This window comes from Nipponia nippon, unplaced genomic scaffold (assembly GCF_047370975.1).
Source record: "Nipponia nippon isolate SJK-2023a ecotype South Korea unplaced genomic scaffold, ASM4737097v1 scaffold_5, whole genome shotgun sequence".
Classification (NCBI taxonomy): domain Eukaryota; kingdom Metazoa; phylum Chordata; class Aves; order Pelecaniformes; family Threskiornithidae; genus Nipponia; species Nipponia nippon.
Genome location: NW_028262369.1, coordinates 60,549,326 through 60,620,233, shown reverse-complemented (window position 1 = coordinate 60,620,233; position 70,908 = coordinate 60,549,326). Strand labels below are relative to the sequence as shown.

General features: G+C 44.5%; 2 protein-coding genes across 6 annotated transcripts in view; one reads left to right on the top strand and one right to left on the bottom strand.

Annotated features, from left to right (window-relative positions):
* The window catches only part of ATIC (5-aminoimidazole-4-carboxamide ribonucleotide formyltransferase/IMP cyclohydrolase), a 24,381-nt gene extending 17,750 nt beyond the window's left edge, over window positions 1–6,631 (top strand). Inside the window, exons 14-16 of the mRNA XM_087731534.1 lie at window positions 3,912–4,094; window positions 5,639–5,794; window positions 6,283–6,631. Coding sequence (XP_087587660.1) covers window positions 3,912–4,094; window positions 5,639–5,794; window positions 6,283–6,402 — 459 coding nt within the window. The 3' untranslated portion in view covers window positions 6,403–6,631. The remainder of the gene's footprint in view (window positions 1–3,911; window positions 4,095–5,638; window positions 5,795–6,282) is intronic.
* A 4,760-nt stretch (window positions 6,632–11,391) lies between these two features.
* FN1 (fibronectin 1) lies at window positions 11,392–66,079 on the bottom strand. 5 transcript variants are annotated; one of them, XM_087731104.1, is made up of 46 exons: window positions 65,831–66,079; window positions 65,318–65,446; window positions 63,731–63,868; window positions 61,780–61,911; window positions 61,515–61,652; window positions 58,839–58,997; window positions 57,237–57,437; window positions 56,566–56,745; window positions 54,937–55,113; window positions 53,859–54,011; window positions 51,839–51,967; window positions 50,092–50,235; window positions 47,581–47,702; window positions 46,180–46,357; window positions 45,886–46,062; window positions 44,115–44,243; window positions 43,908–43,997; window positions 43,161–43,355; window positions 41,477–41,749; window positions 37,962–38,228; window positions 36,274–36,368; window positions 35,752–35,920; window positions 35,360–35,446; window positions 34,432–34,623; window positions 31,836–32,108; window positions 30,602–30,784; window positions 29,544–29,633; window positions 28,714–28,983; window positions 28,196–28,312; window positions 27,597–27,761; window positions 26,736–26,891; window positions 25,833–25,946; window positions 23,839–24,108; window positions 21,764–21,951; window positions 20,584–20,671; window positions 20,226–20,402; window positions 19,899–19,988; window positions 19,505–19,684; window positions 18,861–18,950; window positions 17,566–18,032; window positions 16,844–16,982; window positions 15,187–15,351; window positions 13,785–13,910; window positions 13,090–13,196; window positions 12,662–12,772; window positions 11,392–12,232 (listed from the first exon to the last, which is right to left on the bottom strand). In XM_087731104.1, the coding sequence occupies exons 1-46, from the start codon at window positions 65,994–65,996 to the stop codon at window positions 12,158–12,160; spliced, it is 7,461 nt and encodes a 2,486-aa protein (XP_087587230.1). In that variant the 5' UTR covers window positions 65,997–66,079; the 3' UTR covers window positions 11,392–12,157. The 5 variants fall into 5 exon arrangements, with proteins under 5 accessions (XP_087587230.1, XP_087587232.1, XP_087587233.1 ...); XM_087731106.1 differs by having other exon boundaries at window positions 17,566–17,900; XM_087731107.1 differs by lacking the exon at window positions 23,839–24,108.
* Between the last annotated feature and the right edge of the window lie 4,829 nt (window positions 66,080–70,908).

The following is a 70,908-nucleotide window of genomic DNA, read 5'->3' as shown; positions in this document are numbered from 1 at the left end:
ACTTCCAGATTGTTACACTGAAAAAGCTTTTCCAGGATCTGACTTGGTTTGGGTTATGTGAGCCAAGCCTGGGAAGTCCAGCTTGCTCTTGGTTCCATTGCTTTTGGTTTTCCAATGGTTACTTCAGCCTCACAGCATCCCTGATGCCTACAAAGACTCTTGTGTATCGGACATCCAGAACTTTTTTGACAGCTTGGCTTCGTTGGGTTTGTGAGTGGATTGGCCACTCCAGCAAGGGCTGGTGCTTGTGTTAATAAGTTCTAGGAAAGCAGGGAGTGGGAGGAAGCATTTATGGACTTGAGTGTCATTTAATTTACAGGAAGCCAGCTGCCACTAATTGCAGTAAACACTTTCACTTGTTTTGTCTGACTTTCAGCACCATGGAAGCCAGTCTGTAACCTGTTGATTTACACTTTCTTTAATGATACCATCATGTTTTAAATTAGCATTTTAAAATTATTCTCTTTCTTTATTCTCTGCACAGTGGGATAAAAGAAACCTGTTGATTTACCTTACTGTTTTCCACTGATGGCGCAGACATTTGTCAGTAACTTCATTGTTTGCTTGTCTTCCCAATTGTGAAGTCCTTTATTTGATTTTTCTAATTCCAAATGTATTTAGGATTTCTGTTTTCGCTCATTATTCGGGGTAAACCTGAGTAAATCCAGGCCAATCTGGATCATTTTGGAAGGATCCTTTGGGCATTACCCATCTCATCTACTCCATGCTTCTGCGCAGTATTCCAGCCATGGGGCATGTTTGGCTCTCCTGCGAGCCAAAGCGTTTTGGTCAAGTAGCTCTCAATTTTCACCCAAGCTTTTTTTTTATTAAGTGATTTTTCTGCTCACCCTGTATTACTGTCTCCTTTCACTCCTTACACTTAATAGGCTCTGCTTAAGCACTTTTTGATTCCCAGGAGATTAAACTCTGAAAGAAGCGTAATTAATTTTTATGTAGAAAATAGGCAGAAAATAGAGGAGGAAGGATTCCTTTGTGGAAGATTTTGAGGTTTCAGCTGTGTTTTCGTCTGGGAGAAAGCCAACATTTGAGGAAGGGAGAGATGAAGTGTAGGAAGAAGGATTTTCACTTCACATGAAGTGAAAAAGGCAGAGAATAAGTACATTCAGACAGGCCAGTGTGAAGAGAGATTCAGGTACAAGTCTATAGTTTGCATTAAGCAGAAGCTCAACCTTCTGATTTCTCCTCTTTAGACCAGAAATTCCAGCCTAGACTGAAGAAATCTTCCCCAGCAGTGTTGCATCAAAGCACATTTTTCTACAGAAAAGAATTTTGCTTTCTCTGTTCTGTTCTGTTGCAGAGAATATCTCTGTAGATTTCAGGATGCCTACAGAAAGTTTACAGGACACATCACTTTGTTTAAGTGAAGTACAAGGTTCTTGCCATTTTGAAGTTGTTGAATACAAGCCAAAGTTCAGTTATGCGTTTTCTGACGAAATTTAGGTCACAAAAAATGTAAAATATACTGAGTAGCTCATAAAGAAAAGGAAAACACTCTTTTTGAGAAGGGTGATTGGGTACTGACAGGTAGAGCTTGATTTCTAATGTGTGCCCATGAAGGAGCCGTTTGTGTTTGGGGCTGCATTGGCCTGGAAACACTTTCTCCAGTACCATTGCCCTTGGCAGCTGAAGGCCGGGGCTTGCAGCAGACTAGCCAGTTCCATCAGAGGAGTGCAAGGCTACAGCCCACAAGTACGTGATGAAGATGAGGCACCATTCTGGCTGGGAAAGGGTGGAGAGGTCATGACACTTCTGGCACATGACATCACATTTTTTTTTTTTTAGAAACTTGGGAATGTTCCATGGTATTTTGGCCCCTGCTACCAACAGTCTGTCCAGTACTCTCTACCATCTGCATCCCCAGCTAAAATTTCTGCCTTAGCCTAGCCTGGCTTGCTAGGGCCGCTCTTAAGGGCTGGGTGACAGTTAATGGTGTGCAGCGTATGACAGTGTTAAGCCCTCTCCTTTGTCCAGGGAGAGAGGATAAACCTCTGTGGAAGAGATGATATATCTACACGCAGCTGGCATTGAGCTCCCTTAAGATGCAGGGTCCAGGGTGGACGTGAGAGCAGAGGTTGGACATCAGGAGTGTTGGGGGGGGGGGGGGGGCGGGTGTCACTAAGCCATGAGAAACTTTGTCTCTGTTTAGTATTTATGATAATATTAATATCCTTGCGGGTTTATTAAGCACTGATGATTTCAGTTATAGCTGAGCAGATGATATTAGATAGCAGCCCAAGTCTTTCATTTTCTCCTTGGGGGAATAGTATCCAGCAGGATGTTTTATGGTTCTGGTAAGAGGTGAAGTCACTGTGTCTTGATGAATGAGAAGACAAATGATTCATTCCTTTGAGGGCAGCCTTTGACTTATAGCTTTACCATCTGTTTCAGTCTGAGCTGGAAACTCTGAGGCATTGGCCAGAACCGCTAGCCTCAAGACAGTGTCCCTGGAGCAGTCCCCCATGCGAACAGTCTGGTGAACAGTTCAGCTGTGGCTTCATAGGAGGAGGAAATTATGGGAGAGAGACTTGTTTTCCATCAGTTCTCTGGTTTGAAATGGCAGGAGCTCTCTTTGGAAAGGAGGACATAGCTCTGAAAGCCATGGAGGAAAGTTACCAGCCCGAGTTTGACAGCCATGATGGCTAGGTCTGGCCTTTGTGTGCCTGGCATACTGTCCTGGCAGAGGCAAAGCTGAGGGACAGCAGACAGTCTGGAGCCCAGGAGACCTCAGCTCAGTCCCTTGCGCTTGCCAGTTGTGACGGCAGGCAGACCATATCTGCAGGGTTTTTTGTGCCAGTGTCCAGTAACCAAGATGTCTCCAGCCACATTCAATTTTCGGTGGTGTCAGCATCTAAGAGTTGCTTTTGTCTCCAGTGCAACTTTGCACCAGCCCAGATGGGATGCAAGAGCTTGTTTGCATTGTGCATTGAACTGTGACAAATAGCTTCTAGAGTTACCTGACCACCAGACTCCAAAGAGTCTCAACCTATTTTAATCTATAGTGTACCGAAAAAATTGACAGAGTTTGAATGTGTCTGATGAGAACTCCAAAGAAAGTGGTCTGAAAAAAGCAAATGGAAACCATATTTTCATAGAAGCTTCCTTGAGGAAAAAAATCACCTTTTGGACTTTGCTTCCAGAAGCACTAGGTCTGTTTGATATCAAGCACAAGTGCTATTAAATATGGGTAGCAGCAGCAGTTTTTAAAATCCTGGACGCTCTGGCAGATGGGCAGAGAAGGAAATGTGTTGGTAGCTCCAGGGCCTTGATAATTCATGCAATGTAGTGGTCCTACTGGCCAGCCTTCCTGATTGAGCAGTATATTTACTTTCTTATCAGCCTTGACAGACAAACTGCCCGGTAATCCACCACATAGCACAGTTGATCTGTTTTGAGCTGTGTATGCCTGGCCCACCAGGAAAGATTATGGTGTTTGGATGACCCAGGCTCAGACTTCAATCCTCTAATCAAAGTGCCCTTTCCAAGAACAGGTAGGCAGCCTACCACTTCTTAGCAGTTACGTTTGTTTCTACAACCAACAGGACTTTGGTTTGCCTTAAACAAAAACCATAATTGTATCACTCTTCTGAGGTTAATGGTTTGACCCAGATGACTGGGGTTATTTAGAAAGATGAAAGAATGTAGTGTTCTCAGAGTGACTGACAGCTCAGTGGAGCCACGGAAGTTAGCAGTGCAGAGAACTGTCCCTGTAACCAATTTACAGGATTGGGGATGCAGGTATTTTCAAAGTTTTCCTTGCTAATTACCTACACTCTTTCTCTGCTTCAGTGAGGAGCAGGTAATTTCTTTCCTAATGGCTTGGCTGGAATGCAGCTCTGATTGTGATCTCTGCGCAGCAAGGTGTGATTGTGCTTTGTATATGTATGCTTCAGGTCATAGGTATTGGAGCCGGCCAGCAGTCCCGGATCCACTGCACGCGTCTGGCTGGTGACAAGGCAAACAACTGGTGGCTCCGGCACCACCCACGCGTGCTCTCCATGAAGTTCAAAGCAGGTGTGAAGAGAGCAGAGATCTCTAACGCCATTGATCAGTATGTCACTGGGACCATTGGCGAGGTAAGGGCTGGCTGAAAGGTTTCCCTGGAGAGTCCAGCTTCTGTGAAACGAAGCTGGAACTACTGCTTGAAATACCAGCTGTGGGTGCTAGGATCTAGCAAGGTTTCCTGATACCTAGGCCTTTTCTCCTCCACCTCAGTTTTTCTTCCAGTCCCAGAAAAACCAAGTCCTTTCATAGGTCACTTCTGAGTTGGTCAGACGGTTTCCTCTGGCATAAAATGATGCCCTTACCATTTCCACCTTCTGCCTATACTGAGCTCTTTCTGTGCTGGCTCCATGCTGAGGAGACATTTGTAAGGATTCAGGCAAGTCCTTACAAAGGACAAAGTCTTAAATTTGTAAGGACTTCAGGCAAGAGAGGGCTTGGTTGGTTACCACTTTTGGAACTGGTCAGCCTTTATAAAGGTAGTGATCTCTGTTAGGACAACAGATGCCAGCCACCTTTGACTCCACGTGAGTCACTGAGTTCCCTTGGTGCCTCTGAAGGTCCGTAGCCAGCCAACAGGAAGCTATAGATACTGGGCTTTGGGTGTTTTGACTATGGCTTGAAACATCCACAGATATTCTCTACAAGAAGCCTCCATGCTGGCTGTCGAACTGTCAGAGCTAGAGGTGATGGATGCACTTGCAGGATTTGGTCTTTACATAGTACTTAAGCCTGTGCCTGGGTGTCAGTAATAGATGATCCCAAAGAGCTGGGGGATCAAGAGGCCAGGGCCCAGTATGGTGACTTCCCCAAGGTCATTTAATGGCCCAGTGGCAAAATGTCCCGATTCGCCCCTCTGATACTGCACCCGCTGCCCCAGGTGCTGGAACCTGCCCTGCGCTTTGGTGTGCAGCTTGGTTTCATCTGATAGTTCCCCCCAGCAGTAAGGAAGGGTTAAAGCTACAGTTAATGTTTCAACTCTCACTGCCCTGTCAGGGCAGCTGTCCTTCCCTTCTCGCATGGTGCTGTTTGCTTGTGTGGCATTTTGGATTCTCAGAATCCCTCTGACCTCGGCGTTGCAAGCAATGGTGAGACAAGAAAATAGTATGTCCTTTTTAAGTATCGAAAGCCAAGAGCTGGATTGGGGACCTCATGAATCATCTCTGTGAGCGGTTGCTTGTTTAAGGGGGTAAGAACTGGAGCAGTTGCTCTTCCAGAAGGTGAATCATAAACCAAGCTGCTGTTTGTCATGTGTTAGGTCATCTACCAGATCCTGTTGGCGTGTGCTGGCATTTACACAGAGCAGCATACTGCAGGCAGGCCAGGCAGAGCATCTTGGAATTAAAGGGGGGGAGAAGGAATCCCTCAAGCCTTGGGGTGAGGAGGAAGAAGGAAAGGAGTTAAAAGGATGCAAAAAGAGCCGATGGTGGTAATGTGTTCTTGCCATCGCTTGGGATTTTAAAATCCCTGGTGTGAAGCAGCAGAGCTATGGGAGCAGAAAGCACAGCTGAGCTGGGTGTCAGAGGGATGCCATCATCACTCATCCTTATGTGCTCCTGGCAGGGCGCTGCCAAGAGCCCGTGCTTTGGGGCTGAGCTGGCGCTTTTTGTTCTCGCAGGATGAAGACCTTGTGAAATGGCAGGCGATGTTTGAAGAGGTGCCTGCGCAGTTAACGGAAGCGGAGAAGAAGCAGTGGATTGCGAAGCTGACTGCTGTCTCTCTTAGCTCCGATGCGTTCTTCCCTTTTAGGGATAACGTTGACAGAGCTAAACGGGTAAGCTCATGGCAGGGCCAGGATGTCAGGATGACTCCAAGGAAATGTTTGCTCAGCCTGGGCTTTTTGTTTGAATTTTGTGCGGACTGCTGAGGAATATCTCTGCTCTGCACTGTTGGCTAGAAGAGTGCATCCTGGGAAGGATGTTTCTCGTGGTTACTGGTCTCACGTGGACAGTAACTATCCAGCCATTGCTCAGTTTGTTGATTTGGGCTGAATAGAGGATTAAAGTTTATTAAACTGTTTAAGAATATCAAGACAAGGCCTATTGCTTCCAGAGGGACCATTTTACACTTATTTCTGACCTGTGGAGAGAACTGACTGCTCACAGGAGGAATTCCCCTGTGAATGGCTTTGGGTGATGGAAGCCTTTGTTCCACGCTTAGTATCATGGGATGTGGATGACGGACTGGGGCTGCCAGCTCCTTTTCAGGGGGATTTTGGTTTTCCATCCTCTAATCCTTCCACTTACCTCTGTCTTTGTTCAGAGCGGAGTGCAGTTCATCGTTGCCCCATCTGGCTCGGCTGCCGACGAGGTTGTGATCGAAGCTTGCAATGAGCTGGGGATAACTCTCATTCACACCAATCTTCGGCTGTTTCATCACTGAGTTTGCCGTGGGCTGTTGTGGTCCCTCTTTGGTCACAGTCTCACCAGCAGCAGTGACTGGAACATCACCAGCTTAATCGGGAGGCACCTGCAGTCTGTGCTTAGTAATGTTTGTAACATCTGTAAATGAGATCTTTCCCTGTGTTAACCGAGATTGAAGGTGCAAGAAGTTGGCCTCCAATGTAGAAAATAAGTCTCTCTTGCAAATAAACATATGATTCTTAGCTGTATGGAGTCTGTAGTCTTGGGTCATTCAAATATGGTGTCCTCAGGAAAAAGGTTTATTTTTGAGGTAAATTTTATGGTCCAGAATTTACTAATTCATTAGAAGGCCTATGGAATGGTATGAAAGCCTGGCTTATGCCCAGCTTCTCAATGAACTGGTAAAAATCTGTGTTGTAAACTGAACTGAGCTGCTTTGGGTTTTGTTGGGTTTTTTGGTGTGTGGTTTTTTTGGTTTGGTGGTTTTTTTGGTGGGTTTTGTTTTTTTGGGTTTTTTTTTTTTGTGTTTTTGTTTGTGTGTTTGTTTGTTTGTTTGAGTCAGCAGGTAGTTTTCTCCGAGCACTTCTAATTCATTATCCCCTTCCCTTGTGAGGAGAGGGGAGCGGGTCCTTTGTGCAAGGCAATCTCTGGTTCCCTGCTCTGAATCCTGCCCTAGACAGCAGTGTCAGGTTGCTTTCTCCAAGGTAAAAGACTCATTCCTGCGAGTTTGATGTGCTTGTTCTCACACCGGGGAGTTCAATTCAGAGTTCATAGGCAGGCATCTGGGAAGCATCTTGCCTGAAGCCACTTCCCTTCTCCATTGTGCACAATTTGCATTAAGCAGATTTGAACTCTGATTAGAAAAACAAAGTGAAAATCTGGAGCACAGTGAGATGAATAAAGCAACAGCCCAGACACGTTTTTGCTGGCAATCACTATGACCATTTCAAAGGACTTTTTTTTGTTGTTGTTCCGTTTTATAAAATCTGTTCAGTTTTGGCAAGGAACAGTCCACAGTTTTGCAATAAACACTTCTGTCACGGCTCTGATCTCAGCTGGTACAGAGCAGAAAGCCTGCATGTGTTCCTCTTGCTCCAGCGACAGCAGGGGCGCATAGGTAGGAAATGGACCTGGAAGAGGGGAAATTCAGGTTGTGTTCCTGGCTCTGCTGCTGACTTGCCGTGACTGGGCATGTATCTTATTTTACCTGGCTGCCCGCTTGATGCAGGCTGGTTTGAACTGAGCAAGGCGAAGATACTTCCTGGGGGATGCGAGTTGTTTAAGAGATGAGAATCCGCACCCTGGTTTTACCGTCATGCATTCATTCCCTCCGCTCTGCCTACATGTGCTGCCCGTCCCCTCCTTGCGTCTTCAGCCCTGGGCACTGCCCAGGAGTTCTGTGTGCCCAGCGCTACCCTTGCTCTGGCCTGAAAGGGAGCAGTCTCCTCTCTTTTCTGATCTCTGCAGTGGATTATTTTTTCTTTTCTGGTCTCTACAGTGGATTATTTCCAAGTGGCTGGATTAAGCATTGACAGGGTAGAGAGAATTCTACCTTTTGGGCCCGGATTAAGACAGTAGTCCAAAATAAAAATGGTGCATTGCTTAATGGCTTGCCTGTTGGCTCTGCTGGCCCCAGCCCTGGTCCATCTGACTGCTTTCTGTGCCACTGCTTCCTATGGAGTGTTACTGTTTGGAGTCTTCCCTGTTTTTATTATCTTATACTTCAAAAGTTGGGTTTTGGACTCTCTTTCTTCCACTGTTCTTCTGTTCCTTACATGTCTTTTCTGTCGTGCTGTTTTGACCATAGCTGGTACATACCATGCAGTGAGGTTCTCTCAGGAATCTGTTAGCCTGTTCTTTACCGGCATCTTCGAAAGTGCTGGCTGAAATAGAGACTGGTAGTAAGCACCTGGCACCTCCTGTTCTCATCTATTCCCGCTTATCATTTACCCTTTGTTTGCCATCCTTGGGGCACTGTTTCATCTACTGACGGAAGTTAATAGGTACTGATCTTCCAGGTGGGATTTCTGCATGAGATGCTAGGAAGTGTGTAAGTAAGGTGATACCTTGTGCTTTGTAACTTGCAATTGTTTATGCAGTTTTCTCACGGCATCCGTAGAGGCATGGATTGTCACCCGGGCTGCAGTGACAATTTCAACTAGCCTGAAGCCTTCCCCTTGAGGGAAATTGGCAGCGCGTGAAGCCTGGCACTTGACTGGCTCCTGTCTCGGGCACAGAGCCACGGATGCCCTTCTGGAAGAAGTATGCAGGTCTGGAAGCAACCGCTCCAACCGCTGCTCTGTGAGGTCAGGTCGGGAGCTGCTGTTTTTGAGCTGCCGAGAGATGCCCTAAAGGGGGGATCCAGTCCTTGCTGGTGGCAAGTCCCTGCTGACAACTGGGCTGAAGAGCTGCGAGCCTTCCCCCGGCGCAGCAGGCCAGATGAATGGATCTTTGTAAGAAAGGGCTGTGTTGGCCCGTAACGGTTCCTTATGAGGTATGCTGATCTCCTGCTAGTTGAATGAATTACTGCTCCCTTTGATATTTACAATGATTAAAAGCGAACCGTGTGGCTTTGCTTAGTATCTGTTTCCCATAGGAAAGGGCGTGTCTCTTCTCATGGGGGGATAGGTCTGCTCCCCTCGGTTGATGCTTTTTGAAGAGCGGGCTGCTGACAGGCTGTTTTGCACCATCACCATCTGGTGCCTTGCCCCTGGCAGGTCCTGTGCTGGCAGAACGAGAACAGCTCCCAAAAGCGTGGAAGTAAACAGAGGGCAGGGAGGAATCATTCTCGGCCTTCGCTCTCAGTAGCAGCGGATTTTTTTTTTTTTTTTTTTTTTTTTTCCTTCAGCCTCTCTGTTCCTTGCTGGAATAGAGTCCTGACTCTGGTTGTTCCTGTGCTCTAACTGAAGCTCTGTGTTAGCTGAGAAGACAAACCGTGGGGAGATGCGGCTCCGCTTCTGGAAAAGAACAGCCAAGGGCTTAAATGCCACTGGGCTCGGCGTAGCTGTGAGCACCCTGTTCGGGAGCCCGGGGCATCTGAAAGCTCCCTGCTAAACAGGGGCAGCTGCCCCTGCTGCGAAGGTAACTTGGGTTGGACAACATTAGCTGATCTTAGCGCTCAAGGGGACCATGGATATATCTCGAACCCGTGTTTTAAGGTTCGGCAGCTGTCCTGTTGTCACTTTATGTGCTACGGCCTGGGTAAAGCATGGGAACCTTCGAAAACCTTGGTTCCTTTTGTTGCTGATTGATTGTTTCTAGAAGGAAAGACTTGTGATTGATACTTTAGATCTCACAAGTTTCTACTGCCTCTGTGCTGCGCTCTGCTCGTGGTTTTCAAATGTAACCCAAAAGAAAAGCTTTAGCTGAATGAAAAATACCCAGCATTACTCTAGGAAATATTAAACAGAAATTGTCAGCAATGATGTGAACACTTACGTTTTAAGGCAGGGACAAACCTCGACAGAGAGCTTAGGCGAATGCATTGTTTAAATCATTTTATCCCGTAACGCTTACTGCGGGGAGGGGGAGGTGTTGGACATTAGAGCGAGGAGATGAGGTGAACTGGAATTGCCCGGTCAGCTGGGCAATTCCTGTGTCTGTGAAGTGAATTGCTTAGTGCCAAAGTGACTGAGGAGGGATCTTTGCAATTGGTCTCCGGTCCAAAATATATAACCCTCACTTGGGAAGGACAAATCAATAGAAATCTAGTTTAAAAGGAAAGTATTTTTCTGTGTGTCTGTCTGCCATTTTTAGTTCTCATGTATTTTACTCACTTGGCTTTTGAACATTGGTGGGATAGAAGCGATTTCTGCTGCAATCATTTTACTATTTGCAAATGTTTTGGTTGCTCTATAGACAGCAATCGGAAAGCAACTGCCATGTGTGTTTCTCATGTCAAGAAGCCAAATTCTGTTTTCATGGTATGCTTTATTCAATCCAGAGAAATCCATTGACTTCAGTAATACAGTGCTTTTGTAGCCAAGAGGGGAATGCAGCCTGAGGAATCGTGACAGAACCTTTCACGTTCTGTATTTGCAAATGCTGTACAGGTTTTTGCAGCGTTAGCAGCGCAAGCTAACGGGACTTATTGCTAACTTTCTTCATTGTAGTCAAGACTGGCTTTGTTTTAAAAAAGGTTTTGAGGAGAATTTAATTTACCTCCCTCTGCACCCCACAAGGCAGAAGCACAGTAGACTTGAAAGGGGCCTTGGCCTGTAACACACGGGCAGAGACCCAGGTGCTGTCTGTCCCGCTCTGTTTTTTGAGGCTTTCTGCAGAGGTAACGGAAGGATTTCTATGACGTTGTTGCAGCAGTGCCCGAGGATGCATGCTCACTAGTACCTAAACAACCTCACTTCTGGATTTTGTAATTTGAATTTGCCACATTGCAAATGGAGATGGAATAGCCAAAAGAAGGGTGTGATAGCCCCTCTATAAACCCTTCAGATGGCCACAGGTGAGTTATGCCCCATTGCAGAGAGGGGTGAACTGTGGTCTTCCCCAGGGGCAAGGCATGGAGCAGGGTCTCAGCGACCCAGCATCCATCTGGACCTGTGGGGGAGTCCCTGGGTCAAAGTACAGTTAAGCTTTGAACACATCCAGCTTCAAGGGTGTGGATGGCCTCACTAATTTTGGCAACTCAAAACACTGAGAGCATATTTGATTCTAGGTATTTAAGTGTCTGGCTGGACTGAGGACCATCTCTACCTCAGTTCATGTCCAAAGCAGGGAATATTTCCCTTTTTCTCCCCGTTTCCCACAAAGCAAGCCTCTGCCTCCTGCAGCATGGCATACATACTCAGAGTGTCTCTGTGCTCTACTGGGGCAGGGGGTGCAGCTGGAAGTCTTAATTAACAAACTGCTCTACAAAGGTTCTCTTGAGGTTTACTTCAGGCGTCATTGAGATGTTTGTTCCATCTTGTTTCAAGGCAATGTTACTCCAGCTCAGAATAACAATCTTCATCCTAGATTCCATGGTAGCAAAGAGAATCACTTAACCTACATGTCTGGTTTGTAAATCTTTTTATTAAAAGAGTTGTTTTTTCTTTTCCACAGTAGTAAAGCTTTGGCACTTACAGTATAAAAATAATCACTGATCATAATTACACCAAATTCCTCTTTGTCAACTGCATACTAAGTGTCTTCAATACATTTTATTCCCATATAAAAACACTTGAAGGTCAGGGGAACAAAACTGATAAATAACAGTATGAGATATAAAGATACAGCTAGAAAAATACTAGGATCATTGAGAAAGAATTAGGACTGTGCATATTTTAAATATCACAGTGACTGGATTTGCTGTTCCTATCTTATTGCTGGCTGCACGCTTATGTGAAAGCAGAAGTGTTCGGTGGACTTTCCTATCGCTAAACTTCAGTAACGTTGTACTCAAATGTTCTTTGCATAGTATGGGAACCTTGAATTTCTACACCCTCCCTCCCCCTTAATATTTTGATCCCCCACCAATTTGTGATTTAGCATCTCCCCCCTTTTTTCTTTAATTTTGAAAATACTGACTGGTATTCAACACACCGAGCAAGAACAAGACAATCGCTATCAATCATGAGAAAAGTCTGAAACACCCCAAGAGTGGCGCTTGGAGAAGCTGTGAGTTGAGCTTAAGCTGGGAAAATGGCTCCAGAGCAGAGGGCCATTCTCAAAAGATGCGGTTTTGCTAGCATCACTCCAGTTTGGATGGTAATCGTGGCAGATGGGGATTTATACTTTGGTTTGTCTGTTGCCATTGCCGCAAGAAGTCTTGCTGGATGTTACTTTCCCCGTGGATGTTGTGTGTCTGCCTGTACATCTAGGGGCATGAAACACTCAATTGGGCAGTTGACGTTCTGTTAGGAGGGAAGGAAATCAGTTAGCGCTCTGTCCTGTAAGGACGGACAGTTCTGTGCTGTGGTTTGGGCTGAGAATTGTTGCCAGCCTGTGTAGCCATTCAGCTTTCTCAGCACAAAGCACACAGCTAGTTTACAGCAGCAAGCGAAGGCGAGGTACATGCACTACCGCCAGAGCATGCAGGCGCATCCCAGCGCTAGTAAACGAGAAGCCCCGCTGATGTGAGCGTGGCACTGAACGCTGTGTGTGGAAGTGTGAGCCTGTGCTGTGCAGAGCTATGGTTTGCTGGATCAGTGGCTACCACGCACTTCTGACTGAGCAGAAAGCTAGACGCTGCTCTTATCCCTCGAACCCTGTACAGACCCCACGCATCTGTGCCATACACCAGACTCACAGTAAGGGAGGGCAGAGAAGGAAAGTGTACTCACGGTGTTTGTGGCCTGGTGGTATCTCTGTGTAAACTGTGTGTAGGTATGGCCAGCAGAGCCTTCAGGGGCCACCTCCACGCTGGGTCTGCGGCAGTTGTCACAACGCCAGCCCTAGAGAAACAGAACGTGCGTGCGCCGGTCAGACCACACTGATGTGGATGGCCAAGGAGCTGCCAGAATTCACGCGTGTGGGTACAGCTCCACCAACACCAGGGAGGTTGCTTGCATTTTATACCACGCAGGCCCTGCCTCCAAGTCCCTGCAAGTACTTATGCTCTCCTACTAATTATTTTTCTTCTTATATGGGCCTGTTTTGGCCAGGCATTAGACACCATCTGACCTGAAACCCAGCAGTCTTAAGACTGCACTCCAGCACAGCCTCCTTTCCTCATTCCCTGTGTTCAGCATGCCAAGTCCCTCCTGCTTACCTGCTGTCCTCCATAACAAGTGCAGGAGCAGATGGCCCCAAAGTACTCCTTCTGCCACTGCTCTCCGACTTGGTACATTTTCCCATCATCGTAGCACGTAGTCTCATCTGCGGAGGGACAGGCAGAGCTCAGTTGCATGGCCTGTGCTTGGCTTTAAGCATTCTCAGAGCAGCTTGGTGATCAGAACAGGAGCCTCTGGCCACCGCGCTCTCCCTGTTTGACTGGAGGCTCACTGACTGGCAGGGGAACATCAGTCATTTTTATAGCTCTCCAGACACTTTAAACTGGAACGTGAGGGTATTTGCCTGACAAGAGCAATGCAGTTTAATTCCTAGTGTGAAGTCTAGAGGATCTTCAGGGGACAGACCCTGCAGAAAAGTCCTGTGTTACTGATCAGGGTAATCTACACCACTTAGTGCAGTGACGTGTCCCTCTCGTGTGGCTGCGGGGCCAAGGGCAGACAGATGTTGAGTGTGCTGCGATCTTAGCTAACAAAAGAGGGTTTTCTTCTTTTCAAGCTTGGGAATGTGAGTTTTATGCCTTTAGCTCTTGTGAGAACAGATTCAATGTGTCACTGAATCAGACATACTGATACTCTACCTGCCCCTATGGCAGGACCTTAATGGGAACAGCCCTGAGATGCTGAAACTTCCTGAATGAGAGCTCAATTAAATTAACATCAGAAGGAGACTTACGAGGTTCACACTTGAATTCTCCTTTTCCATTTCCAAGGCAGGTGCAGCTCATCATCTGGCCATTCTCCCCCTGCCGGTCCCACTTCTCCCCGATCTTGTAGTTTACACCATTATCGTGGCACCACTCTGGAGAAGGCAGAGGAACGAGAGAAGCAGGAGTTATCCCCCACACTGCAGTGACGTAGTGGGAGGAGAACAGCTTGATGTCTCAGGAACCAACAGAGGGGCAGGAGAAAGAATCTTTTCAGCTCATGTAAGTCCCAAGGAGGAAATGGGTTCCTGCTGGAAATGGGTTCAGCTCCCGCAGCTTTTAACTGGCGAGGACCGTTAACAGCTCTGGAAGTGGCTAGAGGCTCTTAGGAAAAGAGCAAGTAGGACGTGACAAAGATTGGGGAGGTGGAGGAGGGCTGGCTAATAGGAGGAGAGGTGAAATGAAAGGGAATTTAATAGACATGGGGCAGACAGGGGGAGAAAAATATTTTAAATGCTCTTTTTGAGCTAATACCCAGTAAAACTGTATCACAGAGACTACAAAACACAACAGGTAAGCCATGCATATGAAATGATGAAATACAAATATTAATCCTTTAAAATAAGTGTCTTCCCTGCAGTCACTCCTCTGAATCTATGCAAATTGCAGAAATACCCTCTTTGCTTAGCTTGCTTAGCTTGCTTCGCAATTTAAAAGCGTAATTTAAATTAGTTGGATATGTGTTGTGTTAAACCACTCAATCACAGACTTTTGTTCCATTCCCTTACACGAAGTTTGATACTCTTCCATGTAAACCACAGCCCTGCAAAGAATAAAACTTAGTGCCCCGGCAGAGGTGTTGCCTGCTTGACAGAGCTTCAAAGAACAGCTGAGAAAATGAGAAAACTCATTCTGCAAGATGCTTTGCAAAGGCTGGCTGTAATGCAAAACAGACTCAGTATTTGCTGTAATACCACTGAAATCCACGTAAGTTCTGTCTGGCCCACTGCAACGATGTATATAATTAGGAGATGAAGATTCAACCATAATTTAATACTCAAAGCTGTCTTCTTAAATAGCTACTCACATAATATCATTTAGGCATCTTGCCTGTCTCACTTTTACACATTACCTAGACGTGCCTGGCAAGGGTACGGAAAATAAAACAGTTAACTTTGGTGAAAAAGTCATTACGTATCAATACAATATCAATTGTTGCTGATGCAGTGAATGGCAATACTAGATAAGCTGCACAGCTCAGAAGTAACCAAAGTTTTCCATCAGTTCTCATGATGCAAAACACTGATTTGGTTTAAAAACTTGAGAGCCTGCATTCATTTGCATCGTGTTCGGATCAGTTTGGTTCTATCACACATGCCATTAGTGCTCAGGGAGCTTAGAGACAGGGATGGTCAAAAGCAAGCTACTCACTAGAAGAATCGCATCTGAAATGACCACTGCCAAAGCCTAAACACTGGCACCAGAGTTTAAAGCCAGTTTCAGATAATCGCTCCCATTCCTCGCCAATGGAATAGAAGGAGCCAGTGTAAGTATCAAAGCAGGTATCGTCAGCTGGCTGGTTTAGTCCTTCAGACACTGGAACGAAAAAAAAAAAAAAGAAACAGGCATCACACACAGCAATAGGAACTACTGAAAGACAGAATGATTTTCACTGAATACATGCTTTTTTTTTTTTTTCTTCCCACAATATCCTGGCAGTAATGGAGCTACCCCATGGGCATATACTTGATGGCTCTGTCAGCAGTCCAGGCTCCCTGTGATTTATTTTCCATTTGCATGTGTCAGAGCAGTGGAATGTTAAAAAAAACCTGACATGAAGGCTATTTTCATTTTGATTTGCCAAGTTTCAAGCAAGTGTGAGTTTCTGCATTTGCTGCTGGAGAGCAACAACCTGACTTAGCCTGTTTTTAAGAGAAACATGCTGTGAGATGCTGGAGAACAGCAGGAGGTTGGTAGCTGCATGTGTACTTTTTTTGGGGCACTTCAGACTAGCTCATGGCAGGGGGATTGAAGGAGGAGACCAGACCTTATAGCCGTGCTGTTGTATACAGATGTCAACCTTGGGTGCATGCCTTGATTGAAAAGTCGGTGTTTTACAAACACCAGTTCAGTGTGTGATGATCAGGGTCAAGAGTTAATGCTCTCAGTTCAGTCTGTGACACACATAAGGCAAATGGGATGCTGGAAGGGGAGAAACAGCTTTATTTCCCAGGGAGGTGGGGGCAGTAGGGGGCTGCACGGAGAAGCTCAATGGGTGGACAACATAAATCCTTAACTCTTCATTTCCTCTTCTCCCATCCTGTCCTCCTCTTCTTTTTGACCTCCAAATACACACAGGAGGAGATGGAAGGAGAGAAAATGAGTTGTTGACCAGACCCCTGTGCTGGTAAAAGCAAAGCCCAGGTCCCACAGGGTGTGTGTGGGCTCTGGGCTTTCCAGCTGTGGCAGGTGCCGTCTCTGACCACAAGTACTTGTGGTTGGTCACATGGCTTCTAAGTGCTGCCTGTTTGCGCTTAATTAGCATCTCTGCAGGCAGCCTGCCCGGCTGCCAGACCTTTGGGATGGTCTAGGACCTTCGGGATGGTCTAGCGGTGCTGCTAGATCAGCAACACAGAAGCAGTGGCAAATGACTGACAGAGCAGTTAAGCTGGCCACTGGCACCTTCCCATAAGCATGATCTGTTATTGTGACAGCAGATCTTCGCTGCTGGGCAGGAATCTGTCACACCAGCGTGACACCCGACTTCTTTTGAGAGTGGCAAATACTGCATCTCTTGCTCTGTCCTGGGCACTGACCCTAGAAGAGTGTATGGAGCCTCAAACCACATTCTTCATGATTAGACATCAGATCAGAATAGCTCTAGTCACACTGTCAGTGTGTCAGTTATCCAAAACCAGTAGACTTCACAGATCACTTGTCCCAGTGCCCTGCTATGAACTCTCCATGTCTGGAGAAGTTTCCTTTCTGAACTGTTCTCAAGCCCGGGCACCAGGTAGGTTGCCTTGAGTACGGGAAATGAGGCAGGAACAGCACAGGTTCACCTAGACTCCATAAAGCTTTGACTTACCAGTATTGCCAACTGTGACCACCTCCTCCAGCACCTTTTGTCTGCGGTGATCTTTCAGGGCTTCCACTATGATATTGTAGGTGGCCCCTCTTGTAAGGCCAGTGAGCGTAGCACTGGAGGAAGTTCCGGGAACCCTGAACTGCAACAGGAGGCAATGCCACGTCACCAGAAAGGGAAGAGCGATTACCCTTTAGGTGTCACCCCACTCATAGGAAAGACAGGGTGTTTAGGTTGACTTCTGTGCTCTATACCTTAAGGGAGCCAGCCTGTTCCCCTTAGACATTCTGAGAACTTCAAACAATACCAAGTTAAACTTGACTACTCTGGACTATGATTCATGAGGGATATGTTATTGCTGCCACTTCAGGGAAACAGAAACCAAGGGAGACAAAGGAGAAGGGCTAAGGGAGTCTTTGGCTTGGAGAAGCAGCACCTCAGTCTTTGAAACTCCCAGTTGTCTCCCTGACTGCCCCCTTCCCTGGTGAAATGTTGATACTGACAGCATTTCAAGGGCTTTCTGGTTTAGCAGTTTTATCCTCTCCTTCATGGAGAAGGCTACAGAAGGGAGGCATTTATCTTGCTCACAGCTACACGTTAGTAAGACTCTTGAAGCCAACTCTGACTGCCACCCCCTTAATACAGTAAAGGGACGGACTCCCACGAGACATCTGCTGCCGCAGGTGAGGCTAACACCATTCCTGTAGCTAAGACAGTTCAGTTACCTGCAGAGTATCTTCATCCTGGCTGACTGGCTGACATGAGATGATGTATTCAGAGCTCTCCAGCAATGGCCTCCAAGAGATGGTTGTCTGAGAAAGAGCTTCTTGACCTGTGGTGTCATTGCGCCTGGGCCCACGGGAGTGCGGGTATGAAGGTTCAACTATGATAGGCACTTGGTACCCAGGGATTTCAATCGCTTCATCTACGTTTGGTGGTGGCCGTCTTGACCCCGGCCTAAGGGGAGTTGCTGTAGTGGGTACAGGCCGTCTGTAGCCGTGCTCCTCAAAGAAGACTTGTTGACCCTGGTGTCCTATTGTCTGTGGGTGCCCAGAGGTGCCTGGAAGTTGGATACCGTTTCCATTGTCATACCTATTGTTTGTGAGGTAAGGGGTCCCCTCATCAATGGAAGGTACGTCGAGAATGTCGGGTTGGTTGGGGTGCGGTCTGGTAATCAACGTGGGAAGCTCATCTAGCCAAAGAAAGGTTAGAAGCCATAAAGCAAAGTGTGGCAAATTAACAATGGCAAATTCAGCAGCTAGAGTGGATGCTGTGCACTGCTCCAAGCATCAAAGATTAGCAATCATCTCAAGATGCAACACACTTTTTATGACCTCATTGTGATTGTGAAGGTAATTTCTATCTCTCTATATATTTATATAGTATATAAATATATCTTTCATACATAGGCATAAGAAGTGTGTTGGTATGAAATTTTCATACAGCTGAGCAACAGTTTTGAACACTGCAACCCGAAGAAGTCACCACTGCTCAAATTGAGAAGAAATTATTACGAGAGATATTCGTAGATTATCAGTTTAAGAAAAAAATCACTGGTGTGCAGTACGAAACCAGCTCCTTTATCACATTCGGCTATACAGCCGGTATTTTGCTTGCTACAGGTACCTCAATCTCACACTGCTGAGGGTGTAAAGTAAGAGAAATTAAATGGGCAAGAAATGAATGGATTCTGCCTTTGATGCCATCATGTGCTAGATGGAGATGCGAGTGTCAACCCTGATTTAATTATGAATTAGGTACACAGGCAATAATCAAGCACCAAGCATGTTGTTCTGTTCTTAGTGTTCAAATGCAGCTAAACGTGATTCATATAACTTCAGAATCTTACCTCCTGCATCCCAGAAAGGAAAACCTCCTTACAAAGCCTATTTGACTCATAAACAGGTGTGGCTGAACAGGGTATTTTAAATAACATTATTATTTCAGTCCTGAGATTGTATTCCCCAAGTGGAAGACATCAGCTCCTGTTGGCACACAACAATCCAGAGCTTTGTTTTACCTGTCCTTTTTCTGCCAACCAGTGGTTCGCTCTTTTGATTGTTCTTCACAGCAATGATGTAGATGATGTATTCAGTTCCTGGTTCCAAACCTAGGGCAGGAGGAAGGACATAAGCAATCTTAAGAGTTGCTTTTCTTTTATGATTGTGTGTGGGATGTAAGGCAGAATGAGAGGTGGGTACGGCTATAGTATGGGTATGTGCATTTTGGATCTGAGCTTTTCAGGACGGTACAGAGAGTCCAGCCTCCTGCTGCTCAGAGCAGGTTTGAAATCTGATCATGTCAGCTGGGATCATGGATGCTGCAGACACAAAACATAATGAATCTTCAGAACGTGTGACTGATGACGGGGTGCCAGAGTCATGGGCTTTTTTCCTTGAACAGATGACAGTTGTGGTGGCAGTGGAAACAAACATCTGTGGATTGTTCAAATCCGATGGTTGATCTGATTAGAGAAGTGTATTGTGTTTGTAGGACAGGTGTGCTTGTAAAACCGCTGTCTGTCATTAGAAACCACAATAAAGGAACAAAACTTGGTCTTTCTCTTAGCTGAACATCAACACATTTTATAATTAGGGCCTCCCCGCTCTCTTCAAATATAAGTGTTTCAGGCAAAATGCTCCCAAACAAAACAGAGACAGGTACCAGTAATAGTAGCCTCGGTGGTGCCGGGCCGAGGGCGAGGCAGAACCTCCTTGGCTGGTGAGCCAGGTTTCTCATATCTGATGATGTAGCCTGTGATCTTGGCTCGTGGAGGCTGCCAGGTAGCCAGGAGGGAGTTGCTTGTGGTTGTAAGGAAGCGCAGGTTAGAAGGAGCATCAATAGCTAGGTGAAAACAAAAGGAAACAAGTCAAATGCTGTAAAGGCAAGCATATTCATCTGAACTGTATCTTCTGACACCCTTCTCAAACTCAGGAGTAATACCTATTGCTGTAAATCACAGTAAATATTATACGTGATCAGATATAGACAACTTCTGCCTGACCATATGTGATTACTGTGTGTTAGCATGATCACAAAAGTCAGACAAGATCATTACCAGTGGAGGCATCAATCACTACTGGGGAACTGCGTGCATTCTCATTCAGAGTGTAAAGGTAGATCTTGTAGTCATTGCCAGGTTGCAAGCCTAAAATGAAGTTGAAACACAAATGTTAGCTAATCTGAGGAAGCCATCTAAAAGGGACATCAGAATGTCTTTCAACAACTTCTTCTTGAAGACTAGTCTTTATGACTCAGATATTTTTTCTTTCCTTTTGTTCCTATATTATTCCTCATCAAGGAAATTCAACTACTAAACAAGAACCCAGCGTACCTTCCAATATGACCCTGGAAGCTCCTGTACCTGCAGAAGCCCCTCACTTACCAGTGATAGTGTAAGTCCTAACATCAGGGCTGATGGTCCTTTGAATGGGGTTCTGGCCACTTGCTGGGACAGCATCAACTTGGAAGCCAGTGATGGTCTCAGTCTTGGTTCTCCAGGTAATGGTGATGGTTGTCTCAGTGGCATCTGTCACACGGGCCCTGCGAGGGGGACTAACATCTGCACCAGAAGGAAAAGGTCTCCTGTCAGTACTGTGGGGACTGTGAATTTTACCAGCTAAGTGTTTGCGAAGGCCTTTGCTGGAGCTTTGCATAGAGCCCTGCTTTTGACACAGACTAGGATCTCGGCCTCTGCACCCAGCACAGTACTAACTGGTCATTTGTGGAGGATCACTACTTACTTTCAAGGGTGGTGACCACCCCCTGAGCTGGTCGGCTGGTCAGCGAGTCCTTCAGGGCATACACGCTCACTTCATACTTGGTTGCTACCTAGAATGGACAAAGTTATAGCATGTTACGAGAAGGACCTGGCACAGTGGGAAATACTCCTGCCCTCATTCAGTGTTTGGTGGAGCCATGTTCCTTGGTCACCAGTTACTGAAGTATGAAACCTTAAAATAAATCAGTGAAGGATTGACACAGTAATTCTAATTATTTCCAGCTGTAATAAAAGAGTAGACATAGACCCTGATAAAAGTGCTGTTGATAATACTACTATTGCACATATGCACACCCAGGAGCAGAGGAAATCCTGGAAAAAGCTTATTTGTCATCCCTCATTTTGGAATCTGTGCTTCAAAGCTGATTCTTCAGAAAAACCTAATTTACATCCTGTTTTTTCCTGGGGTTAATGGATGCCATTTGCTATGATAAGGTGCTCTTGCTGTGAAGAAAAGAGAATGGTGGAAGTTACAGCATGGTCTTTCATCCTTGACTGCATCAGACCAGGAGTCCACTTAGACTAGAATGTTTTTTAAAGGCTCATTTTTGAAAATGATTCATAAAACTCCTTAAAAACAGATCAGTAGCTTTTTAAGATAGCAGGAACCATAAAAGCAGTGATTTTCAGCCTCTTCCAGTTCAGGCACTCCTGAAATGTTTCCAGTGGAGAAGATGGCTATATAGCAAATTTAAGCCTACTCACAGAAGACTTGCATTTTTTACTTACATTTTGTAGATGTCTTAAAAATAGGCAATAGACTGCCAGAGCTCCCACATCACAGCTTGAAAACCTTTGCATTAGGTCATTTTATCTGACCTCTTTTGTGAAAGATGAGTAAAAGCATTTTACTGGGCTACTGCTGACAATTCGTATTTGATTAAGGCATCCAGTCTCTCCATGCTAAATGAGGAAGGGGAAAGAATGCAGATTCAGCAGGGCAGTTCCTTGCCTTTTAAAAAGTACGATAACGAGTAGTTACAGCTGATGGCTAGTCAGACTTCAAACAGAGTCAGGCCCTTAGGAGCTGTAATGATCTACTCCAGCTGAGGTTCCTGACTCAGGAATTTGAAGTTGCTTCAAGTTCTTCTAATATCTCCTTCCCACAACACAGTCTGAATTACCCAAAAAAAAAGAGTTACCATTAATCCAGACACGACAGCAGAGGTACTGTCCGGAGAAAGGTTGATTTCTTTCATAGGACCAGTCTTTTCTTTGGGGTTCACTCTGACTCTGTAGCCAGTGAGGCGAACGTTTGGTGCATTCCAGTTGATGGTAAGACTGGTGGGAGTTACCTGAGTAAACTTCAGGTTTGTTGGAGGTGGAATTGCTGCAAAAATCCGGATTGGCACATGGTTAGTTTAAAGAAGACAATCTTGGATAAAACAATATTCTCTCCTGAACATAAAACAGGTTTAGGCCTGAAATACATGGGCAGGAAAGTGGTGTGCCTTCTGCAAATACAGGCATAAAGCACTCTGGAAGAGGACAAGGTATTCAGGAGATTCTCAAATCTACAGTAACGCTTTTCAACAGAAATAAGGAGATTTCGATGCTTTAACACTGAAGTTAGGTGAGTAACAACACTTGGCTGTGATAAAAGGTGAAAGCTTTGGGAGGTGCTTAAACCTGTAGTAGACCAGTCTGGTTTAATTCTTCTGCCTGTCTCTGCTTTTCATCACACAGCTAATAGTTTAGTCCTGCTTCACTTGCCTATCTCTGTTCATTTCTAAAATATGATGGATGATTTACAAAAGTAAGTAGGAAGCAGGCCCAGGAATTGCAAAGAGGATATAAAAATACTGCAAATGCAGAGGGGAAGCATTTTACAGCCACTTACACAAGTGTAAATTACTACACAGAGAGCAAGGCAATGGAAAAGCAGAGCTGTGGTGGCCATAAGGCTCATCACGCAGGAGTCTGTTCATGAGCTAACACATCTGATACCTTTAAAAACAAATGTTTGCATAAAAAAAAGAGCATCCATTGAAACATTTTCTTGCCTTACTGTTGGTAATCCTTGGGCTGTATACAGGGGAACAATATACCTTACCATAGTCCCCACTATTAGCATGTTGCTGTGAAGTTTTCTAATTTTATAGAGTGGAAATACAAGATAATTCTCCCTTGTTGCTTTGCTCAGAGCTCAATCTAAAGCCCATGAAAATCAATGGAAAATCTTGAATGACTTGAAATACGCTTTTGAACAGCCTACAAAGTGTAAACCCCAGAAAGTGGGTTTTAAAAATTACTATGTTTGCATTTCTCGCAGGTAGTCAGCCAGCTGTTTCAATCATTACAGCCCTTTGCTTCAGTTTAGTACAGCAATCTACACTAGGAACCAGTGTCTTCATTACACCCCTGGAATTATAGTGCCAACTTTTCATCCACAAATGAATGGGAGACCTTTATTGCAAAGGTGTTACCTTTGTAATAAAGACACGTCTGGTAATGCTGGAAGCTTTGCAATGGATTCCATATTGCTGGAGTAATTTTATCTCAAGCAATAGCTTCCTTTTCCTTTTTCACAAAGGAATTTTAAATGTATTCTACATGAAGTTGGATCAGACTGGCACATAAGGGACTCTCCTGAATGGAGCACGTCCTCTTCTTGTGGAGGTGATGTGAGCGCAGGGTGTGGGTGTGCACATGGGCTGTAGCCCTTAGGGCAGTGCCAGTGAAAGATCTAGAGGCTCTGTGAGACCTGAGGGTTAAGCAACGTCCTAGCCCTTCATGCTCATCTTTTGCTCCATCCAACAGTGAAGACCCTGGGGGATGAAAGCTGCCCTAATCTCTCTGTTGTTGGTAACTGCCTCTGCTTGGAGGTGCCCCATATCCTAAAGACAAGACCAGAGCGTTGTGAGAGGGTGGTTCACCATGAATTAGGCTCCGTGACTAGGGACCGGACATTACTGATCCACTTGAGGACTGAGAGAAGGCTGTAAGGTAACATCCCTCCTTTCCCTAGAATCTGCTCTTCAATGCTGCTGCTCTTTCCTGCATTCCCTGCCTTCCCTAATGTGTATGTAGGCTGACTCCGCTGGCAGCCAGCTCTCCAGCACCAACTAAGCCATCTCTCCAGAGCAGTCACATCCCCTTGGCTGCCCCTGGGGCTTCCCCAGCACGGAGCACCAGTTGCGCATGGAAGCACACTTTACCCAACAGGGCAGAAGCCACTGCTGCCATGGCCTGCTGGGTGGTGTAGTTAAAGGTGTACCTGTGGACTGGGTCCCAGTGAGGGGCAGGCTCTCCATGTCATCGTATATGGCAACGATATTGATAGTGTACTCAGAACCTGGCCTGAGGCCATGCAGCTCAGCAGTGTCTTCTTCGCCACCTGGGGCCGGCAATAGCTCATGGATTCCATCCTCAGGGCTTGAGTAGGTCACCCTGTACCTGGTGACTTGCCCCTGCGGGCTTTCCCAAGCAATTTTGATGGAATCAACATCCACCTCAGTGAATGTTAGTCCTTTAGGGCGGTCAATGTCTGTTAGGCAAATTAACGGTAAGAGGTTATGTGATAAAAAGCAAGTTGTGGGTGAGGAAAACAAAAAGCATTTCTACTACATGCAAAGCAGTTTTCGGTTTTGTGCGGGAGACGGGGTACTCGATTCTCCTCTGTGCTGCACCTTGCACTCATGCTTACAGCTGTGCAGAGTAAGGCTGCGAATTTGCAGGTGCCAGACAGCACAAAGGCAATCTTGGCTTTGTTGAAACCAAAAAGGACTGGCATTACCACCTTCAAAGCAGCCAGGACACCAACTCTTAGCTATATTTGAGTCCCCTTGGCACTGAAACCCCTTTTACACAACTCTAGCAGCATTAAGCTACCTTGAAGTGGCGAAGAGGAAAAAAGAAACGACAATTTTAAGACCCACTTCTACCACCAGAGCCAGTAACTGGTTCCTAGTGCTAAAGGCAGCCAGACAGCCCACCTGACTCGGTAAGTTTGGATTCATGCTGCGTTTGGTTTTTGCTATTGTAAGCTGCTGTGCAAAGCGCCAGTCCAAGGAGAATCAGTCCCGCTATTTTCTTTCATAAATTAATATCCAATTAACACATTTATCAAGAAAGCAAATTACTCAGTATATTGTATTTTAAAAACGGTTAGAAACAAACTTTTCAGCTTTGTATTGAGTGCACAGGGAATGTCCACAGGTGCAACTGGGTGATACGCACGCTTCCTAATGACACCAATTCATTGGATTTTCCTAGCAAAGTGGGAGCTCAGTGCTAGACAGCAAGGTAAGTGAACTTTGCTCCACAGAAGTCTAATGTGGCTACCACAGAGCTATGTCTGTTTGTTACACAAAATGGGAGGATCCGGCATATCACCTTTATATTGGATCCAAATTATGCTTTTCTAAAAGATTTCAACTTCTTTTATTTGCCATGTTATATTAGTCCTGAATTTTCTACATTTTCTAGTCGGCAAAGGTGATTTTTGTCCAGGAATTTGTTGACTTGAAACCGAGATGCACTCTTTTCCCACCTTTGCAAAGCTTCAGAGGAGCTCCTGTTGTCTTTAGGACAATTCTGTAAGTATTTGGGGCTAAGCTGTGGTTTTGAATACAAGCCCGAGCAAGGCAATAACATGCATGCAAATGCGTACCCCAGAGGTGTCCCCGAAAAAGGCACTTTACATAACAGATAGCCCTCTGAGTTACATGTTCCCTCTTCCCTCCTCTTTGTGTCCAGAGCAGTACTGCTGTTTTGTACAGGCAGATAGAGCAATTTGAGGGCTGAGTTGTCCTTTCTTTTGCAGTGCTTCATCCCAAGTTCTTGATAACTCATGTGGTTTCCTTTACTCCCTTGCACAGGGCAAGTGCTCCCAAGCCAAGTCCAGTCCCTTAACAGTAATCACCTTTGCCACCTAGCTCCAGAAAGGAGATCTTTGCACATTTTTTCCACTGATTGGCTGAAGGCAAACAAAACCCAAAAAGATTTTGCAGCTTTAGTGAAAGAAAATCAGAAGCGCAGCATTTTGATGGGGTGGGGGATTGCATTTTGCCAGTGTCTGAGGGAGAGGGACTGCATTTTTGCCAGCATCTGCAATTTAGGTGCACGGTACTTATCACAGGGCAGACCACCTTGCATTCTCCTGGAGACTAGGCACCTGCCACTTGCTTTCCCTGGGGATGTGATACTGCACGGTAGATTCAGACATCAATAGATAACATTTGTTTTGTTACCGTAAAGTGAAATACATACTGGTGACAGCTGTCTCAACCAAGGGGAGGCTCTCTCCATTCTGATTCTGAGCGTAGACACTGACCATGTACTCAACTGTGGGCTGCAGACCTTCAATAGTGACTTGTGTTTGATCTGGCAGGAAAGAACAACATTAGTCCATCTGCAGCTGCACAAAGCTGCCGAGCATTGGCCTCTAAGCAGCCTTGAATGAAAGACCTATATTAGCCATATGTCATTAAAACGAGATAGGATTGACACATCACATCATCACATTTACCTTTTGCTCGCACTATGCCTCTCTGGCAGTGCAGGACAAGGCATCTGCTATGTGTGCCTGCTAAAAGGCCCCACAGCTAAAAGGGCAGGTTAGCACAGCAAAAAAAGTGAGGCAAGAGCAGACCAGCTTTCACCATCTTCTGGGATAGGATTGACCACTAACCCAACTACATCACAAGCATCCCTGAGTGCTAATCTCTGCAGATCCCACAAAACCCACTGTGTTCCTGAGAGCTGACTCGGCAGACTCTATGGTAACAAGGTCAAGCCTGTAGCATATGTGACTGAGTCCATGCTATGACCAAGGGTTATGTGACCTTCAGAAGGATTTCAGAAGAAGTTTTGCTGGATGCTAGAAAATCCAGTGGCATTTCTTTGAAATCCAGGTGCCTTTCAGAAACACTGAGGTTGCCAAGAACAAACCTTTGCGGCACAGTGGTGTCAAAGAAATGCGAAGCTTTCAGGGCAAAAATTTGCTCTAGCTTCTCCTGGGTGAGACCCAACTGAAGTCAGCAGGATGGCAAAAAAGGTACAAGCAGGAGAAAGTTTGGCTTCGAGCATATGCCTAGTGCCTGATAGTGTTGATTCTAGTGGTCACGTCTTGCATTCTTTACAGCTCTGGTGAAGGATGTCATGTACTCTTACCTGCAGGGACATTTTTAGTTTTTGTGGGCCCATGTCCTTTCTTGGGGACAGCCGTCACCCGATACCCTGTGACTGGGGATGTTGAAGGGAGCCATCTGATGCTGATACTGTTGTCCTGGACGTCGGTAACTTGCATCTGGGATGGTGTGTCTATTTCTGGGAAACAAAAATAGTTTTTTCTGAGTATGTTGGTACAGGAAACCCTCCCTCCATTGTTACCTCCTAGATGAATTTTATTCTGCTCTTTCTTTTCTAGGCTGTGCTTCTTAGAACAGAGAACACATGTTGCTATTTATTTGTCCTTCATGCTAGCCCAGAGCAAAAAAGCCTTAACCTTGATGTGCAGGTGACTGACCTTGTATTAATGTTAGTTGAGGATTTTTGTTGTTTTAAAGGCTACTGAATGCCTTTATCTGCAGCTACAGTAGGAGTAGGATTAGGCTATATCCAGATCAGGAGTGAGACAACAGTCCTGGAGTTAGAAAGTCAGGTCTCATCAGGATCACATAATATGACAGTGCACCAGAAGCACCAGAGTTAAGCTAACAGTGACCCCATGATATGAGCACCCAACAGGATTTCCACTCTGCAATAAATAGCCAAATATTGCTTCTATCCCCATCTGGACTCCACAGGGTCTCCCTCCTCCAAAAGTTCAAGTCCACGATCCCCTTCTGTGTCATGTCATTATCATGCTGGGCCACCATGACACACAGCTCCACTGAAAATGATGGGCTTACAACATAGCCCATGACTTCTAAAAGAAACCAGGGATCAGTGATACAAATTTATGAGGATAAGACAACACAAAGCTATAGGGTTTTTCTGTGGGTTTTTTTGTTTTGTTTAAACAGGTCTCACCTGTTTTGTAGGTGACAGTGACTGGCTTGCTACTGGCAGGGCTATCTCCACGGCCAGTTACAGCATACACGGTGATGGTGTAGTCTACACCAGGTTTGAGGCCAGTGATGGTAGCAGTAGACATGGTGCCAGGCACTGTAAACTCCTGCACAGGGCTGCTTCCGCCTAAGGAGGGCAGGGTGGAAAAAGAAATGTAACGGATCTCTAAATTATACATTTTAAATCATGACAAAAACCAGGACAATCATATATGCATCAAGCTGAAGACAGGACCCTGTTGATTTCAGTGGTTCTTGGGTCAAAGTCTTTTTCAGACCAACCCAAGGAAAAGAATGAAATATGTACACAGAACCACCTCTAAAATGACTAGAGTGCTCCAGATGCTCTTTCCTCTTGGTAGACAAAAAATTATTTGCTCTCCTTTTAAAAAAAAAATAAATTGTTACTATCATCTTCTCTAAATATGCTGCAAGAACCTCAGAGATACAACAGTTTTCTGTCTGCTACAGTCCAACTTGCCTTTGCTATTTGCTGTGGCTTTCTAATGGCCTCAGAATAGAGCTTCTGGTCTGTGACTGGCCATGGCAGCCTGCCCTCACCTGTTTCACCGTAAGTGATCCGGTAGTATCTGACTGTCACTGCAGGAGCATCCCAGGAAATCACAAGGCTGGTCGGGCTGGTGGGGGTGACTTCCAGGTCCCTTGGAACATCAGACACTAGAAAAACAGAGAATTGAGAGACACTTTAAACACAGTTAATGTACATCAGCTACGTATTCCACCTGTCATACCATGCTCCTCTGCTACTCATCTGCCTTAGTTTTAGCCCAATGCACACACCTCTACAGGTGAGGTATCTGGTTAAAAACCATCCGGCATTGGACTAGATTTAATGAAAAAAAGTTCTGCTGGCCCTAAAGACATCTGACTTGACCTGAAAGTAGCATAGGTGCTCCCACCTTTTTCTAAATCAGGCCCTACCTCAGTATCACAGGCACCTCCTCAGGAGCAGAGTTTCACCAGCTGGTAGGGAAGATCTGGTTTAACAGCAACTACTTTGCTAGAGGACACCCAAAATCCTTGCGGTAACTTTTAGCCAGTGTTCTCTCAAGGCTTACCCGTTGTTTGTTGGCCGACCAAGGGCACACTCTCCTCCCTGCCGTTGATGGCGATGATACTGACCACATACTCAGTCCCTGGAAGCAGGTTGGTAAGGGTGATGGAGTTCCGTGAGGGGGGCACGCGATCCTCCTTGGGCCTGCTAGCAGCGTGCTCTCGGTGATGCCGGATTTTGTAACCCGTAATGGTGGCACGAGGAGCAATCCAGTGGACAGTGAAAGAGTTAGCAGTTATATCCGAGAAGTCAAGGCCAGTGGGGGAATCAAGACCTGGGTATTTCAAAGAGACAAGAGACTGAGCTCAACTGAACTACTGGTCATGGTTCATTAAGCTCAGTACCACAATGCTGCCAGATCCTAAGCCAAATCCTATTCAGCCGTGGAACTTAACACGTGCGTTCGGGATCAAAGCAAGATAAACAAGCACTGGAATGCAACTGCAGATAAAGAGCGTATGGCACACACAGATAACACAATATAAAACAACATACATGACTGGCAAACTCTGTTACACAGTTACGAAAGAAGGAAGACTCGGTGATAGATATGATTGATTGATAGGCTCTGCCTAGGCTTGTTCTCAGGCAGACACTGTCAGTATATGCACACCAGGGTCTACAATGCTCTATTTAAAACCAACAGAAGTTCTGGCTCTCAGATATAATGAGATGTGAGATTTCCTAGCATTTCCCAAGATGTGCATCTGCATTGCTGTTTGGTATCTAGCTGACGACCCATCAACGAGGTGACAATACACAAGAAAGAGCAATGAAGTCCCATTAAGGAAGCTTAATGGATGGCATTAATCACACACGTGTCTTAGGCTGTACCTGTTTTCTGGATTCCAGACAAAGGTGCACTCTCATGTTGCTCAGAAACACTGTAGACTCTCACCAGATATTCAGTACCAGGGAGCAGATCTGTAGAGTTTAAGTACAGGAATTTAGACATATTTCTTTATTAATAGCTAGAAGTCACTCAACCTACACAATCTGAACTGTGTTTCTTAAGGGAGGTAATTAGATTTTGCTTGATGGAAGATCTGAGCCTCAAGGACAGTCAAAAATTTACATCACTTCTTTTTGTGGCATTATGGTTGCTTGCAATGTTTTAGCCTGAAGGAGCATGGTATCCTGTATCATTGCTTCATTAGTTTGTCGAGACTGGCTAGAAGCAATTAGTTTTCTACAAGGTCCCTTCTAGTTACCTAGTAGTTTCATTATGCACTGTGTCAAAGCTTTAGCTCTTATAAACTGGAATAGGGCCAAGGATTTCCAACACAGCTATTCTAACTCAGATGAGCTCCAGATCTGGTCTCTTATTCTGAAAGTGGATATTGTCTCTCACTCAACCAACCTGATTCTAGGACAGAGAAAAAAACCTTTAAATATCACACAGCTCTCGCCCCAGCAAAAATTAACGCTGAAAATGCCCACGTTTTGTTGCCACGTCCTGTAAGCTACAGTATTTATTTTCCGGTCCTGAGCATACAAAGCCAAAGGAGTAATGACCTTTTGCACATTCTGATCCCCTCCCTGAACCTCTGCACTGCAAGTGCTTGACATTTTTGGCAAACCAGGTGAGTAATATGTATTTACTCTTAATACCTAACCAAGCTGCAAATCAAAGCAATTGCCCCATAGTCTGATTCATCACTGTCCTTGGATTGATAGGAAAAAAAACTTCCTGTGGTTTGGCTTCAACTTGGGTAAAGCAAGTGGCCAAACCCCATTTAATGCGAGTTTGTACGTGGCTACTTCGACATCAGCTTAGATCAGCTGAGAATTTGGCCAGTTACACTTACAGTAAGCACTTTTTCTTTTGCCTCAACTTATGTCATATATAAGGGGCCTCATATTCGTTTGACTTACGTAGGTAACCCACTTACTTGTTAAGATCACCATGTTGTCTGAGGGTGAAATTGTCAGCTCTGCAACATCTTCCTCCTTCTTCACAGGTGAGTAGCGCACCAAGAAACTGCTCAGCACGATGGAAGTTGGTGCAGTCCAAGTCACTCTCATAGTATCAGGCCCCACATTAGTGAAGCGGAGATCAGTGGGAGGAGGCACAGCTACACAGCAAAGAACAAATATATCTTAGTTCTCCAATTCATTAAAAAGTTGATCAAGAAGTATGTTCAGGGAATCACCAGAGAAAGTACCTCATGCATAACAGACTACTGTGTCAGACCCATGCAAACAGACTTCTAAACTACATTCGGTTCTACTATAGTTAAGAGAAAAATATGTCTGTACTACTGTCAGGCTCCTTTAATCTCTTGGCAATTCCCAATGCTTTAAATATACCCTGTGGGGCTAATTTGAAAACAAGGTAGCAAGTTTCAATAACGTGCTTCTTGCAGCTGGATTTCATATTACAGATGCGGAGCCAAGAGAGGTTTAAAGTTGCCATACAGCAGCTTACAGATGGAAAAGTAATCTCATCTAGAATTCATACATGCACACACAGGAGAGGAGAGGGTATATCACTAATTTCCTATGACTCTACTTCTACTCGTGTCGAAGGATTTACAGCCTCAGGATTTTCAAACACAATAGGATTTCATGCAAGAACCAGTTTTCAGCTCGCCTCCTGCTCATGCACTATATAGAGACCCTTGACGGTGTGGCATGGCTGTCAATGGCATGTAGTTAGGGAGTGGTGTTTCATCTGCATCCTTTGGGGCATTGTGGAAAGAGTGGGGCCACCACTGAAACAGACTGCTGGAAGCTCAAAGAGTTGTCAAGGCTGGAGGGTGTCTGCTGAACTGCTCTGCCCTTTGGCACTCATTTTGGGGAATCACAGTTTAAAAGTCTGGTGAATATACAGCTCATGTTTCAGGCTCTTGATTCCAGCTGGATCCTGGAAATCTGAATAGCAGAAGGTGAATGAGCCTGGCAAGTCTGCAGCCATTCACAGTATTAAAATGCCTCAAATTAGAAAACTGAGCAGCGCATACCCATCCCCAGCTGCCGTTTAGAAAAAGGAGCAAGCTGGGTCTGTCTGGCTTCCCCGCAAGGAGCGGCTCAATTCCTCTTTGGACAAAGCCCCATCATCCCGACAGCCAGTGACAGCATGAAACACCGTTCATGTCACAAAACACAGAAGTTTTCAAAATTCACCCGTTTGCTGTGTCAGAGTGGTAGGGGCGCTCTCTCCGCCATTAATGAGTGTGATTACACTGATGTCGTAATCAATGCCCGGCTCCAAGCCTGTGACTGTGTAGTATCCTACTGAGGAGTCCACAAAATCTTCAAAAATAGGGACACTTTCTCCTGCCGCAACTACTGTGATGCGGTAACCAATAATGGTGGAGGCATTTAACGGGGTCCACCTCAGGCCGATGCTTGAGTCAGTTATGTCAACAAAGCTTAGGTCAGTGAGTTGGGGCACCTCTAATGAGTTAAAGAGCAAACGGGAAAGGCAAAGACATACAGAGGCAAAAGAAAGACAAGGGAGAAAAAAGCAGTGTTCATCACTCTTAACATTGACAGAACTTTAGAAGCAATTGCGGTGATATGCAGAATTTCTCTTGAGGTTTGGGGGAAAAGGAGGTTTTTTTAGTGGTTTGTCTTTTTTTTTTTTTTTTTTTTTTTTTCTTTTTACATTGTACCCTTCAATGCAGTCTCCAGCTGCCTCCCTGGGCAGACAGAAGCTGAAACCCCGATCCCTTGAGAAAATGCACTTCCACTTTAGACATACAATTTTCAAGAAGGCCTACAAGAGGCACTTAACTTGCAACAAATTTACTTTGAGCAGTGATGAGCCATGAAGACCCATCATTTCCTGATGAAAACAGAAACAGAACAAACATACCACTTTTTTTTTTTTTTCAGGTAGAAAAGAGGAGATCAAAATCTATTAACATTTAATTAAAACTACTCTTCTGAAATATTAGTTGATTGACCCTCTAGAATTTTTGTCTTGTTCAAATGGTAAGTCTAACTTTTATCATTGGGATCATAAAAATATCAACCTCTTTAAAGGGGCTAAATCAGCCTACACCCTCAGCTGGTGAGAACCATCACAAAGCTTCAGGGTAGATCATCCACTACCTGAACTATTTACACTGGACTTGGCCAAGTCTCAAATCCCTGTAATGGCTTGAGGATCTGGCTCAGAATTCCTCAAGTTCTACTTACCACTAACTGCTGCAATGTATGTGCTAAAAACAGACGATACGGAACAGTGAGTAATAAAACACTTTCACGGAAAGACGGCAAATGGTTAAAAATGACCTTTAGATGGTAAGTATTCTGTAAGAGCAACAATGTCCCCATATTCAGAGGTTATGCCCAGCACATGATGTGGCTAAGAGGCTGACTTGATTTGTTGGCTAAATTGTTCAAAAATCTCAGAACTGAGCCACCAAATAAAGATCTTCTAGATATTGCCTAAGTTTCTGTACAGCAAACAAGCACAGCTGCAATGGATATTATTCCTATAGCAAAGTTGTTCTTTTCCTGTATGTTAGGACCAACAGAATTGGGCAAGGGGTGGGGAATGTTAGATGCATCTTTAATTGACAATGGCCAAACCCTCAGCTGCTCAAGTCAATAGATTGGTATTGATTTAAGCCAGAAGATTTGGCTATGTAACTTTAGCAGGGTGATCCTGAAATCAGTGGGAGCTAACAGATGCTCTTCCTCCCTCAGGATCAGACACCAGTAGGTAAGTCAAAGATGCAGGACTCTGTATCCATTCTGTTGGATCATTACAAGTTAGCTTCAAAAGGAATTATGAGACAGTAATATTGCAAAAGACTGGCTTTAATAACAGTGGTTATGTTCTATTTTAATGTCTTTCTAGGAAAAGACTTATTTTACAGAATAGATGCAAAAAATGCCAGTTTTCTGCAAAATCATTGTTTACCCACATGGAATGCATGTACCATATCACCTTTAAAGAGTGCTAAAAGCCAGAGACATACATTCTTAGCTTTCCCTCACCAGAAGATGGTAAAAGGCTAAAGCTATTACTGCTTTAATTATGCAGTATCACAGTATTAGTTCACCCCCAGGGAGCATACAGCACTTCAGTGAAGCACGGAAATTTTAAAGCAGCGTTATAAGAGCAAGCAAACACAGTAGCTGGCATCATTTCAGGGCTGAGCAGAAACAAAAACAAACAAAGCAAGCCCTCACAAAGGAAAATTAAATGAAACCATTTGGGGAGATGCATATTAATTTTGCTACTGTGGCTACAAAGGTAGTTTCTGCAGTCATCTCAGCATGTAATGTGAGGTGGCACACACCACTTCGTGTCCCAGAAGTGTTACAGTGATTGACCTTTCAATCTTGGCTTTCCTCTCCATTGTGCTGAAGTGATCTTCTGCCACTATTGCTGCCAAAATTTCTCTTGTGTTCGCTTCCCACTCATACCTCTCTTCACCGACTTCCCATTCCCACCAGCTGTGCTCCAGATGCCGGGGCACTGCAGGGCTAAGTTAAATCTCTGTTGCTCTTCTGCTTAGTGTACTGATGCAACAGATCCATCTCTTTACCACCACCCTGTTGACAGACAACGTAGGCTGCCCATGCAGATTAGTACATGGGTATAAAAACTGCTGTCACATGCTGGCACATGGCTCTCCTGCTTCTAAGTCTAAGCCCTCTGCCATCAGACTAATAGGAGTTCTGCAATGTAGAGCTCTTAGGCTCAGCAATTTGGCTTTAAGTAGCTAAAACTGCTACTGCTAACTGCTCATCTTTTCATTACCTTGTGTGATGGTTTCGGAGATGGGGATACTCTCCTGGTCGTCCTTGACCGAGTAAACGCTGACATTGTACTCCACACCAGGGTTTAGGTTTTCAAAGGTGCAAGTGGTCTGATCTGCACCTACTACTTCCTCCAAGGTAGAGCCCTGCTGCCCATTGGTAGGAGCCGTGGTCACTCGGTACCCACTGATGCCTGAAATACAGATATACCAGTATGCAGTAATCTCATGCTGTATTGATTTACATCAGGACTCAGTATAAACAACTGAAGCAAACGTGACATTTTACAAGTGATTTTGCCACCCTGAGCCCAGCAGGCAAGAGGTTACTTTGTCAAGTGCCCCAAAACGAGCTTCCCAGGAGGCAGCCTCTCACAGCATAGTTTCAGTTCCCTTTGAGACCTTACCAAACTGAAAATCTCATAACACGTCAAGAAAAGATCCACCTACTGACTGAGAGTGGGGTTTTCAAAAGCTTTCAATCCTTGTTTTACAGAAGTCAATTATATAGCTCCCATCAGCTATTGTTGGAGAAGAGTTCATCTTGAACACTTTCAGATCTTCCCCCTTACTCTCAATGACATGAATGTTTTAGTCCATTTTGCTTTCCTTCCCTTGGACTTTTTTTAAACCACTGGGGATATCTGAAGAAATCCTTCAAATACCTAAACCAGCTGAAATATTTAAACACATTCATACTCCAAAATAGCGTATTACATGGAATGTAAATCATAAAGAGTCCTATGGCAACCTATACTTAGCTGTGAATTATATCCTTGAATATATCTAGAAACATGTTCATTTTTCCTTAAATGACTCAACAGCAAGCTTCCTGTCAAGCTCCTAATGAACTGCAAGGCACCACAGAACAAACATTAGCATTCTGATAAAGCAGGAGGTTCGAGCATAAGAGTGAGCTCCTGTAGTTACCTGGAGTTGTGCTTCTATCCCAAGAGACTACCAGGATTCCAGTATCAGGATTGGGCTCCAGGCGCAGGTTGGTTGGTGGAGACAATGCTGCAAGCGTTCAGACAGATGGGTCATTTACGGCACTGAGAATCATGCTAGCTCCCTCAGCATCCCTTCTCCCCACATTATATCCTCACCCTTCAGGATCAGCTAAAAGTATTCTCCTGAAGTTGTGACCCTGCATTGCATGAGCTAGTGCTACTGTCACCTATGCATCAAAAAGAAAAACCCCTCCCAGACCACAACAGGAGGAAAAGACTAGAACTGACTCCCAGAAGACAGTGATTGATCTGGGGAGCACAGGGGAAGCAAGTGGAAGAAGGAATGATTGTGGAAAAGCAAATGTGTCGTACGTGTAATCACTCTCCTGATGATTGGAGTCTCTCTCTCCTGGCCGTCCATCAGGACTGTGAGGCTGTAGGTGTACTCCACTCCAGGGGTCAGGCCAGATATCACGATGCTGCCAGAATCAGAGATGACCTCCCGAGGAGCCTCTCCACCTTGGCTTGGGCGCACACCCAGCTGCAGAGAAGCAGCAAAGTTTGCTTTATCATCTCAAATACTCCTATCCCAGCTACCAGCATCCTGACTTATCATCCAACATGAGTATCATGGGCCCTTATGCTGAACGCCAACCGTTAATCCTGTAACTTGCGTTTTAGATGTCCCACTCATGAACTTGACCTGAAGCCTAGAGGACATGCTTGCATTGACCTCTGTGACCTAGACCTGCACCCTGTAAGCAGCATGTCTTTTGCACCTCTTTCCTTTGTGCTACTATCTTCACTGCAGTCCACAGTAAACAGCTTTAATCTGTCCTCCCTATCACAACGATACAAGAGGAAAAAGAAATATGGGACTTCAGTTTCTCCTACCTTGAAACCAATCCTTGGGGCAGGTGTCCAGGTGATGACAATAGAAGTCTCAGTCACTTCTGTGTTAAAAGGAGGAACAGAGCCAACAGGCTGATCTGTGAAGTGAATTGACAGAGTTGAAGTCTAGCTGCTGTGATGGCATCAAGCAGTTAGAAAACCAGACCTATAGCAGTCCAAATAGCAAGAGGTATGTAATGAGATGCTGAACTATATTACTTTTGAAAATCCAGTGATTTGGGAGCGATCTGACAGATGACTTCTGTCTGCTGCTGGGTTTGATAGACACAATATGCAAGTGGTCTAATCATAGCCAGTGTTTTTGTTGTTCCTGAGGAAAATGAAAATATTGAACTGGGCCTCGTAAGTTGTCTATGCATCCAACCCCAAGAATTTGGGGAATATTGTTTTCGGCACGATACCTAAAGTGTTCCTCAAAAAGCAGCTTTTTTCCCTTCACCCACCAAACGCCATTCAATCAGCAGAACACTACACTCTTGTCTGTCATCCAGCTGTCCCAGCTAGGACTATCTCATCCCTCACCAACACCTTCAACTCTTTTGAAATCAGCAGAGTTAAAGGGAGCTCAAAGTCAATCTGAGGAATCTGTGGTCCCATTGATATCTGTCAGGAGCATCACACAGAAGCCAAAGACTTTGTGTACCCTAAGAATCAGTCCAAATAACTCCACTGAATTTAACCTGAATTGGCATTGTTATTAATGAAGAGACTTGGTTTATTAACCTATAGTCTTAAAATGAACTGGTTTCGTTCAGATAAGCCAGAATTTGAAGGTAAGATTCATCTAAGATATCCAGTCATATTCTAATTGAGAAATATTCGTAGATAAGGCTGTCTGTCAGCAAAAAGCACCTTGCCAAGGTCAACAGTGTTACTCTGATTAGAAGTCTGAACCCTTATTTGAATTTCACATTGTTCTAAAAGAAACCACATTCTCTTTTGAAAAGAGGATGTGGTTCTGGGCTTGGACAACTTCCGAGTTTTGCTAGTTTATGTGACTGCTTCATCATTATTTAAACAGTGAATCTATTTGTTCTTTCTAGAAGTATGTGTGGGTTCTTACAGAACTCTCTTTCCTCCCAAAATTTGCTTAGTATTTCTTCCAAGCCAGCAGCACAAGTACAGATGACTGAAATTTAAAAAAAAAAAAAAAAAAAAGAAAAAAAAAGGATAGAATGCAATGCAATGTTTGTGTCAGTTTCTGTAACTGCAGTTCAGCTGCCTTAGATGGTATGGTTGGGCTTGAGAAATGACTGCCTTCAGCTTTATACAAATAACGGACTAATTATTTGTTGCCCATTTTAAGGAAGCTGTTTGCTTTCCTTGATTTGACATGCCAAAACCAAACAATTGGAAAGATCAAGTAAAATTAAATGTCTTTTTCATGCAGTTAAACAAAAACTGAGGTACCAGTAGTAAGTTTTCCCTTTTGTTTTGAATCACCAAAAAGCTGAAATGTATTTTACTAGAAGCTTTTTGATGCAAGTAACTCTCTCTCTCCTGCCAAATAGTTCAGAAAGAAGAACAAGGAATATTTCCCAAGCAGTTCTGCTGGAATGCTACTTCAAAAGGCTTTTTCTGTAAACCAATTCACAATAGCCACTTTCAGCACAAGTTTTGAAGAAAGGCCAGGGCATTAGGGAAGAGGAATATGTGCCTATTATACTTACAAGTCGTGAAGACTCCAGTCTCTCTGGTGCTTTGCAAGTCGTCTTTAACAGCCACAAGATACACTGTGTACTCAGTGCCAGGCTGCAAGTTCCTGAGAAGGTACTTGGTGGCAGAAGGTCCCACATTGTAGGTCCTTGGTTGACCTCCTCTTGTAGGACCTGCAGTCAGCCGGTATCCTGTGATCACAGCACGGGGCCGTGTCCACAACACTAACACTGAATGCTCCGTGGTATTGAGAAATCTCAGGTTGGTGGGGGCATCGAGCTCTGGGGAAGAAAAAGCATAACATGCATCAATTTTCCAGCTGAATCTCTACTTCACCCCTACTTCCAAAGCACATCCATTACCATGCAAAACACATGGATGTACAATGAGGTTGTTGAGCCTGTATTTTTCACTTAAGGCACAAGTGTAACAGTACGGAAGAGAGAAGGTGGGGACAAAGAGAGAGTTGGAAATAGAAGTGAAATAACTATATCCATGCCCCAGTGCCATCCGATAATATGCTGGGCCAGGCAGACCTGTGCATTCTGGGCTGCACCGACTTGGGTCACTGCCATACGTGCCATCCCACGGGGAAGTCAGACTAACGGCTGAGGCGAGACAGATGAACCCAACCGCACTCAGGAATTTCAACAGTTTCTCATGAATGCTGAGCATTTTTTAAAAATCGGATCAGTTTAGACTTGTCAGCATAAGCATGGAAACCTAACTTTAGCCCTTTTTCGTTAAAAAGATTTATTCTTTTAAACTTTTGCCCAGTCCTACTCCCTGCCCTCTCAAAATCCCTTCCCAAAACAAAACACCCCCACTTTGTCATTTTAATGTAAAAATAAACAACAGTCAGCGACTTTCTGCAGAAAACCAGTTCCTAGATCTACTTAAAAATAATCACACCATGGAACTGACTATACAACAATTCTAAGCATGCTCATCTCTCCCATGGGACTCACACAATGGCTTTTATCAGGCTTCCTCCCCTTTTTATCACTACCTCTGGGAAGCTGCTGAAACTGATAACCCAGAAAACTACATAAACAAGAGGCTGAAGCAACACAGCTTCTTCAGCTCTGCACTGGAGTCCAGCGAATAGCAGAGATGTCACTACCTTTGGCTGAGACAAGATGAGGCTCCGAGGGGGAAAGACACTTAAGTAATTTGCCCACACAGCAGGCAGGGTAGCATTGGCTACAGCGAAGAGTTTATAGTGTCTACATAGCAAGTTTCCCCACCTTTTCTAGGCCCCAATTATATGTTGAAATTCAGAGCAGTGAGGAGAGGTTCCATCAATGCTCTTTTTTGATGGCAAATGCTTTTTTCTCCCCTTAGGTAAATAACATTTTTGTGATCAAAGTAAATGTTTTCATCACTCTCTCAGTGATTCAGTGGGAAGCGCTTTTTGTCCTTTTTGTTTTCTCCCCAATTGAGGAGGGAGGGAAAAGGAAGTCAAGACTTCCATCTTCCACCACCTCCAAAGATGGGGGAGACCTAAAAGACAAAGGATGAGTGTGACCCTTCTTAGGCCCATCTCCAACCCATGGGCTGAGCGTCAGCTTTATCTCTTCTTGGTACTTAGATCTGTGCTAAGTCTCATCTGACAAGGATTCTATCTTCCTCCGATTTGTAGCCTACAGTCAGTTCCTTTCTGCACAATTTAATTTGCCAGCTCTGTTAGGCTTTTATCACTTCCTCTCCCCATACTAAAGAAAAAAGGGGAAGATTAAAAAGCCACACACACACTCAGAGTTTATTTGTAGACTGCTTTTTAACGGAAGGCCAAAAAGAGAATCACATTTACACCGTGGGAAGAGACTTTTGCTGCAGGGTTTTCCTTGGGAACTCTGAATGATTTCTGTTTCCCAGGACTTTCGATTACAGGATGCAATTTACGTGAATGCTTTCTGAAATGTGGTTTAGGCAAACCAGTTAAGCGGATGATCATAGCCTATGGAAAATGATTCCAGACATTTGTAACTAGCCCTGTGCTGTCCGAATCACATGCCTGTGCTCCAATATACACACCTTTGCGTGTGGACTTTCAGATGGGCTCTACGCCTAGCCAAAGCTTCTGAAAACAACCACAAAAAATTACAGATCTAACTGGGAACTGAGCCCTTGTTCTAAATGCTGCTAAGGGAGTTCAGACTCCTAAGTCGCATCCTTGCTTTTTGAAAGCCTCACTTGAAAGAGGAGGGAGGGTGTTCACATCATCTATGTTACACTCAAATCCTATGACACCTATGTCAAAGATAAACATAAGGATTCAATCCTCCCTGCATAAAGGGAGACAGTAGGAGGGAGCGGCACTATTCACAACTCCTAACTTTATGGATGTAAGTAAATACTATTTTCTCAAACAGCATGGCTATATTCACAGATTATCCCATTTTCTTTCCTTCCCTCTCATCTTTGTAAGAGTTGGGCTGGATTCCCAAAAGTTGCTCTCATTTATTGAAAAGTGTCAGAACAGCAGCAGATGTGCATAGCTGAATTTTCGTCCTTTGAATAATGTGACCCAGTCAAAGAACACCACAAACACCGAGTCACCCTTCTATTGCCCAATAAACAGGATCCGTTCAAATGAACCACATCGCAGGTTCTGTCTGATCTGCTTCTCTCGGATCAAAAATGGAGTTAACCACTTGAACCCATGCTAAACTCCTCCTCTTCCATCTGAAAGCCTACAACTTGCCCAGCCACTGCTCCTCTCTTCTCTGCACTTCTGCAAAGCAAAAAGCAATGCCTGGCAGACTGTGTACTTTACTTGTCATCTTGCCTCATGCTGGTGATGTGTTACACTGCTACTAGATCATTAGCAATCAGGTTCTGAGAGATCCTGCATGACCCTTTCTGAAAAATATACGCTCCCCATGGCTCTTGTCAACAACCCATTGAGGTTGCTGCAAACCAGTTCCCCAGGTTTCACTGGGATAACAGTGAAATTTCTGGGGTGGTGAGACACCCTGTGGAAAGCCAGGCCTGACCTGGCAAAGCTGAAATGCAGTCCTTTTAATGACAAGGCCTGTCCTTACATGTGCATGCAGAACTCCTACTGCTGACAGTGGAGCCAAATAGGTATATAGCTGTCAGAAAGGAGATAGGGATTTTCAGAACAATCTCAGCAAGGCTGCTAAGTCATGCTGAAATCTGTCCTACGGTATCCTCAAAAAAAAAAAAAAAAAAAAAAAAAATCACAGGCTTCAATCTGTGCTGTAAAAGAACTGCAGGGCCCATCAATTCTCAGTCAGTAATAAAAAAGTTGAATTCCAGCCATACGAAATTGTTTTAAAGTGCCATGAGAGTTAAACTCCCACTGGAAAGCCCTAGAGGAGGATAAATCTGCTGAAGAGATCATTGTTTGAGTGAATGAATTCCCAGCCCTGTCATCCTAGTTATGGGATACCTCCTGGGCTATAACTGTTGCACTTTAAGTACTCTGTTCATATATTTCTCTAAGCGGCAGAGAAATATGCACTTCAAAAGGCTGAAAAAAGCATGAAGGAAAGACACCTACTGGTGGTTTGCTCTCCAGTCAAAGGTTTGCTCTCCCTGCCGTGGCTCACAGCAAAGATCTTAAAGAGATAGGTTGTTCCTGGGAGCAGGTCAACAACTTCAGCAAAAGAGCTCCTGGTGATAGGCAGTCTCTGACCATGTTGGCCAGGGCGATTGACAGGGATCACTTCCACTCGATAGCCAGAGACTTGGCTCTGTGGTGGGGTCCACATGATGGTGATCTTGATATCAGAAACCTCCACAAACTGCAGATCTTTGGGTGAAGGAACTTCATCTGAAAGCAGAGCGACAGAACAGTGTTAGAGGGAGTCCTTCGCAATCAGCAGGAGAAGCTACAAGTTTACATGGAAGAAAAAAGTGAATTTTGATTGAACAGTGGATAGCCCAAGAATATTTACCACATTAAAAATGTCATGGTAACCTTACCTTACACACACATTCCCAGACAATATTCAAGCAGACTACAATTCAAAGTGTAACTACATAGTTGTAAATATTTCATGCCTTCAGTCATAGAAGGTATCTTGCTGTCACAGAAAGCAAACTGAAAGACCAGATGTAATATGCTACAGAATTTCAAGTATATGCAGAACCAAAAACTTGGGGGACAAAGAAATACTCCAGGGGTTGGAAAAAGGAACCTCCTTTTAAAATTAAAAGAGAGGGTTTTCAAAACCCATGGCATGTTCTGAATGTCTATAATTAACTTAAAATCCAACTTTTATAATTAAACAAGTACAGGGGCTGATCTGGCCTTACTGTAGTCAAAGACAAAATCCAGTTCCCTCTGTGTTGGGTCCACCGTACTGCACCCTTGAATTACTACGTTCAAATTAAGTTTCTTCAGATTAGGACTGATACTGCCCTAAGGTTAACCAATGCACATTTTTGGAAGATACAGATGCCAAACCATAAAATCATTGAGCTGAGTTCATTCCTGGTAAATTCCCATATGCAAACACGTGCTTTCAACTTGCAGCACCATCAAATTCCACTGCTACCACATCAGATCACAATTCTTTCACTATCCTTTCTTTTGGTTTGGCTATTCAGCCCAGTTAGATACTTAAAGAACCCTGAAACCAGTAGGGTTTTTTTTTAAATTGTGGGTGCCTCAAGTTTAGAACGTATGGTGTTATTCTGGCACATCAGTTAATGCTGAGCAATCTCCCATCCCCACCAACCACAATGGAAAATAATGGTTAGGACTGGAAGGGAGAGGGAGAAGTCAGGTGAACGGTTTGGATTTGTGTTCTGGTGTCTGAGTACATAACCTTAAACATCTGCAGGCCGACTACTGAGGTAAAATGATTTACCAGGCTCTTAAGAAGATCTCTTAGCAGAATCCCCTTAAGACAACTTAGGAAACTCTGATGTCTCCTTTCCGTAGACACAATGCAAGACCAACCTTTTGACCTGCCTGCAGTCTGATCCATAGGAATTATAACCCTATTAATGCAGAGTGGTGGCTCGACTGTGTCAATTCATAAGTGAGTATGACTTTACTATGGAATGTCAATACCAATGACATTTACATTTAAAAAACACAACAACGATGACAAAAACCAGAATTGAGTCCATTTAAGGATTCATTTAGTTAGAGTGACGTAAGCCTGCATTGTCATTTGGCTCTATGTACCAACAGAAAACTCAGTGACTGATATCCAGAACATGCTGACCATTACCTGTGTGTGGGACGCCTGTGGTTTCCTGTTGGATGAAGACAGGAGTACTCTCCTGATTTTCTTCCACTGCGTAGATGCTGATGTTGTACTGAACACCCGGCATCAAGTCACTGAGTGTTACAGAGGTTGCAGTGTCAGGCAGGTTAAGCTCTGTGCTGCTGCCTTCCACGGAGGGTGTGTAGATAATTCTGTAGCCTAAAGCAAGACAGAGATATATATAGTCCTTAGCCATGATCAGTAAGCCAGCAGAAGAAATGCTAGAAATGAGAACTAAACTGATCTCCCTACTGAGGTTTCATAAAAACAGTCCTGAACTTCAGTAGGACCCATGGCTTGCCTTTGCTCATATTCCATCTACAGATTTCACACTCATAATGCCTTACAAAGCATAATCTGACTTGGATTAGAGTATTTCTGAGCTTTGACATGTGGATTTAGGGTCTATACCATTCTTATGCTTGTTATCGGATGGTCTGGATGACAGATACAAAGAGAAAGTCACACGGCTTGTTTTTATTTAACCAAATTCAGAAGGAATTGTTTTGCATCCAGCCTCCTGAATTGCTTGGTTCAGACAGTGAAACCAAGCAAATGCTAAACTGCCCATGTGCTCTCCAGCTGGTCTCTCAGACTGGGCAGAATTATGCACTAGCCCCCTCTGTCCCAGAGTTATACTTAATTTTCTTTTTTACCTAGATTTCAGATTCTACCAATAGGGCAAAATAGGTGCACTCCAATTAGACAAACCTGTGATTGGAGCCTGTGGCCTGCTCCAGCTAATGACAATTGATGTGTCATCTACACTTTCCACGGTGTGATCAGGAGGTGCATCAGGAGCTGTTTGAGGGAATAAACAGAGGAGGACAGCAAGCATGAGGCTAGAAGGTAATAAAAATTTATTGACCAAACAATAAAAACAGCTTTCGAAGTGCAGCAACACCCACCCACACATACCTGTAGTCTGTGAAGTAGACAGGATCAGATTCTGCTCTCCTTCTTCAGATATCTGATAGACATTAACAATATACTTGCGACCAGGAAGCAAGTCAGGGATGTTGACAGAAGTGGCTGTGCTTGGAAGATCTAAGGAAGGCAGGAAAGAAAAAATTGCCTTAGCAATTCTATCTTCTTGCTTTCTCTTCAAATGAAATAATTGAGACCTCTGTTCTAATCTGGGCTGAATCATGGTCTTCCTGCAATAAAACAGCAATTGTTCTGCACTGTGTCTTTAGTGCACATCAGAAAAGTTGTGTGGAGAGTTGGGACAGGTCTCCACACTCAGCAAGCAGACGACAACACCTAGGACAGCAAGGCTTGATGTGTGATATGGCAGGGCAATCTGAGCAGCAGACCCCTGCGCACTGCTGGCATTCAGCCACTGGAGCTAACTGAGTACTCATTTCATACCCTGACTGTTGTATTTTCAATACAGAAATATATGGAAAAATTTTCGCATGAATAGGTTATGTGGAAAGACTGACTCATGAGGGGGGAAGAATGACATTATGAGGGCTGATGAACTTCTCTCCCCCGTCCTTTCCCCCAGATGTCCACCTACATGCCAGATGTAGGAAATTCCCCATGAAGCAGCTCCTTACTGGCCAGACTGAAGCCAAACATCTTAAGGGAAACTGGGAATTGCCTTTCAATTTGCCTGTAAACCTCTGTCTGTAGACAGATGAGCTCAGGAGCTGCTTCACAACACAGCTCAGCTGTCTGGGCAGCCAGTGTGCAGACAAGAAAGGTGGTGACAGTGCTGGCAGTCCCAGCATAAGCCACTTCTGCTCATGAGTCCAAGTCTGTGAGTTCAGGGGAGCAACAGTCCAGGGAGAATTATAGGTCAGAGGATTACTGTTCTTTTTCTCATGTTGTTTTTCTGTTGTACTCATGTCCAAATAGCTATTATAACCTCAAATCCTTGTGAGATATTGCTATTACCATTGTTAAGATAGGAAATCAGGAGAAAGACATTAAGATGAAATTATGTGTGGTGACACAGGCTCTACAGTAGATGTTGGAAAAGTGGATTCAACTCCTAGGTCTGAGTCCAGTGCCTTTAACCAGCTTTCTGATTTAGCTAAGTTGTCACATTATCAAAGATGAACAAGATCCAATCCAAAAAAAACAACTGACAGATCGGACTGGAACAGACATCCATGAGATGAAAAGTAGCCAAGAGAGGGCATTTGGGAAAGATTTCTCTCTGTCCGTTCTGACAGAAGGACAAATGTACAGCAAAGGAAATTAGCTAGGAGGCAGGTTTGAAAAACAGATTTGGTTCTCTTCTCACCTGCACTGCTGCTCGCTTCAGGATGCTGTGGAAGCTAGTAAATTTACATTATTTCAAAATGAAAAAAAGACTGGACAAATTCATGGAGCTGAAAACAATAAATATATCTATCCACAGTTATTACAAATCCACCACCTCTGGCTCAGGGAGTTTTCCTCTGCAGGATCCTGGGACAGTATTCTGAGGTGGTATTGCTATATACTTGCCTTGTTCTCATACTTTTCCTTGAACACGAACTTACGGCCATTGATGGAGAAAGTACAATGAACTAAGCGAGCTTTTAACCTGAGCGAGTCCTGCCACTCATATCCTAATTTAATCATACTGACAGATAGCGAGATCCTCACTATTTACACTAGCTATACTGATTGTCACAGAAAACAGCAATGTACTGTTAGCAATGCTTTGATCTAGTAGACTTAAATACTGTCTCACCAAGATACTGTGGCTCATCGCCCTCCTCACTCAGCTCATACTCAACACGGAATCCAGAAACTGTGTCAGAAGCAGAAACCCAGGAGACAACAAAGCTGTTGGCTGTGATTTCAGTGACTGACTCTGAAGTGGCAACCACGGGAGGAAGAAGAGTCGTCTCTCCTGAAACAGTGTTGCCTACAAAAGTGGAGAAAAATAGGTTTAATTAACGATCGCTACTTTTGTCTTAACTGTTAAACAAAGACTTAGGTGAAGAAGAGGGGTTTTTTCTGGATGCCCCACTGTTCAACTTACTTGTCACTGCTGTGGTGCTGGTTGTGGTAAAATCAAAGCGGGTGACTTCTTTGTGGCCATACCGCTGAACACTGATGAGCTGTCCTTCATATATCACACCAGGCTTCAGGCCTGAGATGGTGTAGGAGTTCTGGTAGCCGGGGATGGTGGCTTCCTTCCACTGCCTTCCAGAGTTTTTCTGCAAGAACAAGGACACCCAAATAGCATGAGAGTCCCTAGCCTGCAAGCAGAGGCATCTAGTGACCTAATCTGCTACATGGTTACCAAGCACAGTGACATTCAAACACAGGTGTGACTCGAATGGCTAATGCACAGACAGAGTCAAGCTAAAGGAGATAAGAAAGGCCTGCCAGGAAGCAGGGCTAAGGACATTTTAGGTGATTAAGTTTTACTGAGATAAATTGATAAACAATCTAGCTTTGAACTTTTTCCTTTAAAAGGAGCATTATTTGTAATATACATACTAAACTCATTCCTTTATCAAAAATGCATTAAGGCATGAAGGAATGGCTGGAAAATGCATATTTGAAGGCTGTTCACAATAACACTTTAAGCCATCATCTGAAAACAATATACAGAAAAGTGCTTCCCTTCTACCCTGCGTTTGAACTTTATGGGAAGCTCTAAAATCATGCTCCATCCTCTGAGGTTTGTACTCCAATGCTTTAAAGTCCATTTCATTCAGGCCTTGATCCAAGATACACTGAAGTCAGTAAAAAGACTTGAGTGCCTTTAACGGCTTTGGACCAGGGCCTTTATTGTTCTTTTAATAACAGGCAGCATCAAGGTACTAATGTTCTTAAGCATTAAGTGGTCTTTTGTGAAGCTGTACTCAGGGGAACTGTAACACAACTCATCTACATTGGTTAAAATGAATCATTCCTCAAATACGAGGGAGCCAACAAGCAGTGGTTAACCAGTTTTGGTTTAGACTTTACAGAAGATGGGAGATGACTGTTTATTTAATCCTATGCTAGCTGTTTATATCTTCATATCCTACTCGTTTCTATCTCCTCATTAATAGGATAAAATCTATCCCAGTTGTCTCTGGATATGCACATGATACTAAAACAATGTTTCTTAGGATGAGGAAGCTTCCACAAAGGTTTAGATTACTTAAAGTGAAGAAGGATATAAACTTGTCTGCTTACTGTGCTAGTGCTTTGGTTAATAAGATACTTCATGAACACAGTGACCAGTAAAGTTTGGGCAGGAAAACATCAAGTGTTTATACAGCACTGGTTGTCTTTGACCCTCAGAGTAACTGTTGACCTCGACAGGACAAGGACACTGAATTAGCAACTAAAGTTTGCTAAAATTGTGTCAGCCGCTTCTTTCAGACACAGAAAAAGCCAAATAAAGTATTTTTGATGAATGAACGGTGACAAACGTGGCACTCACCGGTCTCCAGCGCAAAATGTACTTGGTGATGTGAGATCGTTCAGGAGCGTTCCACTGGATGGGGTGGGAGTTTGGCTGATTTGTACTCTCTGTGATGATCACCTGAACAGGCCCAGCTGACCCTGAAAAAAAGAATTGCCATTTTTTACATACTGGGGATACTTTTCTTCTGCCTTTGTTGTGGAGTCATCAAAAAGCAAGAAAATTGTGTGGCTCAAATACTATTTCTATACATAAGAAATAAGTCGTATTGTCTTTCTATCTGTTAATGCTTCATTGCTCCTTAGAAAACTGATGAATTAGAATGTATTCTGTGGGGGAGTTAACGTGCTGTTTGGGTTAATTTCCTGTGAGTTATCAACGATATAAAAAACTGGAGCGGTCTAGTATAAAAAAAGTCTGCAAAGCAAAGTTATATTGTTCAAAGAGAGGGAGCTTCTCAGCAACAAATTGCTTTCATTAGTTAGTATCTTCTTCACTGGGAGCAGGGAAAGAGATGAGAAATGTCTACCCAATCCAGGTCCAATCTTGCAGCATGGTGAGGGCAAATTCCTGATCTGATACTGAATACACCCTGCAAAGAGACACTAATCTTTTACTGTTTTACTAAATTTCTTCATCAGTTAAACTGAAACACTGAATTTTCATGACTCTGTGGAGCACTCCACAGGCAGTGAGGCACATCTTCCGCACACAAACCACACCAGAAGGGCTGGTGGAAGTCTTGAGACAAATCAGGCCCATAAACTCATGAAAATACAAGTTCAGCAGTGGTCTTAAGCATAAGACTACCAATTGCTTTTAGCTAGATCAGGCTCAGGTGTATTTTCTCCACAAAGCCCTCTAATAGAGAAGGGAAGGTTTTATGATCCCATAGTTCTCCTTTCAGTCCCTCCCAGCCCTGCTAGGGAGGTTTCACTAACACTCAGCAGCACTGTGCCCGTGTTAGTTCTCAGAAAATCCCAGCAAAGAGCAGCCTGGAATCTGCAGGGAAGTGTCTTGTTTTAGCCATTAAATACCTTCACCCCGCCCCCCGCAACATTTCTAATTATAATTTATTTGGACAACTGCGTAACATATATACCTGCTCCATATTTAACGGGACTTCAGGCAAACAAACCTGTGCCCACAGGCAGAAAATTTCAAAGCTCACCTAACCCCAAACCTACATTCAGAAACATTAGATTTGGTTTATTTACACATTTTCAGTCACTCTTGTGTCTGAAGAAGCCCCAAGCCCTGGTCTCCAGTCTGGAGGCATGCATATTTCACATAGCTCAGGGAGATGTTTGTTTAAGCAGTCTGACAGGAGTCAATGAAGCTCAGCAAGCCCCAGTAAGAAACTCAGGGGGAAAAAACAGTCCAAAGAAGGCCTGCTTCCTATTTTTGCCCTCCTTAGTTCGCTGCCTCAAAGAAAGGTAGTCCCTAGTTCTGTCTGCCAAGTGTCCTGTTCCCTTGTCCCTGGCTCACTAGCTGTAAGGCCATGGATAGAAATGCAGTCAGTTCATTGACAACACTGCTGGGTATAGGACAGGTTCAATAGGGTGCTGTCGCAAAGACCTGCTCTATGATGTGTGTGAAGCAAGTCACAGAGAAGAGATACTCACCTTATTTATGTGAAGCATTTAGTTGCAACGGACTTCAAAGGGGCTAGTCCCCTTCTACAGCAGGGTCACCTATATTAAAACGCTCTTTCTGAATAAGCCTTACATTCCATTTCTTACCTTGCAGGGCACTTATGGGATAAATACATTGCAGCTACTAAGTGGACAGATGCTTCTTAACGTAAAAGCAGAGAATCAACTCAGCATTGAAGATGCTACATCCAATCTTTATGCAGTTCCTCCACATTTATGCTCAGAGATGGATTGGGGAACCAATGACTTGAGCAAAGTCTTCTCCTCCCAACAGGGAGGACACAACACAGCCTTAATATTTCATCTTATTCAGATTAAGACAGTGGTAGTTGCAACCTTAAACAGGAAAGTAGAGTTGTTCCCCGTATCGTGTTCTGTTCAGGGAACTGAAACAGAACAAGCCAACAAACAGGCATTGCCTGTCCCTATAAAGATTTCCTGGAACTGACTGAGCAAACAAAACTTCAAATAGGGCACTGATCAGGAAAAATGCTTCATTCCATGGTGGATTTTGCTTCTGTAGTGAGTGGAAAAGGAAAGACTACACATGTAAGAGTTTAAGCAATAGAAACCAGAGGTTGCAGGTGTAATATCACTAAATACCAAGAGGCAATGCAAACCCAAGTTGTTGTGTGAACTGATAATCATTCTCTAAACTAACCCTGGCCTCAGGAACAGCTGTTAACAGCCTGGCCCCCTCTTTATAATCATGACACCTGTTTGTGTCCACCAAGGGTGGGGAGGGGAAATGGTTCTGTTTAAAAAGGAAACCAAAAGGAATAATGTACAGAAATCTGAACAGGTGAGGGGTGGTAAGATTGCTTTCCTCATGTCTTACTCGGCAGATGAGTTAGTTATATGTTGTGTTTCTTACCAGGATAGGTCTGCAGAGGCTGGCAATGCCATTCTCCAATACCACGACCATAGCAATAGCACTGGTATCTGACACCATGGACGTACTTCTCCCATGAATCTCCGATTTGGTAAAAGGTACGGGTTTCTGAATCCTGGCACTGATCTAAAGGCACAAAAGAGACACTTAACCACTGCATGTCACCGAAACTAGAGTGAAAAATCTATGCCGAACATAGAAGAGTAAGTCACAAGAGACTTTTACACAAAGAAATGTAACACCGATGTTTATTTGCAAATATAATTACGTAAAGAGAAAGTGGCAATCTCAAATCAAGGTTCTTGATATATCACTGCATGTGTTAAGTTAGATACTAGAGGGCTAATTCAGCTGTGATGCATTTCTTAAGATACTGTTAATTACAGGCCGTCCATCTGGCAAGCTTCCCACTGAAGTCAATGGGGTGTTCCTTCAAGAAAGGATTTATTTTGAACTATCTATTGTGGAGCCCAGTTCTGCTCCAGTCAACCGAGTTCATCTCTCATCCAAAGCTAAACCATGCTGCTCTCAAGGAAATCAATGGCAAAATTCCTACTGGCTCCAGAATTCAGTTATACTTTATAAGTCCAAAGTGACCCATTAATTTTCAGCAGAGTCTTTCCAGATTTACCATTGTATAAACCAAAGGAGGACAGATCAAATCCTGAGATCAGCTTAGCTAGTGTAAATACAACACAACTTCAGTACACTTTCTAGTCTGACCTATGCCTGTGTTTCTGGCTCAATGGAAATTTTTAGTGAGAACCAGCATTATGCTCGCTTGGATTAACAAGAGCCTTGTTTAGAGAGAGCCAACAAAATTAAACCGATTGCACCTTTACAGATAGCTCAAATCATCTCCCCTCCCCTTCTTTCAAAGTAGTAATTTTCAGGAGCTTTACAATCCAAGTTCTTCCAGTAAACCTGTACAGATATTACTGTAAATAAAGCAGAACTTAACCACTAGTGCTTGCTAATAGATTTTCTTGGCAATAGTTTGAAGTTCTCTTTGATTTAGTAATTGGAAACCAAACAGCCAGGTCTTATCTTCCAATCAAGGTTCCCTACGGAAGGCGGGAAAGCAAAAGAGATGAAATCTCCTCATTCGTGCAGAGAACCATGATGGTTTTAGCTAACCTCCAGAGTGCTATTAACACATGTTCTCATCCTGAGCTTTCTGTCTTTGCCAGAACAAAGGGCAGCCAAAAAAATCAATTTAGTCCAAGGTAAGTTAATATACGCTGGTGCTCCTTTCTCAGTTCAGTGAGGAGACCTAAAGATTTTAGGATAGAGAAAGGAAAGAAAACCAATCCTACCATCAGTACCTAGCTGCATATTATCAATGTTCAGTCTGAGAGCCCTGCCTCCTAGGCTGACAGCTCAGGTCCCAGAATTCAGCCAAACCACCCCAGCCTGGGGCTAACATGACCTGCTACCATAATCTGCTGCGTTTTCAGAGCTACGTTGCCACAATCCATCACTACTGCATCATCACCAACTTCTTCTGTGGCATGTCTGATAACCCAAGCTTATCTCCTTAAAACTAGGAACCCCCTTTCACTCACCCTCCAGCAAATGCAGTGTTACTTATGCTTTTGCAGTTGTGCAATTCAGGGCAGAAAGCAGGCAAAGACTGGGTCCAAATTCACACACCAGTTTCACCATACCATAACCAGTTCCTACACAGCCACAGTCTGCGTTTAGCAAGTGGGAACAGATGGTGACTTACCAACAGGATCACACTTCCATCTCCCACGGCCCTGGCCAAAGCATGTGCAGTTCAGCATGTGCCCCTCATCGTGACGCTTGTGGAAGGTCTGGTTCACATCATAGGTGATACCGTCCACAATGCACTGGTCTGTTTGAGAAAAAGCAGAGACGCTTTTGTCAGCAGTAGCTCCTAGCGTTAGGACAAAATCCTTCTGCTTGGCACATTGTTCCCTCCTCTTTATCAGCTTACAGAGACTGACCATGACAAGCCCCATTCATGCAAAAGGGAACCCTCCTGGTATCTGTGATCATCACAGATTAGTGCTGCATATGTACCACTGCTTCCCAGTTCATTTATCAACAGTGTCTAAATAAGCAACACTTGCAGAAAAGAGATCTATAAGATGCAGTCCAAAGTACTATGCATTACTCAAACTATAGAACTGCCTGGTTCTTCCTTGTGACATATATTCCACATGTGAAAGAAAATCTGAAATAGCACACTAACTCTGTCACTACCTCCTCTTAGGAAGATCTAGACTGGAATACCTCAGTGAGTACTATCTGAAATCATTAGAACTACTCAAGGGCTAATCCAAATTCATAAAGATACCACGAAGAGGTACAAACATCCTCATGATGTTATTCTGCCAGGTATCTTTCTTTGCTACACTTTGTAGTAATCTGCAGACAGGAGCAAATATATTACACATCCAAGATGTTACTGATACCTACTAATCTACTATTCCCTCAAAACACAGTAACCAGATCCCATGCTTAAGTACAATGGTATCATTCTATTAGGTTCAATGGCAATGTGTCACTCTGATCTGGCCCAGAATTCCTAACGCCAGTCTAATCACAGTGAGGAGCGGAAAGAAAAAACAAACAAGAAAACCACCCCAGATGCATGTTGTTTTGTTAACTAGGACCCAAGAGACCCAAGTTCAGTTCTGGAGTCAATCACAGACCCTCTGCCCTTGCGGAAGTGACTCAGTTAATCCCAGGCCTTCATTCCCCATCATATTTTCCCACACCACGGGCATGGCGTCAGGATAAACCAAGCAGTGCTCAGACCCTCCTATGGGTGCTAAGAACCTTCTCTGGCTGATACATTTAAACAAATCTACTTAGATAACCATTGCCTTTTGAAAAAGCAAAGCATCTCTACCCTCCTCCATCCAGAAAGACCACTTTAACTCCAGAATGAAACTGCAGAGAACTAGCTGTGTATGTGGAAAAAGGAGTTTCACAGACCAGAACTTTTAGCAGTGCATTTCTCACTATTCTGAAGTAAATGCATTAAAAACACCCCTCCCAAAGCCTTTGAGTGAGCCTTTCCCTATAAATTATATCCCATTTCAGAAGTGGTGTTAAGAGTCCTTTCTTGGCTGCTTGACAGCAACCCCCCTGCCTTTTCCAGACATGAAGCCAATGCTGTGAGCTAGCTGTAGGATGATCGAATGTCTGTGCTTTTAAGTCTTCTTTTTTTGGTATTGCTTAAGCACTTCTCCACTTGGACCACTCATATAAATAAGTAAATAAATAAAGAGTAATCTCAGTGCTGTTCTGCCAACTTTTCATATAGATTAGCTAACAAAGGGCTAATCTAGCACCGAGGAATTGAAAATTTCACTGCAGAACAATAAAACAGGACGGCTCTGCATTCAAACTTCAGACTAGTCTGGAGTTTTGTCCGTTCTTGAGAGGGGGAGGTGCCTCTGCTAAGCTCACCGTAAAGTCCCAGTGGCACTGATCCTAAATGTAGACAAAAGGAGGTAGGGATACCTCCTGATTAAGCTCATCAAGTCTTGCCCTGCTTGCTATCCTGCAAAGGCTGAAATTGTACTTTTCCAGCATGTAAACAAAACAGGAACTTCACGTAGTCCCTTGGATTCCCTTTCTACTCCAAAGAAAAGCTTGATAATGCACAGTTCTTGAGCCTGGGCTCGAACTCACAATGATGGAAGAGAAAACCAATTTCTCCCACCCCTCAAACACTTTGACTAAAGTGGCAATATCAACATGAAAATCAGTACCTCTGAGCTGGGAATAGGCAATGCAAGTCCATTCTCCGCGGCCATTTCCTACACAAGTACATCTCATCATATGGCCCATGTCATGTTGTTTATCCCACTGGTCCCCAACACGGTACATGACACCATCATTGGTTGTGCAGATTTCTTCATGGGCTGGTTGAGAAGAAAGCAAGAGGATACTTTATGTGGCCAGAATTAACAAGATCTTGAGGGCTTAGACTATTTGCAATGCCCCTTCACACTGTGTAGTGGTTTCTGCATCTGCAGCTTTAGGCACCCACTCAATTTTGAATAGCATTTTTGCTGGGTGATGCCATTCTCTAAGTGCAGATCCCCTCTAGGTGTTCATTCATTTTAATTTTCATTTGAAAGCTACTAGAAATGGCTTCTGCACAATGTCCAACGGGTGCTGCATGAGAGAATCAGTTCTCGTTACATACATGCCTTTATATGAATGTAGCCATTTGAAGACCCGCGTGTTCCACAAGCTGTTTAAGGGCTCAGATGCTACGTTGTCATAAGGTACAAAAGGCCTTTCATTTAAGAATTAGCAGTCACATTCCCTCCCACATGTCCCCTCCTGACATCATGGAGGCATGCATGGGCTGTAGGAATGGACCACGATATTGATTTTGACATTACTGCCATTTTCAGGGTAACACACTGAAGTATGGACTTATTCCTAACCACAGATCAGGCAAGAGGAAGTGATGAGCCATGAGGGAGAAGCTTTGGCAGATGCAAAATACAAACATCACTTGCTATAAAGCACTACAGTCCCATGCTCTCTAATGGATCTACACCAGTTTGCATCAGCTGAGAAGCATGCCTACCACTGGCTTGTAGCAAAGGAGTAACGAAAATTTCCTTCTGCTGGCATTGCCTAAGTCTCTGCTAGAGGTGATCAGTGGGGAAAAAAGGACAAAAAACACTTCAGAAATGCCTTAAACGGTTTGGGACTGGGATGCACCTCATTGGAAGTCATCAATAACTGACCAAAGACAGACAGCTCTTTACTTTCCAGCTCAAAGAACCACTTACAGGTATTCCATAATCTCCTTATGGTTCTCAGCCTTACCAGCCATAGGGCAGAAACCAAATTTCTGGTCAGCATCATAGTTCTCGGTGGTTCCACACCACTTCATGTTGTCTCTCCGTCCCTCAGAAGTGCAGTCAGTGTAGTTGCGGTTGTTGTACAGGAAGGGGAAGTGGCATAGAGCACCATTGGAATTGCCACCACGTGTCTGGACCAAAACTGTACAAAAGTGAAAAGAAAACAGATGCAAATCAAGCCTGCACTCTCCCTTAGCATGCAGGGAAGAGCTTGAAAAACAAGCCACTAGCACTATTTTTTCCCACGTGTACCCTGTATATTATCCACAGGCTTCTTTTCTTGGCTTTAATTATTTCAGATCTGGAAACATAAGCCTTGCACAAGGTCAATTCAGTTCAAACACTGCTTTGGAAGGAGTTGTGGAGCCAGCCATGGGAATTCCTGAGGAACAGGGAAAACCAAAGCTTACTGTGTTTGGGAAGTGGCTTTGTAGACCCTTTGTGCCAAGGCCCAGGGAATCAAATAAACTCACAGTTCTCAGCATACCTGTATTATCCCCCTGAGGCTATTACCCAATTGTGCCCTTTGGCTTAAAGTAGTCCTCAGGAAAGGGTTACAGTTCAGTTATGCACAACAGGACAAGTCAAAACCTCCCTGCAGGTTGGAAGCTTCATGTTTTGCAAGCAGCAGTGGAAAGAGGGCTGTAATCTTCCTGAACTACTCACCTCTTGAGCAACTCTGCTTTACAAATAATGGAGAACAAGAAGGCATTTGTTGAGGTTTTCTATATTGGTATTTCTCATTCCCCACAGTATATCACAAGAAGCCTCACTAAAACAAGAATGTGTGTGTGGACAGGGACAGTGGTGGGTTTTTTTGTTTTGATTTTTTTTTTTTTAAAAGAAAGAATATTGTATGCACTGCAGAGAAAGGCTTGACTTTTATCAGAAAAAACAACTGAAGTAGAACAGAGTTTTTTAAAAAAAAAAAAATCTACGCAGATTAAGAAGTATTTTTGTGTCGGAATGTGAAAAATTCTCTCCAAGGTCAGGTCCCAGAGAAGCTGCCTGGATACTGTTCCATGGACATCTGATGGGCTTTCTAGGAAGTGCAACCACACAGGTAGATCTGTGCTGTGAAGAAAACACTGACCGTCCACAGACAAGAGGGAATGCTGCTGCATTAGTCATGCACCAGCTCTTGATCAGTGATCACAAATCACATTAAGATTACTGCTATATATGGCAACCTGGCTAGATAGTCAGGACGGAGGGAGTGACAGAGGACTGCACAAACTGTACTCCATGGATATCCTCTTCGCAGCCTAATATGGGCATTGATCTAGCAATTAAGCCAAGCAAAGGCAAAGTCTAAGTATCCTTTGGGCCAAAGCTGTATTCTGATGAGGTACTCCTGTTCTAAGGTCAGCTCAGAGGAGACAGAACAGGACTCAAAGGCCCTGAGCACCCTCCAAAGATGCCAAGATCATGAAAGTGCCCTGACTCCAGGCAGCCCTCCATTCACAGGACTGCCTTGCTGTTGAGGCATGCCTAGAGTTCCTCCAGACCACAGGAATTGTTCAGGCAGCCTGTCCCTATGTTCTCTGCTCCTTCCCCCATCTGTGCATGTGAAGATCCTCTGAGAAGAACTTACCGTTCTGCTCAGTACAGAAGGAGTATCTCCTGTCCTGTTCAAAGTTGGAAGTGGTGCTGCACCAGAGGTGGCCATCTGTGCGGCCTTCAGTGGTGCAGGAGTAGAAAGTCCTCCCATCATAGGTGAAAGGCAGAACACAAGCTTCTCCATCAGAATTGCCGCCATATGTCTGGGTTACAGCTTTAAAACAAGCAAATCATAGCATTAGACTCTGGCTTAAAGCAATCCCCAAATCTTAGGGCTCTAGAACAGCAATAGAGTCTCTGGGCCAAGTCGCTGGCTGATGTGAACCCACACCGACAGCCATGGATCTGGGCCAATACACACCAACATATGACTTAGCCCTGCAGCTGTGTCATTCTTTTACATTCTTTTCCAAACATATATTATTGCAGCTCAGTTTGAATAAAGTTATTAATGCTGCTCCCCAAGGGCTCTGTTTTCCCTCAGCAGGTTATATATAACTCACTGGGAAATGTTTCTGCCCTACAGAACTAGGCTTCAAATAACCAAAACAATTATTTCTTCACCCCTTGCACCTTTCTCCAATGCGTCTTCTTCAGAAGACATTTCTGATACACACACACAAAAGTATTCTACTTCAAAATTAAACTGCAGGGCATTGCCAAAGATTTCACTGGACTGACCAGGCATTAAACACAAACTCATACCTATTTCCTGGCAGCTGACTCCATTGCCCAGGCAGGTACAAAGCATTTGCTGGCTACCCTGTGTCTTGAGCCACTGCATACCCACAGAGTACACCACTCCGTTATCAGTTATGCACTGGCCATACGGTTGAGGCTGGGGCTGTTGAGGCTGGGGCTGGTACAACGCAGTCTGCACATTCGTGAAGCTGGGAGAGCCAGATCCTGCAGCAGAACATGGGAGAGAAGTGAGATGTTACATGCAAAGCTAAAGAACAGAATGCTTCAATTAAACGTTGAGATAATAAAACCTTAGGCACTCCATCAGATCGAAGGCACAACGCTCTTCGCTTCCCTAGACATACTTTAATTATTCCACTTAGCAAACTTCAAAATTAAAAGAACAACTCCCAGTTCTGCTAACAATAGCCCCTGGTTTCTACTGCCGTAAAGCAGCTTTAGAAAGGATTAAAAGCGTCAACTGCTTTTCACAGGAGTTGTTTAAGAACAATTTTTTTGGAAAAAAATTCTTCAGTTGAAGGAAATCTAAAATAGAAAAATCAAGATCAGTGACAAAACAATAAAAAGCTACCAAGGAAGTTGGAAGATAAGGCAAAAAGGATTCATTTTGAATTTTTCATTGAAAACAAAGAATAAGCCACAAACATTCATTTACTCTGGAATTTTTAAACTTTGATTCAAAGCATTTGGTCCATTATCACTTGGAATAATACTGAAAGACAAAGAAAGAGGCTTGTTGTGTACATTATGGAAATTTTTGCTAATGATTCCCACAGGAATCTCCACAAATTCAGCTCTGCTGAAATAAGGGAAATATTAACGGAAACAAAATACTGGCACCCTTGAAGCTTTGTGCATTTTGAAGTTTAGACCTTCTGAGAGTTTGAAGTTAACCTGCTGGTACTGAACAGTCATTTACCAAGAAAAATTTAGTGTAGGTACTACAGGAAAACAGAGAAGTTTTACATTGCATTCACTAAAAGGAAACCTAGATCCTTCAAACAGCAAAACAGAATTTAGAAACTAAAGACATTAACAAACATATGCTACTTATAAACTAGGTAATATTTCATACCAAAATTACAAACTACCTAATGTACACGTATTAAACGGCATTGTATACATTCCTTGACATTTCTGTTTTTTAAAGCTCAACCATTAGTAGGTGTATTTATCTTGTCAAAGAAACCAGATGGTCTCAGTGGAGTTTAAATGAAGGACATTTCAACAAAGTTGCCCTGAGGCGAATACATAAAGTTCAAATATTAACTTGAAGTGCCATGCTTCCATGACAAAGCTAGCAGATAGTTCCTGTGGATACACAGCTCTAGATGTGATTTACTGCGCTGTGATTGTGCAGGCAATCACATCTGTATGTGCAAGCCTCATTTCTGCACAGAAACAAGGTGTAAATTAATCTTATCTACACATGCACAAACAAAGAGCATCTCCTGAACTCTGACCCTCTTTGTTGACAATCTTTCCCTGACAAGACTCCTAGATGCCTAAATTAGGGTGGTACAATTCAGCACCAAGTCCTAACCATTCAACATGTGCCATTCCTTGTCCCTTCCCCTACCTTACACACTATGATGCCCCACTTACCAGTGCTAGTCGTATGCAGGGATGTGTGTCTTTCGCATTTCCATTCACCTCTGCCATTACCGGTACAGACGCACTGAAGCAAGTTTCCACGGTTATCCTTCTTGCTCCAGGTGTCTCCAATTCTGTAGGAAGTCTTGGTGTCATGGTCATTGCACCTGTCTATAAGGAACATGACTGTTAGCTATTTCTGCATTGGATGGCTTCACTGTGCAATTTATAGTACTGAACCACCAACACTATCAAACGAGTTGATAGTTCAAAGCCTTTAGTAAGAGCCCACCTCTTTTTCTGCAGCCCCCTATTACAAGTCCTATATGCACTAAAGCCTGCATTAAACTGCGTAGGCTGAGATCATCTGAAAATCCTGATGCTTTAGTCTAAGGAAAAATTCCCATGTATTTCCAGAACTGTGATTTCACTTTGTAGCCATTGTCAAAATTAGCATCATAACATTCCCAGTGTGAACATGGTAAGCTATGTTCAAAATTAATGTGAAAAAGCACATTCTGGATTGAAAAAAACATTCCTGCTAGTTACTTTTAAAGCTATTTTAAGCCCATTCTGTCTAGCATACATCTTTAAACCTGAAACTTGTTTTAATGTCTTTTTTTTTTTTTTTAAAGCAGAAGTCTTTGTAGCTGGGTCATTTCATACTATACACAGGGAACGGTTCAAGTTCGGCACTCTACTTCAGCTGGAAGAAACTAAAACCTGTTTGAGGGCAATATGTTAAATTCCGTTTCTTCCAAAAGAAGTGCGCACGAAGCTCCAGTAAAGTTAATATAGGTTGCTCATGTCATACCAGGAATATGAGACTTTCTAAATCTCCCTGTTGTCTTTAATAACCCACAGCCCCTGATGAATTGAGTAAATGGGTTCAAAGGACAGCATAACAAACTACTTTTGTCTGGATGCCAGATCCACATGGTTTAGCTAGTTCTTCTTCCATTACAACATTTTACCTTCTCATTCAAGGGCAACTTCATACAGTGGCTCAAATATAATCATGGATCAATGAATATGGATTTATTAAGAACTGTGGAAGGACATATGCATCATGCCAGATTGCCACTGAAAGAGCACGTGGGATAGAATATGAATGTGGAAAACACATTACTAATTCACAGTAGTTAAAATGACCAAAAATTGAGTATTTGCCAGAAGAGTGGTAAATTGGTAAAGTATTCATAATGTAATTTGGCAAATGTGAAAAAACTCATCTTATGGACACTCAGATTCTCAAGTTATACAATGAAAAGCTGAAACGTCCCCCAGGAAATCAGCTGTGATTCTGGAAAATGCTGCCCATAAAAGACACATAACAGCAGCAGGTACTGAAGCATAATGCCACTTTGTGGGCTACGGCTATTGTTTTACATACATAAATTTGAATTTCTCTGTTTGATTACATTTGAAAAACAAAGTGAAAAATGAACAGGACACTTTATTGCAATTTCCCCTACTACAACACAGACCTGAGTTATGGGAGGAAAGATACTGCAAAATAGTTTTTATTAGTAATAACAACTCCTCCAAAATTCACAAACAACACATTCTGGTTTATTCATTCCTATTTGACAGTTAATGATTTTTCCCAATGTGTTTTTAACAGACTTAATATTGTCAAGGCTGGTTTGATTTTTGCAGCTTATTTCTTGACCAAGTCTCTCCAGATCTTCAGTTTTAATCACAGCCCTCCTTAGTGTTTTAGTTCTTTACAGGTCTGCTGTTTATATCAGCAGAAAGCTATTACCCATGTGCCCCGAGGCAACTGAGTATGAGGCAATTTAAAGGCTACAGAAGAGTTTCTCAAACCTTGCATAACAAAGGTGTAAGGTACAAAGTTAAATTTTCTTGAGTCAACTGGTGTAAACCGTGATAGCTCCACAATGGAGCTTGCTCCTAACAAAATTGGAACAGGAGGTAGATAAACAAGTGAGATTTTGGATTTTAAAAGCCCTGTTTGCTTTGCAAATACAAATAAAATGGAGTATTTACGGTAATGTCCTTCAATGATGTAAAAACTAAAAAAGTCACCTGTGCTGGTGAAGCATGTTTACACTGAAGACAAAATGGTGGGAAAAACTAACAAGCGAGATGGGAGACCAGGCAAAACAAACCCTGGTTTAGCTAACATATATATTAAACAGTAATAAAGAGAAAAAATAAGAAGACATTTTCATCTGGCAGATCCTGCTGTTAAAGCAGGTAACTATTTCTCTTTAAAAGCACCTAATTCTCCCTCAGGAGGCTACTTTAAAAAAAAAGAAACAGAGATAGACCAAACTCTCCACCATTTTGCAGACCAAGCAACTCCCCTGAGTTCCTGGGGGATGCCTGACTGTGACTCAGCTGGCCTGTGGATTTCTTAAGCCTTTCTCTCTAAAGCAGGTTAAACCCCCAAATAATCCAGCCATTCTGTCACCAGCACAGATCACCAGCTCTCCTGCCGGTCCCCAGATTGCAAATGGCAACTGGGATGCGCAAACACTCCCCTCTCACCTCAGAGGGGTCTGTTTCCCACCCCTTCTCAAGCGACAGCCATCCCTCTAGAACCACTGTCGGTTGCAACAGGGCGAAAAAAGGAATACCTTTTTGTTTTGACACAGGACAGGTTTGAAAAATAAATAAGATGAATAAAACAGCGCAGCTGGCGGGTGCCAGGCCAACACTTACTTCTGGAGGTGCAGGTGATGCGGCCACTGCCCTCCCCCAGGCAGGTGCAGTCCACCATCATCCAGCCCTGGTAGGGCTTCTCCCACGTCTCGCCAACCACATAGGACGTCCCGGCCGCGTTGTCGTAGCATCGCTCAGCTGTGAGAGGGAAGGGGATAAGAGTCCACCCAGGGCTACCCCACATGAGGATGCCTCTAGGAAGACAAGGAGGAAGAGGCCATACACACTGACCACGCTGGGGGAGAAGAAGGGAGCGGCCACCTACCCACGGGCTTGCAGGTCCACTCGCCCTTCCCGTTGCCCAGGCACACGCACTCCAGCATGTAGCCGCCAGTCTCATGGGGCCGGCGCCAGGTATCGCCGATCTTGTAGGACTGGCCACCCTCGTGGCAGCGATCTGCAAGCAGGAGAGAGGGGAGCTGACGTGAGGGACCACACCAGGGACAGCATCACGGGGGTAAGGTAAGGGCCACCCAGCCAGGGGCAAAGGGGATTAACAGCTGGGGGGCAGTGAGGAGAAGGAGTGGGGCAGGACATGGCCTCCTCCTCCTCCAGCTTGCAAAATGGCACCTGCCCTTTTCCGCTGGCACCCACTGTTTTCTGAGCCTCCCAGGCCCTGTCCTCTCTCCTCAGTGAACCCCCTCCAGATTTCAAACCAGAGCTGAGACCTGGCTGGTGAAAGGGGAACACCAAGGCTTGAGGAGGTGCTGTTTCTCCCTCAGGCCCCACTCACAGCCTGAGGGCAGCCGAGGGAGGGTTTGCCTCCATCTTGTTCTGAGGTGGTACTGCTTGGGCCTCTCTGTGGCCATCCCTATAAAGCATGAGGGACATGGTGGCCAGGCCAGCATGTGGAGAATAAGGAGATGCTTGGTGTGACACCCCAGTGGGACATTGGTCCTCTTGGGTTTGGAAACCCTGCCCTGGGAAGGCAGATTCCTAGCCTGCTGGTGCCCCACAGCCCTGAGGCAGTCCCAGCCCACCACTTGGCCCAGGGAGGGAAGCGTGGTGAAGGGCAGTTTGCAAAAACAGGGTCTTCTTCCAAGGAAAGAGGAGAAACACGTATCTGGTCATTTATTAGGAGCCTCTAAAATGTTTCATTGGCTCATTTATGAAAGCAAGGAATCCAAGAGTTATAAACATTGATTCAAAGCCAGTTGCAGTCAATGAGACTCTCCAGTGAGCTCTAAACCAGGCTGATGAGGAAATGAGACTGCTCTTATGCTTGCAATTTCCTTACTGACTCTTTCTTTTCTTACAACACTTATCATCCCTGCCCAATAAAATACCATTAAATTCAGAAGGGCTTCAGCTCTACTTGTTAGATTCAAGGCTTTTTTTTTTTTTCCATGCTATAATGATGGCTGGCTTCCGAGTCCTCCGTGGCAATGCTACTAGGATCAGCATGTGTCTTAAACAAGAAACTGGATACTTTTAAGAACAACACTTTTCTCAAAAGGTGCCTCAGGGACTTCAAAATCTCAGTCCAAAAGTCCTGACACACAAGAGCACACACTTCGTCTGTGCTCACAGAAAGTCTAATTCTGAACTGAAAGGAAATTGTGAACAATTCAGTGACTCAATAAGGAAAGGATTTCCAGACAGAGATGTGAAAGGGAGAGCTGGGGAGAAAGGACCAAGGGAAGAGAGGGAGAAACAAGAGGAAAGTATGGATCAGGCTGGTGAAAAAGGAGTTGCAGAAACACATTGAGCTGGTGTCTGGATATCAAATCCCAGCTCCCTCAGAGACAAGCATGGCATGCCATTTTTGGAGGACAGGGGGATGGGCTCTCAGGTGGTATTTATTTATTATTTATTCAGAGTAGTCCCATTAATGCCAGTGGCGTTATTCTAACTCACCAGCTGCAGAGCAGACCCTCACTCTTTTTTCCAGTCAGAAAACTACTTTCATAAATGTACCTGTGAAGATGTAACACACTCTTGTATATAGTAAATGTACTAACCTGTATGGCTGGACACGAACAGTAATTTTTGGCCTATGTTTTTACACATAGCACTTTACCTCTTAAATAAAAGAGGAGTTTGGTTGTACAAATGTACGTACATGGGACAAGGACTTTCAGTTCCAAGATTTTAGCGGGCTCTGGATTAAACCCCCCCAACTCGAGCTAATGGGCATTGGGAATATTTTGTAACTTGCCCTGGAAAATATGACACTAAGGAACAATAGCTGTAGTAATAGGCTCTTAGTTACATACTGGCAATGGTGCAGCTGATTCTCCCACGTCCAGCTCCAATGCAAGTACAGTCCCAGATCATGGAGTCCTTGGGGCGCTCGTATGTCTCCCCTACTCGGTAAGTGGATCCAGTGTACTTGTCGAAGCACGTCTCTTCAGCTATGAGGGGAGAAAAAAAATCAACTTCATGTAACCATGGCAGTAACATGTACGGTCAACAGAAACACACATTCCCCGCCTCCTCACACGGATGCTCTTTTTTTCTGGGGAAAAATGCTACCAGTCTCCTCTTCCTTCCTGGGATGAAAAATTGGCCCCCCTCAAGCTCCCTATGATGCTGAAAATCTTGGCTTCCCTCCCACAGTTAGCCAGAAGTTGAGCATGGCACATGGACATGCATGCCCTGAAAGGATCAATCCCAGCTCTTTGAAGTGCAACAGTACAGAAAACAGGAGGGAGCAAACATCCCCTAGACGCTGTGCGCTTTATCATGCTAATCCTCCTCATTCTGATCTTGCAAAAAATTGAGATATTAATCCCAAATTCTACAGCAAGTCCCACCGAAGTCAGCAGCACTACTTGTGAATTGTTCACACTCGCGCATAAGTAAGTGATTACAGAATGGTTATGTCAGTGCTGCCACCAGACTTGAGGTCTGCAACAGAACAACCTTCTTCACTCCTGGACAGATAAAGTTAACTGTGCCATAAGGGAAACTTGCTATTGGACTTCCAAACTGTAAAACTTGGGAATCCCTGCAGGGGAAGGAAAGCTAGATTAAACCCCCTTTTATGGAGGAGTAAGGGGACTGAGTACTCCTTAAAATACTCTAGCTGTGAGGCAGGCAGCACGCAAGCGTTGCAAAACAGACTGCTGGGTGGCTCCCATCTGTCTTACATGAACACTGTCAGCCAGGAACCAGTTTTTCTCTCTTCTATCTCCAGAGCAACATAAAGGAGTTAAGGCAAACCAGTGGCTTCAGACCAATAAATACGGATAGATCACATCTGATTATCTAAACTACATTGTATCCCAGAGAGATGCATCTTCCAGCAGATATTGCTTTTAAAGTTCTTTCTGTTACCTAAACTTTTTCTGCAGAAGACTAAACAATCTCACTTTACACTCAATTATAGAAAGCTCACAGCATGGCTGGGGGGCTGTGGAAAGTTGTAAGTTGAAATATTTTTAAACAAGCTGACGACACAGCACAGCTATGAAAAGTTGGGGTGAAGCAATCAAACAGCACAGAGCCAGAGCTGCAAAGTGACTCCAGATTTGAACTTCCCATGCGAGTCCAGGAGTCAGTTCAGTTCATTATAAAGAAGAGGCTGGCTCCAAAATTAATGTTTAGATCCAATCCTCCAGAGAGATGAGTGATGTTTGGCTCAGGGTTCTGGTAGCCGGCCCATTGCTAATGAAAAGCATTTCTTAAAATCCCAAGCCAGATCTTCAATGTAATTGAGTGTAGATCCGTTACTGACCCTAAGTACCAAACTTCAGCTGAAAACCTGGTCTGCCAGTTATACCTCGGTACGAGGCTCAGCTTACTCAGCATCAAAAGCCATTCTGGGGTCTTGATGCAGACACAAAAGACCACCAACTTACGTTCGGGCTTGCTTTCGCAGTTAAACCCTCTGCTTCCACCGTAGCAGGTACAGACCAGCGTGTTTCCCAGGTAAGTGCGCTCCCATTGCTGGTTTATCTGATAGTATCTTCCATTGTCAAAACAGGTCTCTGGGGGGGAGAGGAGGAGGAGGGAGGGAGGGAGCAGAGGGGGAAGAGAAAGAAAAGTTTGGAGTCACCGAGGGCATTGGCCGGGAGGGAAGGGCCGCGGCCCGGGCAAACCGCGCCTGCAGCGGGCACCGGCTGCCGCGCCGCAGCCTCGCACGCGTGCGGGCCCCGCCGAGCCCCGGGGGCAGCCGAGGGCCCACCCGCGGAGCCCAAGGCAGAGAAAAAGGCACCCGGGGGCACTCAGCGGGGCCGGGCTCCGGCTCCCGCCGCGCTCCGGGGGCATCGCTCGCGTCCCGTCCGCGCTGCGGCGGGGCCGGGCCGAGCCCTCCGCCCTGCGCTGCGCTGCGCTGCCCTGCCCGCGGGACCCCGTCCCGGCGCGGTACTCACGCTTGCCCTGCGCGGGGGTGCCCTGAGGTACCGAGGTGGTCTGCGCCTGCCGCCGGCTCTTGCCGCCGCCTTCGCGGCGCTGTCCGCCGCCGCCACCCCCCGCCGCCGCTGCAGCCCCCAGGCAGAGGGCGAGCAGCGCCAGCCGCCACACGGTGCGGCCCGGCATCCTGGCACGGCACGGCACGGCACGGCACGGCACGGCACGGCACGGACAGCGGCGCCGCTCGCAGGCAGCCCGACAGACGGGACAGCGGCGCCGCCCGGGCGCTATATAGGGCGGGCGGCGCGGGGAGGGGGGCAGCCGTCGCCGCCCCGGCGCCCATTGGCCTCGGCACCGCCGGGGGCCGGGCGGGGGCCGCCGACGCCCCGCCGAGCACAGCCGGCCCGGCCCGGCCCGGCCGCGCCGCCACAAAGAGCCGAGCCCAGCCCAGCCCAGCCCAGCCGAACTGAACCGAGGCGGGACGGGACGGGACGGGACGGGACGGGACGGGACGGGGGCTGCGAACGGTCAGCAGCGCGGTGAGCCCGGCGGCGAGTCCGGCCCGGGGGAGAGGCCCGTCCCCGCAAGGAGAGCGGGCTGGAAGGCTGTTGTGCCATTTTGTGGAACATTTGGCTTAACAAAATGGCTTTTTTGGGGAGAGACAAACTTTTCTTTTTCCTTTAAGCAACGCTGCCTGTAAGCTGATACTGCTCCACTCGGGAGAAATAATGTTCTGCACAGGGGAGAAGGTGAGGCGTAACATACATGTACAGGTTGGAAATAGGAAACCCTAAGTGCTGTTTTATCTACTGCTGGTGACTCAAGGTTAAAATCTTTCACACCTCACTTGGAAAAAACGGTGTGGTTACATTCCGTTCAAAATAAATGTAATAGCTTCTTTCTCTGACTTTATTTCTTGCTGTCCAAAATCAATTTTGAGAACAAAAGAAAAGTGCTAGGCTTTGCACCCCTTTTAAGTATGTGGGATCTGCAGTGTGATGATCTAATGTAACCCCGCTGTATACAAATTTTGTCATCTTCTTTCCCCTGTCTTCTTCCCATAGCCATCTCTGCTGCTTGGGGGGGGGGGGGGGGGGCTGTCTCTTTTCTCTAGTTTGAAGGAATACTGTAAAGCAGAGAGCATGCACTATAATTGTGGCTCTGAAGCAGAAAACTGCTAGTGAGCAAAGCACAGTGTGTCCCATTCTGGTACAGCGCCTGTACCAGCACTCAAGTTCAGATTGTGCAGCAAGGTTGTGTTGCTAACCATTTTCGTGCCTCTCACGCATACTCTGTCTTGGCAAAGGGATTATTAATCTAGAAGTCTGCTGCGGTTCCTGATCTATTCAAGCAACTCTTCAGACAATGTGAGTGTGAAGTAGTCTACAGTGTTTCCCAACATCTTAAGCTGAACATCCGCAGGTCTCCATAAGAGTTCTTCAGCAAGTTGAGCACCAAGCTCTAGTTCCACTTACTGCAAACCAATTGTATTATCTTTACTGCAATGCAAGCAGTAGTATCTCACTTGGGATGAAGACTCTTTCAGTAGGCAGTGTACAGTTCCAGGGCATGCTTTGTTCCAGGAAAGCACGTAGCTGTGACGTCAGGTATCTGTTTTCAAAGAAATTTCTATTCCTCCATATGAGGAATGCCCACAGATACATTAACACAACCTTCCCTGCTGAAAACTTACTGGAAATTGAAACCTGACCTGGTAATTGAGGTGAGCTGTGGCCAGCTAATTCCCATCTTTCCTAATTTTTATTTTTAGATCTACTGCACTGCATTTTTTTTTTTGAGTTACCGGACACACATTATCCCTCAAAATAATCACAGAACTACGATGGCCATATCGAGGGAGAGCGTTAGCTTTTGAAGCGGGACACATCATCATAAACTAGAAAATATCCAGTTCCTTAAAATGAGAACCTGCTTTCAGAAAGTGTTCCTGCTTTTCTGAGACGTAAGAGATGAAGTGTCATCCTCAAATTCCAGCTTACAACATACCTGGAATTCTCTGATAAAAGCAAGGTGAAAAGCACATTGTCAGAAAATGATGCTGTATGACTGTTTATAACTGGGATGTACTTTACCCAGCCTGCTCCAAAGGAAGCATTACTGAGTGGAAATCAGTGGAAAAGAAGAGTTTTCCTTCTAGGAAGCACATATGTGCAATGAGGAGGCAACTTTAGGCCATTTTTCCAGTTACTGCATATAAGTCTTGGTCAAATTTTCAATTTCCTTTGCGCAGTATGCAGTGTAGCACTGCTTCTGCACAGTGCTTGCTTCTGCATACCCGTCCAGGGAGCGTGTGAACAGGTCCTGCTGCTGCTACAAGCTGCTAGTTAACCTCAGTTGACATGGAAAAGGAAAGGGTAATGAGGAGTCTTCAAGTACAGGAGGATTATGATAAATAAAAATTGCTAGGGGAAACCTGCTTAAAATGTAAGAGCTAAGTACAGGTAATCCATAAGGAACAGGCTATGGTGGAATAAGCAAGCATGAGGAAGCAACCAGCAGTCCTCACTGTGGAGCAAGAGCCCATGGGTGCTAGATACTGTGCAAGCATAGCCGAAGAGTGCTCCAGGGAGTTTATAACCTCTCTAGGTCTAGGTACATAGTACCTACCAGCTCTCTGCAGGCATTAAAGGCAGAGAGTCCCTGCTCCCAAGAAATAAGACTTTTAGTTGCATTTCCAGGATGCCGCTTTTAGTGACCCCCATTTCCAGCATGCTGCTTTTAGCAACTATTTTAATATGGCATTTAAAAGGTTCATATACTGGATATAGTCCCTGTGAAGGCTAAATGATTGACATCATTGACCTCATTTATGTCTGCTTTAAGTCCAGTTCATGTAATTTTGCATTGCACTTACGTCTTCAAGGACAGTGTAAGTATTTACACAAAACTGAAAATGGAATTCAGTCTGAAAATTGAATGAGAAACACAGTGTTAGCAAGTGTGTCACTGTGTCTAGTGCTTTCCACAGCATTAGTTACACAAATACAGGGACAAATGTAAGATTCTTGTTTAAGAAAACATTACTGGAAGCACACAAAGCAAAACGATAATTTTCAACAATGCTCAAATTTGTTTCTTGCGTAGCCATCATTTATTAGCAGCCAGAAATAATCTTACGAGTCATATTTCACCACAATTGGAAACAGACTGGTTTCACTTCTAAAGGAATCTCTGACAGTAATTATGACACAAACATGTAGTAATTATTGTATTGCATGCTGTTAGACTTTCTAAGATGTCTCTTACTTATTTCGGGAAATGCATGTAACACCTTTGTCTGTCCTGCTGGCAGTTCATCCCTCGAGCTAACAGGAAATGAAAGGAAGATTCACCTGAAGGCTTTCTTAGGATGAGATCAGTTTGAATTTATAACCACCCTTCCATGGTTTTTGCATCCGAATAAGGATTAAGAATGTCCAAACCTCTGCTTTAGCCATGGATATTCTGATTCATGTTCTTGGTCTTTTCGAAATTTTTTTCTGCTGAAATCCTAACTTTTCAACTCTTGGTTAGAAAAGGCACATGCCCTTATAAGGTTCTCCTGACTTTTGTTGCTCCATTGTATTGCTCTGCAGATAAACCTCTCGGCTGGTTCGACTTGATTTCCTTTACTGCACACACTCGTGGGGGGCTACACATAAGACAGGGAGCACTGTCTGTCCCTGTAACCATTCTTCTGCAAATTCCGATAGCAGAGGGAAGATGAATCAGTCCAGAAAGGACAAAGCCAGGTCACTTGTTATTCTTTTAGCAACCTCAGAAGAAAGGCCACACGGGCTTAATCATCTCCTTCTAAAATTATCACTCATAGGAACAAGAACCATAAAGACAAGAGGTCAGGATTCCTCTCCTTGACATAGGGAGACCATTAAACGCTTCCTGCAGTTCCCAAATATTTTGCAAGAACTCCTGTTGCGAGCTGAAAATTTCTGAATCATCACAATTTCAAGTCTGTGGTTTTTGTTAGGTCACAGCAAAATTCATTTCAAGGCTGCTGAGGCTCTACTGCACAGTGCTTCATTCACTCCTGAGTGTCTCGTCCAGGAATCTGGAACATTGCTCTTTAAATGAAATTCATTCCTTCTGCTGGTTAACTGCAACTTCAGCGGTACGTAACTTTATGCCGGCTCTCAGTGTAGGAATGAATTTCATCATGTATAAATGGTCCCTAACAGGGCATTAATTAGATTTTTGGCACTCTCAGTGGAAATTCCCTTCTCTTCTCCCTCCTCCCCAGTCTTTCCTAAAGAAATGTTCAGTGTCATCAATGCAGAAAAACGCATTTCCTTTCTCTAGCTGTCCATGGATTATGTTATTTAGTTTGGTCTACCCGAACTGTTGTAGTTTGCCAGTGGTGAGAAGTTCATAGCCACGGCTCTTGTTTAGCAGTTGGGTCTGCAGTACCATCAGCCCCAGGCATTTAACACTCGTGAGTCACACCCTGCAAAATCAGGGGAACAGCTTTGGAGGGCAGGGGGGAAGAGATTTTAATTCTTTTCCAGGTAGAGGGGTTCTTTGGGGGTTTCAGTTTGTTTGTTTGCTTGTTTGTTTGTTTTCCTGATTCTTTAAGGAGGTGTTTACATCACATACAAACTGATTTAAGAATGGAAACTGAGATTCTGACATGCTTCCTGATGCCAGAACTTCAAGAAAAATGAGAACTCTCGTGAGACCCATGACAATGTGAATTGGCAGGCAAGTAGCATGTGATAGACCCTCATTCACAGGAGAAGTTTTTGGAAGGGCGATACCAGCTTGAAAGAGCTGAAAACATGTTTTTCATCACATTTTGAGATGTTTGGTCGAGATTTTCACAGATGCCCAAATCCTGTTCATGTTGCCTGAATCCTTTGGAAATCCCAGCCTGACACCCTGCCGGGGATGTTCTGCAGCATTTCTGGGAACTTGTCAGGGCAGCTCTGGAAATCTGCATTGGCATTTCGGAATGTCTCATGAGCACTGCTGAACAGGACTGTAGGACCTGGCTTGGGACACCAAGCACGGTGTTGCCAGCTCTTGAAAGAGATGTTATTTTAGGCAGGGTTGGAACTATTTTGTCTTAATGAGGAATGTTCCA

What these genes read in the sequence shown, in the direction of transcription:
- FN1 (XM_087731104.1), bottom strand. Translation starts at nt 65,996, where the DNA reads ATGCCGGGCCGCACCGTGTGGCGGCTGGCGCTGCTCGCCCTCTGCCTG. An exon ending in CCCCAAGGATTGGTTTCAAG is followed by an intron (nt 35,921 to 36,273) that starts GTAGGAGAAACT and finishes GCTTCTCTGCAG; the next exon opens with CTGGGTGTGCGCCCAAGCCA. An exon ending in GGATAGAAGCACAACTCCAG is followed by an intron (nt 34,624 to 35,359) that starts GTAACTACAGGA and finishes TCTGTATTTCAG; the next exon opens with GCATCAGTGGGTACCGAGTG.